We start from the raw sequence: 72,089 nt of genomic DNA on the forward strand, positions 1-72,089 counted from the left end.
TGAGAGCCCTCTGTCCTCTTTATGGCAGTTCTGGTGCTAACTGCCATGCAATATTACAGTTTTGATAAAATCTATGGAAAACTCTGAAAATACCTCTCAGGACCTCTTATTTCCTTGGCTCATTCTCTGATCTGAACAAGGAAAAGCCTGGAGCTGGAAGCTGGTAGCTAGCCTCTGCCCAGTGCAGCATTTTATTTGCTGGCCTGAGTGTACTGGCTACAAAGCTGCCAAGTGAAGCTCTTCTGCTTCACACCTTGGATGGTACATTGAAACAAATGAGGATTTAGTTTGTAAGGCAGTTTTACTGCCTGATATCTTTATGCTTGTGGGAAGTATATGTCTGAGCTGTGTCTGTCGTGATTTTTGCACTGAATTCTTCAGCTGATCACCAGCTTAAGCTTTTTCTCGTGTTTTCTTATTTAAGCCTAACTAAACAAGGCCATTTAGTCTCTCCCATGCACACATACCATGGCTTGCCTCCTGTGTCCATTCCCTTACCTCCAGGATCCAATTCGGTATCTTGTTCCAAACATACCTGTGGTGTGATGAATTGGGGAGTTTTAATTTCGACTTGAGCTTCCTTTTGTGGAAGTCTATGAGAAGCAGCAGCTGTAGTAGAAAGGACTGAAGCATCTGTGTAGAAATGGCACCATGGGCAGATCCAGCCACTCATTCTTACAGCAGCCAAGCCAAATGATTGCCCTGGCTGGAAATACCAATAGATTATGGGAAGTTTAGAATAGCTGCGAACATCATCTGCGCCCTCTTTCCAGAGGGCAGAATCTCAGGTGCAAACATAGCCATTATATGAAAAAATAGTGATGCCTGAGACGAGAACCAGTCTTGACAACTCAGCCAAGGCCCCAGAAGTGTCTGTAGCAGGATCCCAGGGGACCGCGTGCATGGGTCAGTTTGCATGGCCATGGTACAGGCACAATGCCTCTTAGTGTGGGAAAGAAGACATGGATTGTGTAGCCCATAGGGGAGACCTTGAGCCAAAGTTACTCATGTCTCACTGTTTCCTTCAGGTAAGTGGCACTACTTTTAACTGGTGGTATTTGGTGTGCAGATATTTTATGTGCAGTGCCCCTTTACCTGGAAGAAATATTATTACAGATAATATGTCTTGATGCCCCTTCCATTACTAAGGCAGGTTTCAGGTATGACTTAAAATGTGAAGCCACATCCTACATCTCATGCTGACTCCAATTTCCCACCAAAAGAGGACTATGGAAATACAGAATCACACCCAGAATCAGGCAAAGTTTAAATGTAGTTTGTCCCTGTTCTTTCTTGTAGGTGATATTCCTTCCATTACTGAACCTTGGCACAAAGTGTAGCCAAGATTTAAACCCTTAGCGGGATGTTAAGTGGTGTCTAGGCTTTGTGCTGGGTCTCTGCACTAGTGTGAATTTTTACCAGTGAGGAGAAGGGTTGCTTTGTCTGTATCAAAAAATACACAGCCAGCCTTCTCTGTAGTATGCCTCTTAATTTTGCCTTAATCCTTTGCATTGAGGGAATGCTGATTGCCCTAAATGAATAAAAGCTGCCACTCTGAGCCATGTGTCTTGTGCTACCCATGGAATCAAAAAAGTTACATTCAAAGCACTTCAAGGGCCAAATCTAGAGCCATTTTTCTCAATTGGCATGTAAAGTTTTAGTTAATTTTGTTAATATTTTAAGGCAAACTAAAAGCAGTATTTTAAATGCTGAGGATTAAGCACAGTTTCCTCAGACGTGAGTACTTCCACACCTCTTACTTCATACAATCTGCCACTAGCAGCTTTTTGGATGACGGTACATCAGATGTGGCTGTTGTCTTTGCATCATGGGTTTTGAGTGAAAGACTCAAGCATCTGAGCTGTAAAATAGCTATCACGTAAAAAGAGGAGCTGAAAAGCTCTGAAAAACTGTCTGCTGGAATACAAAAACAAAGTTTTGGTTCAGTGGCTTGGTAAATATTCCAGTAACTACTCTTCTTTCTATGGCATTAGAGGGGAAATCCTCTCTCCTTTTCCCTGGCTCTTTGTGGAGGCTGATGTATCTGGTACTCATTAGGGGGTGGTTACAGCAGCGGGATCAAATGAGCTCAGATTATAGTTGTGAGCTACTACCGTCTCCTGGTTCAGTCAGGGGCCTGTGACTCAGACATCCTGACCTGCATTCCCGGGTTTGACTCACAGTCAGGCTATGGACAAGGCCCAGGTACCCTGAGTCCTTTTTACCTGTTTAATGGGTACACATAGCACTCTCCAGATGTGTGCAGAGGCAGGGAGATGCTTTGGTGAGAAGGACTATAAATGCAAAGATGCTGGCACATGGGTGATGAGGGAGAAGCATTTTATTGAGCAGACCTAAACATACCATAGTCAGGAAGAGGAGGCTGGAAAGAGCAATCGCCAACTAGTCAAGAGGCAGAAATTGTCAGAAGAGAATGATGAGGATCCCTGACCCAGGGAACTGGTAACAGTTGAAAACACAAACAAGCCAGTCTTGCTTGGCTCTGGAAGGTCCCAAGTACAGGGCTGTGGGCACAGCGTGGACTTAATGACTGAGCTTAAATCTATAAATATACAGCCACTTTCAAAGAGCACTGAGCATCAAAATGAGGTTCTCTTGAGTTCCTTTGAAGTATTTAGCTTATATAGACTCACCTTGACAACTTATGTGTTGGGCTGTCCCTCTCCCCTGATGAGTAGGATCATCACATAGCTAGAGGATGGAAAGAGTTAACCCTGTCCCTCACATAGCTGTGTTGTCCTAGCACATCTTGGCTAACTTCAGAAACTTATCTCATACATCTAAGGGTATGCCTCCACCAATAAATTAAACAAGCCAGAGAATGTTGCAGAGCACCAGACTTGAACTGCTGCTCTACTGTCAGAAGGGCCCTTGACATTGATGTAGGGGAAGGCACTAGCCATGTTCAAAAAGTCCCTTGTCGTGACCTGGGGGCCCACTAGTTCCCAGCTGGTGGTCCCTACAGAGACACCTTGATTAGGAGAGCAGGAAGATTTACTCTGCTGGGTAGCAGTTGCATGGTACCATCTGGCCTCAGAGCTTGGACACATTTAACTTCCTAATACAGACCAGGTTTAAGATCTGGAAAGATAAATACACTGTCAGAGTCTGAGCTAGTCCAACCAGGATCCAAATCACTCCTCAAGGTGTCTGTCTACCTCTCTGCACTGGGAGACTTAGGTGTTATCCTCCTTAGCAGCTGCCCCAGCTGCAGGTGTACAGTCAGGGAAGAGGAATTTGGGCAAGTAAGGGTAGCCAAGATATATGGGATTGGACTAGAGGAGTGTATTTTCTCTTGTACTCTGCTGGATGAAAAATTAATGAAATGATTAGTGTTAGTTTTAATACTTCTATCCTGGTTCTCCAATCACTGTAATAATAACATGTAGCACTTTGAAAGCTAATCTGGATTGTTTGGGAATAAAAATTTATTATTTGCATCCAGCCAGGGTCAGAGAATGCTTTCTAAATTGTAGGTAATTTTCATAAGATTATCAAGAGGACTCAGTAGTAGTGTCCCTGCTCGATGAATGCATAGACTGAAGCAAAGATAGAGGAAAGCACTGTTTGTCCTTTTTTCCCCCCATATAGCTAGGCAGAGATGAAGCTGGAAGTGCAGCCCCTGAGACTCGGTTCCTACTCTTCCAAACCTGCCAGACAAGGAAGTGTCTTCCTTTGTTTTAATGAAATTCTGTTTGCTGTTTCGTTTTACAGACTGTTAGGCCAGAATAATGGGAAATAGTTACCCTTATGGACAACAGGAAGCCTTTATAATTTGTCAAAGTACAATTAATAGCTGGCAAGCTCAAGACCAGCTCTCTGTCAGTATATACCATTTGGGCCAGAGTCACTTAAAGGTTTCTGTCCTTGTGCCTCCAAGTTGGCAGGGTCATCTGCAGCTCAGGCTGAAATCTAAATCCCTAAGTGTGGAAGCAATCCTGATCCTGCACAGCCTTCTTAGAAAATATATCCCAGGCCTCCAAGACCATGAGTCTTTTACATCTGGTCAGAATAAAGGCAGAGAGACAGCCAGCAAAGGGCAAGGTCTGATTTGTGCTTTTTAATGGAGTTGTTTTGTCCTCAAGCTCTTCTCCGAGGTGGATTTTCTTGCCAGACATTATCAGCTTCAGTGGTTTGGCTTGGATTTTTTCTCCAGATTCTTTGTCCTGTTGACTTTTGGATCAACTCTGCACTGGCTCTATTTTGAAAGTTGCTTTACCCATATTAATGTTTAACTTAAGCAAGTATTAAATCATAAGTTTAACATGGAAATGTTTTAGTCTCTGGACAGTTCCTTTCCTTGCTGTTTTCACACTGTACATGAGAGCAGCTTCACTTGGCAGAATTTCTTCTATCTGGTGCTGATCTCATGACACTCTGTTATTACTGTGGCCTTAAAGCAGTGAAAAACAATGGAAAAAGACTATGGTATTGTAGGCAGTACTGTGGGCTTCTGTGAGTCAGAGTGGCCCAAGGTGGGGGCCTTGAGTGAAGCCTGAAACTCATTTCTTTCACATTATATCCATGAGTGTCCGTGGGAAGTGTTTTAGGGCTGGGAACTTGGTGGTGAATCTAGAGGCCCTATGAGGAAGGAAAACATATCTTACTGTTGTCATATACCTCTTTACAACTTATCAGTCATGGTTTGGCTATTAGATGCCAATAACAATAAAAAATGAGAGTGAAAAACAGATATTAAGTGTATCAGGACAGTTATCTCCATGAACAGTATCTTAACTTTCCATGTTGGCCCTACTTTGTGCAGACTTTCCAGGGAACATGGTGATGGATTTGTTGTGGTTCTCACTGCTCTGAGTTGCCTTCAGGATCTCACAGAATCATAAAATATCATGAGTTGTAAGAGACCCACAAGGCTGATTGCATCCATCTCCTGGCCCTGCACAGGACCATCCCCAAGAGTCACACCACGTGCCTGAGAGCATTGTCCAAGCACATCTTGAACTCTGTCAGGCTTGGTGCTGTGACCACTTCTCTGGAGAGCCTGTTCCAGTGCCCAACTATGCCCTGGTTGAAGAACCTTTTTCTAATATCCAATCTAAACCTCCCCTGACACAAATTCATGCTGTTTCCTTGAGTCTTGGCATTGGACACAAGAGTGAAGAGATTGGTGCCTGTCTCTCCACTTATCCTCCTGAGGAAGTTATAGGGCACAATGAGGTCTTCGCTCAGTCTCCTCTTCTCCAAGCTGAACAAGCAAGTGACCTCAGCTGCTCCTCATATACCTTCCCCTCAAGGCCCTTCACCACCTTTGTTGCCCTCCTTTGGATGCTCTCGAATAGCTAAATATTGTTCTTAAAATGTGGTGTCCAAAACTGCACACAGGACTCAAGGTGAGGCTGCACAAGCACAGAGTAGAGTGGGACAATCACCTCCCTCAGTCTCAAAGAAAGGCTTCTAAAGGCTTAATACCCCAAAGAGCATAGGCCTACACCTTTCTTTTTCTGATGCTACTTTGTCTCCTATCCTATCTTTGTCTGTATCATCCTCTGCAGAAGATTAATGTGGAGCAGAGTTAAAAGCCATCTTGTCAAGGTTTGAGAGCCATGGCAGAACAGTGGAAATAGGAGCTAAGGCCTCTCCAAATTGCTGTAGTCCTCATTTCACCCTTTTTGTTTTGAGAAAGGTTTTTGTAGAAAGATTGACTTATTTAATCTTTATGTTCATCACACCCATCAACAAACAACCCTTGGTTTGGGGTAAATGACATCTAACGGTGATAGCCATATTCTGTCTGGTACTTTCAGATTCCCTGCCTTTGCTCCTGCAGGTGAGGGTGACATCAATTCACATTGCTTCAACTCCTCCATCTGCCATGTCTCTGCTGGGACACATTTTGAAGGAAATACTGTTGTGCTCAGTCAAGGAAAGGTAAAGCAGCCTAGAAGTGAGAAGAGGAGCTCCACACATTAATCACAAGTTATTTTCTTGCTTTTCTACCTCCTTCTAAAGTCAGCCAGGCAGACAGCTCTGCCTTTGTAGAAAGACATTCTTTCAGTATCTGAGTGAACTCTCTAGACCCTTCTACTCTCTCTGTACAGCATGTCTTACCTGACCTTTCAAATCCACAGCAGAGTCTTTGATACTGCACATAAAGCACATCAAGCCCTTTAAGCCACAGGTAACAGAGGATGATGACCTTGTCCTTGGGCACAAGCACAGTACAGGTGCCTAATGTCTACTTTGTTCAGATGAACTGGTGGACAATCTAAGGACCCAGATCTGTGCTTCCCCTCTTGGCATTCTCCAGAGCACTGAGCAAGCTGCTCATGGCCCAGTGATGTTGGGGCTATCTGGATCCACCAAGACCTCTTCATCACGTTTCAGATTCTGGGTGGATATATTCATGGTTTTCAGTAAGCTTTCAATTTATTGTGTGACATACTCAAATAATTTTATAAATCTAATACTTAAAGCATGCTCTGCTCAGCACTGAAATACTCTCATCTAGGTTGGTGCTCAGCAGAGCAGATGCTCTAATGGCATTGGTATTGCCACCAAGGTCAGAAACTGAAAGATAAGTGTCTTACTGCTACTGTCATAGCATTGCAAATAAGTACATTGTGCTAGGTTGGAATTTGTCTAAGACTCAGAACTGAATAGCTTTGTCTTAAAAAAAGATTTCAGGGTCTTTAGGGAGCATGGGCTGTTTGGTCTTCAGATTTATAGCCCCTGCTCTTCTGGCAGTACGTGGGCCATAACATGCAATGGGATGTTTGCCTGCTGTTCAGTCAAATAAAAGTCATTCTATGTGATGACTGTGAGGGTCTTTTGGAGCCTGTCTACTCCCTCCTGACTTCTGCTGCTGCTTACAGGAGAGATCTCAGCCTGAGGGTAACTTTGGCATCTCTGGCCTTTTTCATAAAGCAGATACCAACAGTATGAGTAAGGCAGGATCCCGTGTGACTGTATAACCACTGCTTTCCATGGAAAGATATTTCTCACATTAGAAAGTCCAGAGAGTGGGAGGAGGGAAATCTATAGCAGAGTTTTTTCTTGTAACTGTGGATGTGATGCAAGCTAAACTACTGACCCCTGTCACCTTTACTTGGCATGGGAAAACATTTTCTTTCCAACTTCCCACTGGCAAAGACTGTGCAAATGGTTATCTGCTAGAAGGTGCTGTAGTTCTGTGTTCCTCACTGCGTTTTATATTCTACTGAATGAAAAAAGCTCAAAAACTTTGGCTTTCTCATGGCTAGAAATAAAAAGTCTGGTTAGAATCGCTCCTCCAACAGAATCCCCCAGAAAATGAGGAGGAAGTTCAGACAGTGAAGCTGAAGGGGTGGTAAGTGGAGCTGTGAACATCATTCCTGGCTCCATCCAACTTACTCAGACAGCTTGCCAACCTCGCTCATCAATGATAATGTATTCCATTTTCCTCCCCATGACATGTGAAGTTCAAATTAATCCGAGCAGCAAACAGAGACAGAATCTCTATTGACTGATTTTGGCTGGAAGTACATTTTCTGATTTGCAACCAAATTTTTCATGGAGGTTAAGACCATTTTATGAAATAACCATGTCTCCCTGCTTTTATGAGAATACAGCTGGATTCTACAAAACAGGTGTGAGTCCCTGCCCCTAATATTTTAGTCTATATTAAAATAATAAAGGGAATAGAACAAAGGGATTAGATCTATCTGAAACCTCAAGCTTCCATTCCACAGGAAATGCCAACATTTTAATGTCACTTCTATTATGGTAGGGACAAAGAATGCTATTGTGACTTTAGCTTTTGGGAGTATTGATATAATGTAAGATAGAACAAAATACGTTTGGAGACAACAAGTTGTTGTCAAATGAAAAATTAGTCAAAGAATTCAATTCAAAATATCATCAAAGTCAGCACTGTTATAGAGGAAGTTTTGAGTGTAGATGAAAAAGGAAAAAATGCTGTCAGAATATTTTCAGGCAGCAGTGCATGCTTTACTTTTAGTTGCATTGTCAGTAGGTATACAAAGATGAAATAAATGCACAGGTCTTTTCCTGGCGAAACACAGATACTAAGTCAAAATGTCCTTTGACTTGCTCTTATTCAGTGTCAGCACAGTCTAGTGAGAGATGCAGCTAACCTGTAAGTGTGTGTGTGTGTATATATATATATGTGCTAGGTAAAATTCAGCAAATAGGTGAATAAAAATTTTCCACAGTGACATGTTTCCAGGTACAGTGCAAAACAACTTCCAGTAAGGAAGTCTTATGCTTTGAGGAGACATCAGCATTAATATCTATCATGGAGGAATAAGGTGTCTTTTTGCAGTGAGGATTTACCTAGGGGTGACTGTGGAGGCAGCTGCTCTCCTCATTAGCACTGTCCACAGCTTGTCCTCAGCTCCGGATGAGTCAAGCTGTGTATCTTTTTCCCCACTTGCTGTTAGCCAAGTATGTAAGTCCAGCCTTGTGTTGCAGCAGGTTCACAGAGGCATATTCATAGGGCATAGGACCAGTTGAGATGCCAGGTTTTGAATCACCTGTTTTCACCTCAGGGATATTTTCAGGCTGCCTGACCCAGAAAAGATAATGTATCCCTGAGCCACGGAGCAAGAGAAATGACATTTTAGAACAGTTGGCATGAACCCCTGCCTGGCCACTGGTTCCTTGTCCTTGAGACATTCAAGTTCACATGTGATTTTGATCTGATTGCTGTATTCCAGTAACTTTTCTTTGCCTTCCAGCTGCTCCCTGCACTGCAGTGGACCCTGATGGACTATGTAAATTGCATCTCTCCGCTGTAACTTGGTCCAAATTCCCTTATGGCAGTGTTATGTGTCATTCCTAATTTGTGTGGTTTCTCTTCCCCATACGAAGATCTGGATCCCACAGTGGGAAGATCAGAGATGGAAGAAATAAAGTATCAGCACAGTTACATGTATATAGCTTGCTTTTACATTTGCTTATTACCATTCCCTTTCTTTTGCTGGCAGACAGGAGCAGTGTCCAATTCTGTAAGTCCACAGAGCATTTGAACTTGAATGCATTCAACTTCTCAGAAAAATCTCTTCTGGAGAAATTATCTTCTTACCACAGAGTAATCACTGAGTGAAAAAGGCTTTTCAGTCATTCCCAATTAAGACCTAAAGCACCTTGGAAATCCCTGGAAAATATAAGTGCAGAATTAAAGTGGCAAATACCTCCTTCTCCAGTATTCTAACTCCCAGAGGGCTATTTGAGACAGGGTTTAGCAAGCCCATCACCCAAATAATAAAAGGCTCCAGGAGCTACTCAAAGAAGTCAGGCATGGAACTATGTACTTCCTATCCATTGCATTGAAACCAAAGTCTAATAAAACAATTAACTGCTTCTATCCCTGGACCTAAGTTTTCATTTGCTGTAAATTAATATAATTGAATATGCAAAGTGATTGGTCAGGGTAGTTTCTGAAACACTTTAAGAAAAAGCTTAAATATAAGCTTTCAAAATTTCACTAGGCATTTCTTTATGCTATGGCTCTGATTGTAGTATCCCTTCAAATAATTGCTTGCAAAGCAGCTTTCAAAGTGAATTTTTATTCCAGGTTACTGTTTGCTGTAAGAGTGGAGAATGATACCACCTGCAGCTGGGCATGGAAATGATTATGGACTTCTTGGCAGCACAGGCAAAAGCTCTCTCTTCTGAATGCTCCAGGGCTGAGGAAGAAAGGCCAGAGGGAGACATGAAGGACTGGGGAAGAAAAAAATGTCAACATGCATTTGAAAGAAAGTCCAATTAAGAGTAAAGCAACTTGGAGGTGTCAGTACAACTCCTTATTTTTATCCCACCCCTCTCTCTTCATACCTTCTATCCCAGCCCACCCCTTCATGAAACCTACAGCTTTAAATTCTTGTTGGAACTGTACTTTAACAGACTTTTGGGCTTCTAATACTTCAAAGTACTGAAATGCCTACTTCTAGTGCAGAAAACCTGTCCTGCTTCCACTCTTAGCATTTAATCAATCACAGTTTCCTAAGTTGCCCTGTTTTCCTCCAGAAAGCAGGAACTGAATATGAGGCTACCAAACTGAGAACTAAATACTGGCTGATATTCGCAGACACAAGTGATTTTTCCGAAAAGTGTGTCATGAACTTGTCTTCCTGGCAGTGTCTTCATAATTCCAGTTTTATCATTAATTTTGGCAAGTGACCAAGAGGGAAAATTTTTTTCTAGCAGAATGCAAGGGGAATAAACTGTGACAAAGGAAAATGGACAATGTAGGCTGGGTTCCTGATGAGGGATTTGTGAGGCTGAAGGATAACCCTCCGAGGGAAATGCATCATGGAGAATTGTAGAGAAATTTACTTTGTAAAGGACTTCTGGTGGTATCTAGTCATCCTGCCCATTAGAGCTCTCCTTGACACTGAGCCCAGCCTTCTCCCCATCTTCTCTGTATTTCCTGAAGAGGCGGTATGCACAGACCTGCAGTTCCTCCGATTTGTTTCCCAGGCAGTGTATTAGTGTTCATCAACTTCCCAGGATGTCCTCTGCCTCTGAGGAGCATAAGAGCCTTCCCAGGGCCCTGTCTCGTCTGTGATTTCATCTACATCCACAGACAAACCCACTTTAAAGTCTTGCTCAGTGGGTTAGAAAAGAGTCAGAGGAGCATTATGACTGAGCCAGACAATGGCACATGGAGCATTCCCCTTTTGTCAGGCATTCAAATCAGGACCGAGGCAGCAGCAATCAGAGTTACCGCCAGCTGGCAATTTGGAGACACAGGCTTTTAATCTAAATTCATCTTCCAACAGCAGCACTTTTGGACATTTTTATCAGTTATCTCAGCAGAAAGGCCAGAGACTGAGCAAGCGAGGAACACCCAAGGGTCTGCTTGCCTCCACATGGACACTGACACAGGCTAAAAGAGCAGGGTACTGGTGCACAAGAGGTCTGATGCTGCAGCACACCAGTGACCTCCAAGGGAAATCACAGAAGTTTTTTCCTAAACTGAGAGTCTCTCTTTAATTCCCACACTCCATTATCTCTGTCAAACTATGACATTAATTAACCACCATGAAGAAACAAACAGCTCCTCAGATAACTTCTAAAAGTAAAACATTTTAACCTCAAAAGCTGCTGTTTTCCAGCTCCACATTTCTTTTGCTTTCTGTTCCTCAAACATTTCCCAGAGGAAAGAAATCAGTTCCACAAATTTATTGTTCTCTTCTCAAGCATATTAGAGACAAATTAAAAGTCTTGTCCTTCACTGAATGACACATGGGGTTGTATTGTGGAATCTCTGTCAGTCTCCTGAAACTACTCTGAGGAATACGGAACATGAAAGAGCCTGAAATTTAAAAATTAGTTAAGTCATAAGGTTGGGGATGTAGCTGAGAAACCCAATCAAATTAGACTAATATTAACTACTGGAAGGGGGTTCTGGGATGCTTGCTTCATTCCAGGTTGTGACAGAAACACAGTGTGCAAACTTAGACAAATAGACCATTTTTTCACCTCTGGAATGCAAAATAGGGTAAGAAAGTGGCTTTTATTTTTCATTTTTATAATGTATAGCACAGTGCTGTTCCAAATGGAGTTAGGACTTATGGATTCCAGAGAAGTACTAATAATGCATGTAGCGATACAATACAATACTGCTCTTAATCAGGCAGAGTTCCCATTTATTTCAATGAGAATATTGCTGCAGGATCAGGTCATCGACTCCTAATCAGGGCTCAGTCAGCTGTCAGCTTTCCCCAACAAATTCAGTACAGGGGTTTCAACTTCATCTCACTCTCTTTCTGCTACTCGCCTGCCCTCACAACAGAAACTCCGCATTCACATTCAGAATAGGAGCATTCACGACACACTGCCAGGCCTGGCATTTCCCTCTCTTTGTTAATGTCTGCGCTTGCTTCGGTGCCATTCTTTATTGTAAGCCTAATAAGTACATAAAGGCTGAGGAATGGCGATCCGAGCAGACTCACAGCAATGAGCTTCGAGGAGCTTGTTTGCCCGGGCAGACAGACTGGGTAAACAATTAGCTTCAGCTCCAATGTTCAGGTCCTGTAGAAGAATTGGATGCCTGGCATTGGCCACTCTCCATGACATTCAAAATTTGGCTTTTCTCCAATCAAATATTTAACATTTGCAATAGTTTGTCCAGCCCCACAGCCTCAGTTAGGAATTTCTGCTCCCTTCCATTTATGTAAATGGACATTTGGCGATTATTTACTAAGAACTTTGGGAAAAAAAAATTGTACTTAGCTTTATAGCAAGGGTAAAAGAGAGTTTGTTTGAAAATCATATAATGGAACAGGTCATCAGCTACCAGCACCAATACTATAAGCAGTGCACACTTAGACAAAGTATAACTTGGAGTGTTGCTGTCACAGACCCTTCTGTGTTCATTGCTGGAAGCAAACAGCTGGCTTTTAATAAAACATAATAAGAATCTGTTATTTTAAAGCTGCCTTTCCATTTACAATCATGGCTGTTGCAGTACAATGGAGAATTGTATCCTTATTCCTTCATGCTGGCAATGCAGGAGATATTTAACAAGTGCTTGTGAAGTATTTATTTCCAAATACATTAATGGTATGTCTCCAAATCGGTAAATTAGTGTACTTTGAGGCACACATAGAGATTGTACCTTTTGTATCAGGATATCATGTTTATTATAATCCACACACTTTATACTTTTAGACTGATACAGCAAAAGATGCACAGTATTATCTAAGTCACTTTCCTGTACATCACAAACTCTTACATTTCACCCCGTTTCACTTTATCCAACCCACCTCTTCAGTGTGAGTAAAGAACTTAAGCTCTCAGGAAATTACCCTGCTGTATGCCACAGATATTCCAAGTCAGCTTTGAAAGGTAAATAAAGGAAGAAAAATATGGTAAACAACATATGAAAAACTGCAGGAAAATATTTTTTGAGACGTTGAAGAAAGTGAGAAAAAACAGTTGCTTGTTTTCATGTCAGGCTGGACATGAGCCAGCAATGCGCTCTCGCTGCCTGGAAAGTCAATTGTATCCTGGGCTGCATCAGAAGCAGCGTGACGAGCAGGTTAAGGCAGGCGATTCTGCCCCTCCACTCTGCTCTTGTGGGACACCACCTGGAGTTCTGCAGCCAGCTCTGGGGGCCCCAGCACAAGAAAGACATAGATTTGTTCGAGAGCCACAAAGATGATTAGAGGGAAGGAACACCTCTCCTATGAGGGGAAAGCAAAGAGAAGTTGTGGTTGTTTAGCCTGGAGAAGTGAAGGGTGACCTTATTGCAGCCTTGTAGTACCTTAAGGAGCCTGCAAGAAAGCTGGAGAGGGACTGTCTACAAGGGCATAGTAGTAATGATAGGACAAGGGGGAATGGCTTCAAAGTGAAAGTGATTAGGTTTAGATTAGATATTAGGAAGAAACTATTTACTGTGAAGGTGGTGAGTCACTTGAACAGGTTTCCCAGACAAGTTGTGGATGCCTCATCCCTCAAAGTGTTCAAGCCCAGGTTGGAAGGGGCCCTGAGCAACCTGGCCTAGTGGAAGGTGTCCCTGCTCATGGCAGGGAAGTTGGAACTAAATGATCTTTAGGGTCCCTTCCAACCCAAACCATCCTGTGATTCTCTTTGTTTTTCTGTTTGTTTTTCACTTGTCTTTGAGAGCAGAATCAAGCTTGCACTATTATGTGCAAGAACCGTTTTTGCACACAACCTCTAAACGTGTTATTAATTGTTACCTTCAGCCATATATCCACAAGATGTTTAGAAAAGAACAGAAGGTATGGCAAGACCACTGTGGAAGTCTCAACCTATGAGGCTGTACATGTTTCTGTAAAGAAGTCACAACCTGTTCAAAGGCAGTGGATGGTTAGATTGTGGATGGTGGGTACTTGTTGGATATTCTGCAAGAGAGGGGCTTAAAAGGGGACTCTAAGGCTCAGTTTTGGACTTGGTCCTGCTTTGAGGAGGCTGGACTAGCAGGCTTCCAGAGGCAACCTCAAGTACTCTATGGTTCTCTAAACAGATTTAACGACTACTGATGCTCTAAATGAATACTAAGGACAAGTCATCCCATGTACTGCTGAGAACAGAGATCTCAGCAGGGAGCCACTAACAAGAATATTCGGGTGATCTGAAAGAACTGGTAGAGTGCTAGGCAGAATCTACGTCAGAGCAAGGTAAATTGAAGTTTAACCTTTGAGAAATATTGGCCTACTTTCCCCAGGGAAATTTACAGTTATAGAGGCTCCAAATCAAGAGAAAGACATATAGACTTCTCTGGGATCAGGCTGAGGCATTAAGCTGATGGAAAAAGAGAGTGAAAATGTAAAGCAAAAGCACACTCATTAGCTCAATTTTAAAACATCATGAAAGGAATGAGCAAGGCAACCAAGAGACTTGCAAGGAAGAAAATAACTTATTTCCCTTAAGCTAATACTCAGCCTGGAAAATAAGCAAAAAGAATTTTCCTGGTCATTATTAAACATCATTTTGACCTAACTGATATTACCAAATTTAGTAGAAGGATTTCTTTGACCAGACAGTTTAAATCACTTGCTATAACTAAACCAGCAAGTAGTGACCTCAAAATAGCAGAAACTGTATGTCAAAAATGGCACTGGCTCTTTCTGTCACTGGTAAGGGAAACCATTGATCTCAAATGTTTTTGAACCACAGGATAAGTATCTACTTGAAACATCTCTCTGCACTGTATAGAGAAAGTGCCTTAGGCTGAATGATCTATTCCGGATTTCCCATAGTAACAGTAGGACTGTCTAAAAATTTCCTACAACAGTTTCCTAGACTGAAAATCAACACAAAAAAATATGTATTTGCCTTGCCAATTAACAAAGGTATAGTTTCAAGAGTTAAATATAATTGCTTACAGCTCCTTCTAAAATTAGACATTTTAAAATCAGGAGTTTACAGAAACTTTTCAAGAAGATCTCTTGACCATTACTGTCAATTTTCAATTAATCCTAAAACAGAAGGAAAACTGTACAGGTCTGGAAGAAAGTGAAAGTGATATGAGTATTTGAGTAGGATATATGGAACCACCCAGATAGATGTGGGCTTTTCTATTTGACTCCAGTCTCAGTTCACATAATCACACTGGCAATATACTTCACAAAGGATCAGAGTAGTATAATGAAGATTTATGGAAACAGATTTTGTCAAAGAATAATATTGCTTTTGATGAAAGCCCAAGTTTTAAAATAACAGTATTGATATATTATATATATAGTATATATACTGATACCGTACACTTGGACTTTTAAGGCCTTTGACCATAAGATATCTTGCTAAACAGCTGAAGTATAAATAGAAATAACTAGACAGTGATGAACCAAAGGCTGTAACATATACCTACGCTCTGGTAATTTTTAGTTCAAGGCTGACTGTTCTTTAAAATGGCTTTATAGGTCAAACAAGACTAGTGACCAGGGGCAGAGAACTCCATGGGTAGTGCAGGATGTCAGGCTGGATCACAGTGCTTCCTTCCAGCTATAAAACCCTCTTTGTGTGGGTAACTTGCCTATCAAGTGAAACACCAAAGTATTTTGCAGAACCTAAGGTAATTCTGGACAGGGCCTTTCCTCGTGGCTTAGGTCCACAACTCCAATCAGTAGTTATATGGGGTCTTCCTACTAATAAACTAGGATGAGGGCAGTGTAAGTACATCTGCTTCTGAGAGCAGCTGAACTACCATTCAAGGATTAGCTGTGTGGATGCCTGGGTTGGGTGCACTGCTCACTCCTTTCCTGTCCCAGGAAGTCTTCTTCTACCAAGGTGGCCAGGGAATGTTGCCATGGAATTATACAGGATACCTCTGAGACCTACTATCTTAGTCTTTTGATAAATGCAGGCAGATACCTACACCTTGCTTGTCTTAGGTCAATGAGGATTAGAAAGTTATATTAAATTCTAAATACACTCAAAGGCACACGGTGTCACAAGTAAGTTATAAGAAATCCAGACTTGCTATAAATGTTCCTTATGGGGCATGTCTCTGCAAGACATGTCATCAAATACAAGCTTTCCTTATCTTCTAGGCTTTGAACTGTAGATTGTAGCAATTAGTGCAGGGAAAGATCTATTGGATTACCTAAACTGCTACGTGATATTCAGGATAGTTTCCCCTTCCTAATGTTTTGCCTCACACAGTTTATATATCTTAGGGGGAAGGGCGGGTGGAAACATCCTGAGATACTATTTCACAACCAGTTGGCACAGTCAAAAGTTTTTCTGGTGACATTTAGCCCAAATATGTCTTTTTCTAATCTCACCGCATTAAACTCGTCATTATATTTTTTAGTGCCATTTGAAATAATTCCTCATTAGGATCCTACATGTTCTAAACCTCAAGTGCAGACTGTTAGATTCATCCTGTGATGAACTATGCAAGTTTTCTTTATTCACCTTTAATATATTTTTTTTCTAATTTACCTCCAATTTGTCTTTGTCAAATATGCAGCTAGGTAGCCAGAACTAAGTGCAGTCCTGCAGCTGCAGTCACAGCTAAGAGGCATAACATTGCAATTAGTAGCTTGCAGATGAAAGATGTCATCTGTCATATGGGAATCATAGGTTAGTGAAACACGTTGCCTATTTGGGAGAAGAAACATCGCTGTTTTCATAGTTGGATACACCAGATTTGGAAAGCAACCGAAGCTCATATGGACAAGATGAGAACAAGAGTCACCCAAGAGCAATTCTCTGGTGAGGAATACTTAACTCTGACTGGTACATTGCCGTCTAAGAGCCAAATGTCCTCTCCACATGAGCTGTCTAGGCTGCCTCTATTGATGCCCAAGAGAAAATAATTCCAGACTGCAGTTCCTTCCATAATAACATCAGCATCTAACATGGGTGGGCTGGATTGCCCTCTGGAGATGCCTTCTCTCCTCTACTTAAGGATGGCCTTCCTTAGGCTACTGGCACCATTTTTAGATGGCTAAAATTAGCCAAGGTTAATCTTGCTTACGTGTTCCCAAGCTAATCATAACTGACCTCTCCTGGTTCTCTTATGACTCCTCTTTGCATTTCAGACCAGAGGCTCCTATCAGATGGTTCCATGTGCTGGCTGTGACGGTTAAACAGCCCTCCTGTGCACCACGGCCCTCCACCTTCATTCCCCTTAGAAATACTGATTCACAGGGGGTTATGTGGACTCAAAGAAATTCTACCAGCAAAGGCTTACTTGACCAAGAAATTCAGACAGAACCACTCAATAAAATAGTCCCAGTTCCTGACTGGTTTCCCTTTTTCTTTGCCTCCTTAAGATGGGGAGATAGACCCGCTTTTGAAGTTCCCACAGGGCCTACATCCACTGCAGGATGATCTTGCCAAGAACAGCACCTTCAACTATTCTCTCCCTCAGGGAGGTTTTAACTGCACAGGTTCTGTCTGCGCAGATGGACCATAGCTAGAACATAGCCTGAAGTTTTATGTGGTCCCTCACTCACAAGTCACACTATTAAACTTCAGGGTGCCTTCATGCTGGTGCAAGATGACCAGGCATCAACCTTAGTCTGAGCCCAAACATCATCTCATTAGAAATGCCACAAATTCTGGATGTACAAGGGGACTAGGAAAGGCCCTGCCCAGCATTAGCCAAGCAAGATCATTGCAGAGGCTGACAGGCAGGTCATGAGAGGTTTTACCAAGTGCTGTGCCAAATTCATCTGCTCTTCAGGGTGGGCTCTCACTGGGGGGGACAACCTTCTCTTTTACTGTGTGCCTTGAATACAGGATTCTCTTTAAACAAGATGGGCATGAGGTATGATGTCCAATGGGTGCTGAAAAGACATATGCTAATATCCTCAGTGACCTCATAAGTATGTAGGAACTTCAGGGTCACATACAGCAGTTATGAAGCTCACTATTCCTAGATAAGTATAGGATGGATTCAAAACCGCCAGACAGAGCAGTGAAACTTACAGCAGAATCTACACCCAGCAGACACAGGCTGGCATGGAAACAAAAACAGTAGCGATGAATTCAAGCCAGTTTTGCATAACACTGAAAATTCCCTTTTTCAGGAAACTCCCGAAGTTCTCAGGGAATGCAGTTGCAGTGGATGTTTTATTTTTAAGGTGTTATTTTGGAATTACTTCACTGTTTTGATATGCTGTTTATCCAAATGGTGAAGATGCAGTGTCTTACAAGAATCTCAGTCTTGCTGGAGCAAATCCAGATGCCTGTTTTATCTCAACAAGTTTTTCACTATTATGAAATTAAAGGAGCACTGTTAGTTTAAATATCACTCATCAGAAATGTTTTCAGTAATATGAATAGTAGGAACTCCCAAGATCTATATAGTTTAGAGCATATATAATATATATAGCTTGAAATTTTGAACCAAGCTGAATTCAAAATATTAATCTTTTTCTCCTTCTATGCACCTCATAGTTTGATCAAAACTTTCTACATACTATACTCAATTTATTTAGAGAGTCCTATGCCATGTCTAACAGATAATCCCATTAAGCCTTTAAATAGAAAATGCAGAGTGGGGGGAGGTGATAGTGGTAGGGAGGGGGGGAGAGAGCTGGGAACCAACTACCACAAAACTATTACTAAACGTATTGTATTTTCAGTCCAATGTTAAATCTTGTGTTTCCCATACAGTAGTAGTTTAGTTTTCCAGTAGTTTTAGAAACTTTCTGTAAAGCTTGAGTTGCCTGAAGCAAAGCTCTTTATTTGCAGTTAAGTCTACAGGTGGAAGCGTGCAGTAGAAAACCTTCTCCTGTTTGAGAGAATTGCAACTAGATGCTCAAGTATCCCTATTCACCTAGGAAGATGATGGACACATTGAGTGGGGTTCATTTCATGTAACTGTAGACATCAGAAAGTTAGACTTAACCTTTTCTAATAGACAGCAGAAGGAAATGAGTGCTTTTGCGGAACAATTCTCCTGCCTAACTTATATCCCATCTTAGGATGTAATAAGTCACCCTCTGAGAAAGCCCCTAAAGATCTGTAAAAGGAACCTAGAGTGGTCATGACTGGCTTTTACTTGTCTTTATTCGGGCAGAGGAATCATCTCCTAGGATAGAGTCCTCCACACTGCTCCATTGTGTCACACTTCCTGATGACAAAATTTTTGCCAACACAGGAAGGACATTGTATACATTCAGCCGTCAGTTTTACCACTTGGCAATCTTTTTCATAAATCAAACAACTCAGATTCTCAGTACTCGCGTGCTTCCTTTAAGAGGTTGACAGTAAAAGCCTCTTGCTGCTGGGAACTAGGAATAAGTGCCACATCCACCACCCTTGCATCCACAATCTGGGAGAACCTGAGAAAGAGAGTTCCTTCTCTCTGAGTGGTATCATCTTATGGTGCTGCACATCTGGGGCAAATGTCTGCCCTCCCCCTTCCTGTCAGCAGAGCATTTAGTCATGGGAGAGTCACAACTGTAACTATCATCATAACACTGCGTTGAGGTTTGGACATGCTCTCACACTTGGTGCGCAGATTTGGGAACCGCAGTGGCAGAGCCTCTCTGAAGTCCTGAACTGAAGTAGGGGCAGGGATGAAGACAGGACTTGCTTCTCCAAAGTCCCAGTCTGCATCATCCTTGCCTTCAAAAAAACCCTTTTTTCAAAGAGATAGAGAGTGTTTCCACCTTTAACTTCTTTCTCCTGCAGTTCAAAAGCACTTTGGGAAACAGCTTCGTTGAGCAGGGGTCTGTGTCGCAGGGCAAGTAGAGGGAGCCAGCTGGAGAGCTGTCATTGCAGTGGGGAACTCCAAGGACTTTTCTGCTGCATTGCATCAGCAGTGAGCAATGGGGGGGACTCATTTGAGCCAACTGTGGGTTGTCATTCTTCCTTCCAGACTCAGTGGCCTCTGAAATCGCTCCATTGTCTGCAGCGGAATCTGGCACAGGCCCATAATGCCAGGTTACTTCACTTCCCTGCAGAATAAAAGATTTCTTCAACCATGAGAAATTATCTCCTGACAGTGCCATTCATTAAGGCTCCCACCTGTAGACTGTTTCATTTTCAGCTTACTCACAAGGTGCTGAAAAGTCAGCCTGTGTGTTATCACTTGACAATATAGTACAGCTAATACCTCTTCACCCTTATGTACATTGCCACTTACTGCTCTTTGCCTCAACAATGGCTCACAGTAACATTCAGATCTCGGACCTCACTTTCTTTTAAAAAAATCTTGTGCAGCCCAATTTTACCAGAGCTCTTGTTTCTTAATAATTATTCACACAAGGGGGGAAACACCCCCTCTATATATTACTATTTTTTCCCCTGTTTTCAATTAGAAAATTAAAACATCAGATTTTGTCTATAGCTGCTGTATAGAACTGGACAGTGGTTTGTTTTTTCTTAAGGCAGACATGAAGACAGGCCAGATGAACTGTCAAACTGCCTTTTCTGAGCTTATGGTTTAATGGATGCCCAAAACATAACAAAACCCAGAAGTTTTTATGGCAACCAAATGTCTCATAACTAAATTTCACACTGAACATTCTTCTCCACTCCTTTTGTTGTGAAAAAAATTTTGCCCAACACTTCCTTTAATTTTTCATTCTCAGGAGGGGTCCTGTAGACACCAAGCCTTGTGGTTCCTATTCATCAATCTGTGTTGTACATAGAGACACACTTCATAGAATCACATAATCATAGAATGGCTTGGGTTGAGGGGGACCTCAAAGACCTTTCAGTTCCAACCCTTCTGCCATGGGCAAGGACACCTTCCACTGGACTAGGCTGCACAAAGCCCAGTCCAACCCAGCCTTGAAGAGTTATAATCTGTGTAAGGGGAATACAGGTGCTGTACAACAACCAGGTAGCAGGTGCTGTATAAACATAACACAAAAAGATTGTCCTTTCCCCTAATGAGAAATACAGAGACAGCAGTCAGTCACAGGATGAAAGACACTCCAGAAAACTATGAGAAGACCGGTGGAAGGTCTCTAACTGTGGACATTTACACAGACACTTTTTTTGGATGAGGTGCCTTCATGTTTTCCAGCACTGCCTTCCAGCTGCTGCTCCAAGTGGGGAAGGTTTGTAGTCCTGTACTGTATCATGGATAGGCCAGGGCATCCCAAACCCCCACAGTCAAGTGAGGTGAATCTCACTATATATATCTTAGCAGTATCTTGTATCTCTGCTCCCCTGACTGCTGCAAACACTTCTATCAGCATCATATCTTCTAGGATTGTGTCTACTTGAATTTGCCTCTGGAGATCAAACAGTCGTTCCTTAGTCAGTCAGAATTTATTCATAGTTGCTGTAAATAAAAAATTGGGGGAAATATATACAGTAGGAAACAATCATGCTAAAATTCATTCCTTCTTCCCTTTGAGATTCTTGGAAGCAACAGTGTGAGCCAGGAAGGCGGATACATTTGAGATAAAGAAGAAAAGGGACATATAGAGAATTGTTCAGCAGAGGGTTTGCAGTTATCTAGAAGTGACTGCTAGGCAATCTGTACCTTGTCAGAAAAGTGATCAAAAGGCCTCATTTGGTGTGATGACCTACTACAATCAGGAAGACCTGTGAAAGCTGGGAAGGCCTTGGAGCACATATGGTAGCTGTGACACGAGAGGCTGCATGTCCACAGAAAGTTAAGAACCCCCCTGGACCACTGCCACACCCTTGAGTTCCACTCTATCCAAATCCCACACTTTCACCCCTAAGGGGCGTGGGCCAACTCCTCCATACATACAAAACAACAGATGTGTGTGTACAGGGCAAAGTTTCTGAGCAGTGCCTGCGCATCTAGCTGGGAGGTGACTAGACAGAGAGTCCAGAGCAGGAAGGGATCTGTGTTTAGTATGGTACTGTAGCCAGAGCCTGACTTCTCAGCTGCTTGCTGGTACTCCAGACATCTTTCTCACTGATGCATGGTCATTCCCTCATGGGCCAAGAGTACCTGCACCGGTTTTACCAGCCCTTCCTCAATCCCAGTTGTATTCTCTATAACTGTGTTTCTGCTGGAGAAGCTTGACCTCTACATCCGGGGCCTCTGCCTCACACTGCAGTTCTTCTCTGGTCATTCACAGTTGAGAAAGACTTGTCTGAGTAGTTATGATTTTGGTAGCACATGCTTTTTCTAGTCATTTGGTTAAATCTGCAGACCCAGACAGGAGCTGGTACTAGGCCCAAGAAAATGCAAATTAGAAAAATAATGTCTGAGAATGTAAGCTCTTGTCATGTTTCAGCTTCTCACAGAGGGTTCATGGGTGAGGCAGAGGTTTTGCAGTACTTCAGGCCCTTCTCATCCTTTATAAGGGCAGCAGCAGGGTGAAGAGGTCAATAGAAGGCTGCCAATGAATTGAGTTCTGTGAAATTTATATTTCCTTTCTGGGGTAATGGTGATCAGCTGGGAATTTTGGCAAAACTTTTTGTGGATTTGTCTTGTGGAGTTAAAACATTGCAGGATTTTTGCCTTCTTGGCTCTGGTTTCCTCTTTTCTTGCCAGATGTCATTATAAGAATTCAAGAAGGATGAGTAATTAAAACCCATGCAAAGAATGTGTTTGACAATTAAACTCAAATATCTGCCTGATAAGGCGACGTGGGTGACTGACCGCAGAGCTCCCGGAGCTGATACCCTGTGACGGCAGGAGGGACCCAGGGGGCTCACACCACTCCTGGGGACCCTCCGAGAAGGGGCTTGGGGACCCGGACACTGGGGACAAAGAGCCTGGCGCCGTCGGGGCCGCAGAGGTGCCACCGCCGCACCCCCGAAGCGGGGTGAGGGTACGGCAGCCCCTGAGCAGCCCGCAGTGCCAGGGCACGGCGAATGAAAACATGGAATAAGGGGGGAAAAAAATATGGTTTATTTCCAGAAATACACGAAAACAGCAGTAAAATAACAGAAAGGCCGGTGACGCCCCACAGGGTGCCCCGGGGCGGCGGCCCGCGGGGGAAGCTGCGCGGAGGGCCGGGGCCGGCCCAGCCGGGGAGGGGCGGTGCGGCACAGTGCGGTGCGGTGCGGTGCGGCGGGGGCCCCGAGGCCGCGGGCGAGCAGGGGCGGCGGCGGCGGCACCGCCGGGAGCGCTGCGGAGCGGAGCGCAGGGAACACGGATCGGCGGGACCCAGCGGCAGGATCCACCTGCGGGAGGCGCCGCTCCGCCCCGCCCCGCCCCGCTCGGAGCGCGCCGCCGAGGGCCGGCGCCCGGCGGGAGGGAGGGGAGGCGCCCCCGAGCCCCGCGGAGGCGGCGGGAGGGATGGGACCGGCACCGGCCCCGCCACCTGCCTGAGCCGCTCCCGGAGACGCCGCCGCCGCCTCGGGGAGCTGGTAGGTAGCGGGTCCCCACGGCCGGGAGGGCGCCGCGGGGTGCGGGTCGCCCCGGGGGACAAAGGGGCGGTGGGGAGGATGGCGAGCGCTGCTCTCGCCCCACCGTGCCCCGGCCGGCCCCTCACCTGCCGGCGGGCGCAGGTCCGGGGGCACACGGCGGTGCGGGGACCGGGCGGCGGGAGCCGCTGTCCCGGCCGCGGCGAGCCCTCCCTCCCCGCGGGGCTTAATGTTTAACCCCGCTCGCATCCACCGGAGCGCACCCGGCGCCGCCTCCCCGGCGGCTGCGGCCACAAAAGGGAGAACGCGGCTCTCCACGCCGGTCCCCGCGGCGGGTCCGCCGGCGCCGCTGCCGGGTACCAACTCTGAAAGGACGGCGAGTGACTGAACAGCTGGTAAAAAATTCTCCTTTGCTGCGTTTCACGCTTGGGAGGCGTCAGGAGTAGTGCCCTGCTGCGGTACTCTACTTCGATTCATCGCGCCGTGACTGAGAACATTAGTATTTTGGGGCGGCTTTTTTTAAAGGAATACACGACACGAGCTCTTCAGTGAAGTGGTTGCTGGAGCTTGGGGCAGTTGTTCGCCTCCTGACCCAAGCGGGAGCCGAGGGTTCGGTGAGATCCCGCCAGGATTCCGCTTGCGCGGCTGCCCCGTCACTCGGGTGGTTTGGTAGTCCTGGGGATGCAGGTCCTTCCCGCAGCTTATCCCGTTGTTCTAACTGACCGTCACTGTCCGCCTGTAACGCAGTTCGCTCTGGTACCGTGAAACCAAAGCTGCTTGACATGCAAGAAAAGAGGGAGAAGAAAGAAAGGAGGGTGAAAGGAGGCAGTCAGATTATTCTATAGGAATTGGACTGAGAAACATGTACAATTCTCCCTTTCCACTGTGTGTCCATGTCACTGACACACTTGTCAAAATACCTGCTGTGCCCGATGTATTTGTTAATAGACACACCCTTGGCCTTCCACTAGCAAAGTCCGTTTCACGTTTTCCTAGAGATCTGATCCTACAGCCCTCAGTCAAGCAGGTAAGGCAGTATAACCCTCACACACCTCTCAGCATTGCAGGCAGGTTAATAGAGATGTTAGAAGGCAGTAAGGCTTCCTTCGGTACAACTCAATTATTTTTGCTATGTTTTAACAAGTTCTGTGACCAAGAAAAGCAGAAGAGGTATTTTGGCACAGCACTGACAGTGATTTAGTTCTCTTTTATAATTTGGTTTGAGGCAGGTTTTTCTCTCTTGCTGTCTTGGTTTCCTTTCTTCATTTTTTTGCTATGTTAATCATTCTGGCTTCTAGCACAGTGGAAAAACTTTCTTCATTTCAAAATGTAATGGAGACTGTTTGGTTCACAGGCTTTCATACTGGATTACTCAAGATTTATTGTTATTTAACCATCTATTACAAGAGCCACCCCTGAAGTAGTGAACTCTTGCAGAAAAATTACTTGCTTATTAGAAAATGATGCATGTCCATCCTGAACAAGGCAGTTTTCTTTCACCAACATCCATCTCGGGGCATGAGTGCCCACAGTAAGCAGGAAAATGTGTCTGTAAAGTATTTTAGTGGCGTGGGGAGCCCTGGGGTAGCTGTCACTGTTTCCATTCTCTAAACAATTTTAATGCCATTAGCGAGTGTGATTATGTACAAACCGCTTCTAGGGGGTTCCTAGGCTGGATGTCAGAGCAGGGCTTTGTACTGAGTCAAAGGGTGGATTGAGTTTATGACACAGTTTAAATAGAAACAGAAGAGCAGTACTACAGTAGGGCAGCACATCGTAACTCATTCAGTATTGCTCTGTGATAGCTGTGCAGCGAAGTCTCTTCTTACCAGTTTGTTTGATTTGAGAACACCTTTTAGGGTCACCCACAAGTAAGTAGATGAACATAGAGAGTTTTAACCTTAGCTTTCTTTGCAGCTTTTTGGTTTTGTTTTAAACAAAAAGGAAAAGAGAAAGTAAAAAGGAAAGAAGAACCTTACTGGAAGGTCACTCTTTAATTATAGACTGCTTTTTCAATTCCTTCATTTTTCTGCTTTATTGTTTTTTAAAGAGAAAGAATCTACACAGAAAGAGGTGCTTTGAACTAAGTTGCATTTTGTTGTAAGTAAGACATATTTATTTATTGCTGTCCAGAGCTGATTTAGTACTAGTTATTACGTCTCCAGATGAGATATAATTATTAAAGTTTTGGTAAATGCCTTGGTTCGTGAGCACTGTTTAGCTTCTGTATTCAGGTGTAAACCCACAAGTCTATTTTATTGTTAGGTTTTAATAACATTTTAAAAGTCCTGTAACTGATGTAAAGGCTTTTTTATCCCATATAGCTGCAATGTGATTATAGCACAGAAGCAGCAGGGGAGAGGTGTGGGAAGGTTTGCCCAGAGACATAAAGTGGAGTAAGTACCGCTTTGCACACCACAGCACAGACACAAATACCATCTTCTGAAGCCTTTTGGGGGAACCAACTCGAGTGCCAGCTCCTGTCTTGTTCTCTTCATAGGGCGGCTGCCCTCTGCTGTCTAAATCTGCCTTTCCAGTGCTGGCATTGCTGTGGTGGTGATAGTGGGGAGATAAGGGAGGGCAGGTTGCAGGGAGAGGTAGTCTCTCTTCTCGGCCCAGAGGATAATCCTGAAGGAAGCAGAGAAGCTTTTGGGCACACAGTCTCTTTATCAGGTCACTGTGGTGACGGGCACGAGGGAATCTTGCTGCTTGTGCAGTTAATGACTGACAAGATGTTTCTAATTTTCCCTTGCCAGCTAAATAAACCAGCCGAAAGCCAGCATTGGCTCAGTTAGCATGAATGGGGTTTAGACCCAAGAAATGGCATAAGTGGTGCAGTTTAGAGAGATTCCATCTATATTGGGAAAGCTTCAAATGTGATTTGTGGGAATAACTTTAATATGAAGCAGGTGAGAGCAAACTGCTTAGAAATATGTGCTCTTAATGACGGGAATGGGTACCTGATGCACAGCATAACTGTGGTTCAGCCCGGTCTCAGCTTCTAACTATGAATCCAGTAAACATTGCTGCATGCAGCCCTTACTGACACAAGTAGGACAGTTAACAGTTGACTTATGCCAGTGTATATTGTTGTGGGGATGAAGTGCTATCGTTTGTCCCTGTTACCTTCTTTTTCTATGTCTTCCCAATCACTGCTATACAAGCATATTTGGTAATAGAGCAGGTGTTCCCTGTGCGATCCTTATACCAATGTCAAACTCTCTCATTTCATAACTTGCAAAATGCAGCCACATCAAGTATACATCTTTGCTGTCAGAGGAGCTGGTGGTTTTCCTTGAATACCAAGTATTTTCTAATTTTGGGACATCCAAAATTACTCAGTTCTGGTTCATGTTTAAAATGGCTTGTATTTTCCATCATGACTCGCCTCTTAGGTGTAATGCAACACATTCTATAAAGCTTAACCTAGAAGAAAATATGTTCCTTTAAAATTGTCCTGTTTGTTAATGAAAAAGTTGCCAACAAAAGGTGTGATCACTTCTGGAAGAGTCAGTACCTGCCTCTGTGGGTATCGGTAACATCAGCTCTGTTCACCTGGATATGTTTTTGGGAATGAAAATATTTTAATATCCTACATGAATCAATTTGTATTTTGAACGTTGTGTGCTTTAATGATAGCCTCTATTCCCAAAGAGGATGCTACCAAAATTCTAAGGTTCTAGGCCCAGTATTTGAGTTGGACACCTTTGGACTTTCAGCAGTCTGTAGCTTCCAAAGTTTTTTTTCCTACAAAAAGCATTGGAGAGAAGGATTTTTCTTTTTTATTCTTAGATAGCTGTGGTTATTTCCTGCATGATTTGCTTTGGTTTACTCATTTGAGGCATTTCAGGAATGATCCTGCAGTTGTGATCAGTGTAACCTCAGCAGGGTTTAAAATATGTGTAAGCTCAACATAATTGTGAAGTTTTGTTTGAATAATCTTTGTGTGAGGGAGATCCTGCCTGCCTTCTTGCCCAGGGCACAATGCCTCCTGCAGCGATTCAGCTGTATGGCTAATTTTCAAATAAACTAACGTTACACATTTTCTTGACACGGTACTGGTGCACGCTGTTCTCTGCAGTCTGAGGCGCTCTGCCTGCGGTTCATAAACACATTTACAGTCCTGTTTGCCTCCCTGTGCTCAGAGGGGGTTGGTTTGCATTTCTAATTAATTGAGTTTATAAAGCAATAAGCCAGTATGTTAACTGAAAATTCCCTCAGGAATTGTAATCTTCCTTCATTAGCTGCCCCTGTGTAATTGAATCACCCTTTCTCATGTCAGCCTAGGGGAGAGTGAATGCTACATGGAGCAGAAACCTTCCTCTGGTGTGAGTTGCAACGGGAAGCGAGTCTCCCATGTGGTCGTGTTCTGCAACCCAGCCCTTGTCAGGTCACCTTCTTTGTCCACCCACCTGTCCCTGCCATTAGCTTGATGCCTCTGACTGAGACAGCAAATGGTGCGAAGAGATTTTAGGACCTCTTTCAGCAGAGTCAGAGAGTAGGGGGGAGCTTTCAGAGAATGCTCTAATCTAGCGTAGGGCAGACTCAGTTACTCTTTGCAGGAGCTCTGGTTTCTGAGTGCAGGGATTTGCATGGAGTCTGAATTTTCTTTACACCAGTGAAGACAAATACTGTAACTTCCCCTCATGTCAGCTGAGAGTTGGTGGCTCACAGGGTTAAATGCCCTGTATTTCAGTGTTAACCTGGGACACTTGTTTCAAGGTACAGGTTAAGGCATTAGTTTAACACTGAGAAATCTGAGCTACTTAATGTAAGTTAACTCCATTCAAATCACTTGACCCTTATTATATTTGTTCTCGGTTAGCAAGCCATTACTTAGCAAGGTAGGTTAATCTTCCAATATGTTTGGGTGAATAACTGTACTTCCTTTTACTTTCCACAGACGGGCATTCAGAATGGCAGGCTTGTCCACTTTAATCCTCCTTTTGTGTGCTGCTAAAGATGTGATGCCCTCCAGTTCTCACTGGAAGCCAACTTGGCCGTCTTACAGAGTTCCTGTTATCCTGCCGCAGTCTACCTTGAACTTGGACAAACCACAGTTTGATGCTGAAGCCAGACTGGAAGTGGTGTCTCCCTGTGGCCCAGCGTGCCACAAAAGTTCTCCGCTGCCAACTTATGAAGAAGTGAAGCACTACCTGTCCTATGAAACGTTGTATGCTAATGGTAGCCTCACTGAGACTGAAGTGGGCATATATATTCTGAGCAACAGCGCTGATGGGTCTCAAGGCAAATCTCGAACTAAGAGGCAGATCTATGGCTATGACAGCAGGTTTAGCATTTTTGGGAAAGACTTCTTGTTGAATTACCCGTTCTCCACATCGGTGAAGCTGTCTACAGGTTGCACGGGGACTCTGGTGGCCGAAAAGCATGTTCTTACTGCAGCTCATTGCATCCATGATGGCAAGAGTTACGTCAAAGGCGCTCAGAAACTGCGGGTGGGGTTCCTAAAGCCCAAACATAAAGATGGCAGCAAAGGGGCCAATATCACCAACTCAGCAATGCCTGAGAAAATGAAATTCCAGTGGATTCGTGTGAAACGGACGCATGTCCCCAAAGGATGGATCAAAGGCAATGCCAATGACATTGGCATGGATTATGACTATGCCCTGCTGGAGCTGAAGAAGCCACATAAAAGAAAGTTTATGAAGATAGGTGTGAGCCCACCGGCCAGACACTTGCCTGGAGGGAGGATTCACTTCTCTGGCTATGACAATGATCGTCCGGGAAACCTGGTTTACCGTTTCTGTGATGTCAAAGATGAAACATACGACCTGTTGTACCAGCAGTGCGATGCCCAACCGGGTGCAAGTGGCTCTGGGGTGTATGTGAGGATGTGGAAGAGGCAGAATCACAAGTGGGAGCGTAAAATTATTGGTATATTTTCAGGCCATCAGTGGGTGGACATGAATGGCACCCCACAGGATTTCAATGTAGCTGTTCGCATCACACCCCTCAAATACGCACAGATCTGTTACTGGATCAAAGGCAACTACCTTGACTGCAGGGAAGGATAAAGACAATGAGACTCCTTGAAAGCACTTAATGACTGGTTTTAATTGCTCATCTGAGGAAAGACTTTGTGCTGCAAATGTGTGTGATGTGATCATGTAACATTGGGAGGTGATATGTAGCTTTTCAAGCCAGCCACCTTGTTCTTAGGACAGGGACTGTGTGGTGCTATCATTACAGCTTGAAACTGGGGAGAAAAGACGTCTGCTGGGTGGGGAAGGAGCAGGTGGACTTGTTGAATTTGCAGCTGAGCAACTGAAGATTAATTAGGGGCGGATCAGTAAACAGTATGAAAACAGAACCGTCTCCAAAGAATCTTGTAAAAGGGACACTGTTGACTATCTCATGCCTACAATGTTTGTTTTAATAAATCCTAGGATTAGTAGAAATGCTTTGATCTGAACTTTTAAAAGAAAATATTTCTATGCTGTTGGGGGCTGAAGAGGGGCATTTAATGGTGTTTGCAACCCAAACATTAAAGCTTTGTGTTCCTGCTTGAGAAAAGGGAGTGTGAAAAGGGCGAGATGAATGCCACACAAATAGCGTGAAGGGTAAATAACCACATAACACTTCTAACTTCCTTTTGGTCTGAGTAATTTGAGACTATATTAGTAACACAGTTAAGAAAAATGGTTTTTGAGCAAACAGACCTTGATGTTGCAAAGATTTGACTGTGAAGATGATGTTGGTCATATGAACAGTGCCATTGCGTCCTGCTTTGGGAAACACAAATTGCACATGGGATTAAATCTATAGGAGCTGGGGCATAGCCTTACACCTAGGAGGATCCCTATGAATATGCTATTATAGAAAGCGTGTGGGGACAGAAGCTTTTCTGTTTATGACCTACTTAGATCTTTAAAGGAAAATCTCATGTCAGCAGCTCAGATTTTCAGAGGGGAAGCCTATCTTCGGTCTTGCTGGCCATCTGAACTGCTGTCTGCAGAGCATGTAAAGGAGAGAGCAGGACAAGGGTCCTACTGAGTTTTCCCCATTTGTTGAAGATCCTTGCTGTTTTACCTAATAATACACCAGGTGGGGGACCCTAGATTTAGAAGTGTCTCTCAGCCATATCCCTTTGACACGTAATTTGTACGGCATCTTGATTTACGTTTCTTGTGTTGTTTGGGGTAGGAATCCTCCTCCCCATCAAACTGTTAAGTTACAAATAATTCTTGGCAAATGCACAGTTCAGTCAATCTGCAGCTGGAACAGAGCCACGTTGTAGGATGCAGCCTTAGTTTGCTGTGAAGTGATCCTCTGCTGTCTCTTATAGATAGCAGTGACTTACATTTTTGCTGTAGCAGAATTAAAGTTTAAAACAAGAACTGTCTGTAATAGGTAAAATCTGTGCAGCCAAATACCGCAGCTCAGCAAACAGCATTGGGAAGTCAACGTGGTCTATAATAAACAGTGTTTCTCTGGTGGATTGTGCCACTGTGTTGCAGTAACCTGGTTAAGTACATGCCTTCATGCCAATATTATTTTTTTAAATAGGAGGATAGACACTGGCTCCCGTTCCAGTTTCCCTTTTACCCATCTCTCATGTGCCTCCTGAAGCTTATCAAGTTGCCTGTGGTGCTTAGTGTTGTGGGGCAAATGCAAGTCCTTGCTGTGAAATGGCAAAGCTGGGAAGGAAAGAATCTAAGCAGAGCTTCCCTATGCTATACAAATATAAGGAAGACGTTAATTCAGCAAAGCCTTTTTTACACTCTACTAATTAATGTGGCATTTGTAAACATATGCCTGATGGTGCTTTATCTTTGTGGTGGCTTTGGCTCTAGTTCTGAAAAACATTTTTGCTAGAGCTGCCTATGATTATTATTTTTATAGAAGCAGCATAAAAAACATGGACCCTCGTGGGCTTTTGGTGCACTCAGATACAAGCAGTTAACTAATGCTTTGAAATATGAATAATCACCATATGTATCTGATGGTCTTTTTCTGCCTTTTTATTTTAATTTCCTTTATTCTATGGCTGTTATCTGGAGCACTTTTGTTTGAATGTATCACAGTGAATAAAGAAAAGTTATGGAACTTCAATGAAGACATTCTTGTATTTGTACTATACTGGGTTGCACTTTCAATATCATTTCAGTGACTTACCTGTAAAGACAGATACAGATTCATTAAAATCCTCCGTGCTGTTTATTTTTCCTTCGATTTTCTTTTGCTCCCATCTGTTAGGGATTTTTGTTTTGGTGGCGTTTTTTTGTTTTGTTTTTTGGTAGGCTTAATTACTTTGTGCCTTTGGATGGTAATAATCAATCTTAGCGGTTGCAGATTCAGAGCCAGTCATGAGCTCTGATTAGTTAGAGCTGAAAATAACCTATTAGACTAAAAAGCCACATTGTTTTTATGAACTTTAGGGTAAATAAACTCTGGAGGAATTTGACCCAGTCAGTATAAGGTCATAAGTGAGATCGGTCCATCTTCTTTTAGTTGATGCAGTATGAAAAAAGTTCCTCTGAGGCTAACAGTGAGCCCCACAGTTTTTAGAGAAAAGCTGTATGAAGAAATTTTTTTCATTTTGAAATTGATACCCATACAACTTTCCTGACATCTGGGTGTGCACACTACATCATTTGGGCTTGAGAACATCAGTCCTGATTTATTGGACATATTTCCCACCCACTGATTCTGTGTTCTCAACTACTCTCTTGGAGTGTAGGCTGAGAACTTTTCATAGAATCACAGAACCAATTACCTTGGAAAAGATCTTAAAGATCATCAAGGCCAACTTTAAACATTGTCTGATTGACCACTAAGCCTTGTTCCTAAGTGTCACATCTACATGTCTTTTAAAAACCTCCAGGAATGGCAACTCCCCTGCTTCCCTGGGCACTCTGTTCCAGTGCTTGACGACCCATTCTGTGGAGAAATTTTTCTTCATATCTGATCTAAACCTCCCATGGCACAAATTGAGGCCATTTCCTCTAGAGTAATGGGAGTAAGGTGGTTTTTGGGGTTTTTGAGTTTTTTTTGTTTGTTTGTTTTTGTTTTTTTTTGTTTTTTTTTTTTTTTAAATATGCAGGAAGTTTAGTGTAATCAGGAGTGGGAGAGTCCCTTTCCATCGTACACCCTGCGCAAACATTCCATATTGTTTTGGAAAGAAAAGGAAATCTCAGATAATGTAGGCAGAATTGTGCTGAAGTTCAGCATAGTTTCACCTCTGCCTGCTGGAGTTGGTGGTAATTTTGCCAGTGTATTCATTCCAAGTGGGCCTTGCTAGGCAGGTTTGGGAATCGCATCCTGAGAATAGTTGCTTTCATGCTGCAAAGAGGGCACCTTTAAAACCAGAATTTCAATCTGTGAGAAAGAGAGCCACGCAGTCAAAATGATGCTCATCAAGGAAACACAAGTAGCTAAATTATGTACAGACATCTCACTTGAAATTTCAGTGTCCAACTGGTGACTGCCAATGACCTGCAGAACTGAGTGAAATGCCTCATTATTCTTGTATCTGAAGGCTAGGCAGTAGATGGATATTGAGGGGCTGTTTTGGCCGTGAATGGAAAGGATTAAAATCTGCTCCTGCGTCTGTAAGAGGCTGACATAGGAAGAATTTTACTTCATTGGAGAACAGTGCTGGAAATGGAAACTGAGGTCTCGAGAAAACACAGACCCCGCCGAGCTCTTCCCCAGCGCACAGTGAACTTAACCTACTGAAGGCTGCAGAATATCATCAAGTTTCTTTCTCAGAGGAAAGATGTTTGCCTTGCATCTGTAATTGTTTTGCAACTGAATTCCCAGGCCTGCCTGTTTAGACAGGAGCCCTCATCTTAAAGTTGCACGCTGAACCCCAAGCAAGTAGAACACATGCTTGAAATTCTTTTCTGTGTTTCCACTTAATCTGCCATTTGTTAGCGGGCTTTGGTAGCGTGCCAAGGCAATATGTACAGGCCTTGAGAAGAGAAGCTTTCAATGAGTGGGTAAAGTGTGTTGGGTAAAATGTTCTCTGCTTTCCAGGAGTAAAAAGGAAGCGTGGACAGAGAAAAGCAGCAGAGAAGGGCAATGTGATTTGTGTCAGAGGAGCAGGATTCCTACTGGATTGGTTGCTGTGTATATATGGACACGTGTGGATGTGCATGTGTTTAGGGCTTTTATAAATAATAGCGTTTGTTTCCATTCCTTGTTCTACTAGGTACAGAAGAAAAACTTCAAGAGGTGAAGTAAATTAAGTCTCTCCAAATGAGTATCTCTCCCAATGCCAACTCTGAAGCCAGTGTGCAACACAGAGGAGAAGTTTAGACCGTCGCTTGTCTAATAAGTACACAAGAGAAGAGTGACAGTGAAATAAGATCAGGTGATCTTTTCCTCCCAGAAGATGTTTTTCCCTGTCTCACATGGTGACTGTGAGGCTGCACGTGCTTTGTGCCTGCTGGCAAAGGTGGTGTGCGCTTTTATAGGTAAATGATTATACAGGGGAGGAGAAACATCTTAACATGCTCCAGACACTATTATCAACACTTGATTATTCCCACGATAAAATTATCGGTGGTGCTTTTGGTGTGGATTGATTTTTAACTAAATGGGCATAGGTTGAGCCATGAAGCAGGCTTATGCTGCTTTTTTTATCTGAAGATCTCTAATAGTAATTAAATACTTGTGGCTCAAGGGCAGATGGTGTATGTTCATCTTTAAACTTAATGGACAATGTTTGGTTTGGTTTTGTTTTGTTTTTTACGATAAATTCCATTTTAAAAGATACGTATGCATCAGCAGAGATCTACAAGAAGTTAAACACTTCTATTAGCTCACCAAGCAAATAATCATGAAATAAAATACTCCATTTAAATAGCATATGTAATGAAAATATCTGATACATGTTAACTGACGTTTGCTTGATTGCAGTCATTTCAGTTTTGGAAATTCATGCTGATTTGGTGAGGACCAAATCCAACAGTAGAGTGTTCAAGACTTTTGATTGGGATTATGGAGGTTGTTAGTTCATACAGGAGTGACAGCAGTAATAAATAGGAGTAATAAGTAGAAAAGTATAATATTTTGTTTCTGCTTATCCTGAACAGCTTCCTCTAACCGTTCTATGCTACATTATCCTAGATTTGATGATTTTCCAGAGGTTGCATACATTAAAAAGTTAATTTAATGATGATTTAGATTAGTTTTTTGCATCCCTTTGCCTTTGAAGCCAGATGTGTTTACTGCTTTGACACATCAGAAGACCAGAAAAATGTTCACATTTGCAAAAGTTTGGTCAAGGTTCATCTAAAGTAAAGTCTGGTTTCTGAGCTGAAGTTGAGGAAGGGCAAGAAAAATTGGGATTGTTCATCCTGGAAAAGAGAAGGGTTTTGGGTGGCATTACTGTGGCCTTCTAGTACCTGAAGGGAGTCTACAAGAAAGGTGGAGAGAGACTACAAGAACATGTAGGGATAGGACAAGTGGGAACGGCTTCAAATGAAAAGAGATTTGGTTTAGATTGGATATTAAGAAAGTATTCTTTACTGTGAAGGTGGTGAGGCACTGGAACAGGTTGCCCAGAGAAATTATGGATGCCCCATCCCTGGAAGTGTTGAAGGCCAGGTTGGATGGGGCTCTGAGCAAGCTGATCTAGTGGAAGGTGTTCCTGCTCATGGCTGGGGGTTTGGAACTAGATGATTTTTAGGTTCTTTCCAACCCAAACTATTGTATGATTTTATGATGATATATTTGTCATCATACAGAAAGGGGTACATTTAAGTGGGGTGTTTTAGATGAGTTTGAACCTGAGCTAGTTAGAAAACAGTTCCCTTTAGCTGTTTTCCCAGTTTATCCTTTTTCTGTTCCTGCCCATCCTTGGAAAATAAAGTTTCCTGTGATGAAGAAGAATGGAGATCCTTAAAAATGAAGGGATAAGGTGCACTCAAGAAAACCTGTTCAACTGGTAAGTTTGTGCTTTCCTGCTGTTTGGCTGTTCTGGTCATTCTGGGACAGGGAGGTCACACTTGCTTTGACCAAAAATTTCCGCCTAGGTCAAAGAATCCTTTCTGATAAAAATGCTTTTGAAATCAGGATGTTTCAACAAAGGTTTGGTTTCTATTAATTGCCATTCATAGAAAACACTCTTTCTCTAATGAATTTCCAATCATTCCCTGCTTCAGTTAATTTTTCCTCCTGTGTTCTGGTCCCCATGGAAATGAGGATTATGTCCCATGCTTGGAAGATGACCTTATATCTTATCAACAACATTTAACAAAATTCTCTTGTCTAAAAGTCTTGTTTTTCCTGAATTAATTACAAGTTTGTCTGCTCTGAATGGAGGACACGGGGACTTGTTTCATTGTTGGTGGGCCAAGGAGGATGTGAGGAGGTTCTCACCACTGCAGCAAAAGGTCAGCCGACCGTGGGACCAGAGCTTACAGAAACAGGTGGAGCCACAGGGGTTTTCTGGCCTCCACTGTCTCACAAAAGCTTCACTCAGCAAAGAAGCGTGGGGTGGAAGAAAATGTCACACTGGGCTTCATCCTGCACCCACCAAGGCTGCTATTGTGTTGGGTGGGAGCAGGACTGGTGCGCCAAGGGATTTGCCACATGGCTTAAATGTCACCATTCGTGTGGGAGCACTTCTCTCCAGCCAGCCCTTCTGAGGGATCATTGTGGGCAATGAAAGGGCAGGAAAGACTTTTCCAGAGTGTGTGGGTGGCAGAAAAGCAACCCTTCATGCTGGGAACACACCAGATGTGCAAAAAACTCTGGAAAGTCATTTCCCTGAGGTAAAGAGCTAGATTGATTGAGCTCTACGGGTGGAAGGAGGGCAGCTTTGCTTAACAGGTCCCCTCCCCACGCCCAGAGATATCTCTGGAAACAGATGAGGAGGAGAGGGATTGCCACCCTCTCACCTTTAAGGATGAACCACTCAATACCTGCCACCTGCCTCCTGTGGGAAGTACTTATCTAATGGGAAGATTGATAAAAACTGAGAGAAAAACTTGAAAGAAGCTGAGAGGTGTTCAGTCTGTGGTACCACTTAAATAACTTATTACAAACAGGTACCTAGAAATAATCTTTTTTTTTTTTTTTTTTTTTTTAAGTACCTGTGGCCACTGCTGTTCTTGCCAGCACTAAAAACCTTGACTGCCTGGGCTGGACTCAAGCTTGTGGGTAGTGTGGAAATATCCACTTTAGAAATTCCCATTTCCCAGGTCTCACAATAAAAAAAGACTTTATGTCTCCTTGTTTCCACCAGACCTCATTCAGAAAACACAGTCCCCTTTTAAGTACATGATCTTAAGCTCTGTATAATGAAATATCTCTAGGGTATTTTTCAGTAATCGGCTCCCTGAGTTCTTCCTGTGAGACATTACGCTACTCTTCCCAGCTTTATGTCATCAGCAAATTTCATTAATGTGCTCCTTCTTCTTGGGCAAGTGTTGCTGGTGAAGGTATTTAGTTCAAACTGGCTAAGAGTGATGCTTGAGAAGCTGTGCTTGTAACCTTTGTCTACCCTGACACTTCCCCTTTCAGCACCTTTTGTCTCTGCTTCAGCCAGAAATTCCCTCTATGGCACCATTTTAATTGCTTTACTGAAATCCGGTTAGATGAGGTCCACCAAAACCAATTAGTATAAATTAAATTATTGCTTGAGCAATGCTAAGAAAAATTACATGCAAAATAGATGGCCTATTTCATCATGCTCACTCTAATCTTTATTTTAATGTTCACAAGAAAAAGCCCCACAGCAATTAAGATTACAATTTTGGGGCATAGCTTTTAGTGTAATGCTATAAAAATAATTGAGGGTCATATCAGAAAAAAAATTCAAAATTATCTAGGTTTCAGGCCTAGGAAAAGGTTGTGTACATTTATTTTTTCTTAAACTCTAATCCAGAGCATAAACACTGTGTTGGTTCTCTTTCTTCGTAGAGCTGATTATTTAGAAGCTGAAAAACTACAGATAAAGCCTAAGGACATAAGAGGGATGTTTTTTATTCTATAACTGCCTTATTTGCATTGTTACTAATCTGAGCAGATGCAAGATCTTTAGCATCATCATGGTGATAAAACAGCTTGTTCTTTTGATGTCAGATAAAACACAATTTTGATGTGATTCTGAAGCCAAGAATCATAAAATCTGCTGTCATAATATCTTCCTCTCCACTTGAAGGGGCTGTGAGACATCTGGAAATTGAAGATTCTTTTCCTTTACCCCATAAAAAGAATAGTGTTGCCCCCTTTTTTCCTCCCAGTTTTGACTCTTGCAATCTGGAAAGATCACAAAAACAACCTGTGAAGTCAAGTTTATGGAAGGCTTTCCTAGAAATCCGCCATTTAGGGTGTGGAATATTTTGTTTATCTGAGTGGAAGAGTTGAATCAGGATTCAAATTTAGGATTATCATCAGCACTAGGTCACACAATCCTGTACTCTTTCAGAACTGTTGCTGATGGGAGGGTCATGGTTCCCTCTATCACCACCTTGCCTTTGCCAGAGCCTTGGAGGGATCTGGAATGAGCCAGGGGCTGCGAGGACCCTGTTTCCTCTGCCAAGGGGCAACAGCAGCAACCTGAATAGTCTTGGCTGCTTATCACCCAGCTGGGACTTGTGTTTTCCAGCACCATCACAGTGCAACAGCCAGAGTCATGTACCCGTCTGACCTGAGAAAATCCTGTTTGATCACTCTTAGGTTTGATGGCAAATTTTTGGCTTATTTTCGTTTGGGTTTTGTTTTGTTCATCTTTGTTGTTATCTGCTCCCAAATTTCCATTATAATGTTTTTTCTAGTGATTCAGTAGGAATTGCAGCATTGGGACTTATGTGCAGGGAAACTTCTTGTTATATTGGTACCAAACACTGTCACCTTCACTTAATCATTGGCTTTCAAGTGCTTTATTTTTTTCCAGAGGTCCTGTTGCTGAGGTGCAATCGCCAGGAAACCATGTGCCCAGTAACATACACTTGCTTTTGTGAAAGATCTGTAATTTGAAGATGAAATGAAAACAGGCTGCAGGATTTAATGAACTATTTCACATGATTAGTCTGAATTAAATGCATACGGTGGCTTCGGGTCTGACAACGTTTCACAGGCAACCAAGGGCCATTGCTAATACATTCTTTAATAAACAGGGAAATCAAAGTCTGCAAATGCTGAGTTTTCTGCCTATTTTTGCTGCTTAGTGCAAATGTGCCTGCTAAAAGTTCTTACCAAGGCAGAACATGGTATATTGCAAGGCATGTCAAAGAGAAAACATGGCTTGCTTTGATCTTGGGGGTTCCTGTGCTACTTGCCACTGAAGGTTTACATTTGCTTTTCATATACTATATGCAGTTTGTTTGGCTTTCAGTAAAAATGACAGGCAGAATTAATAACAGCCCTAATATCTCATCAGGAGATGCATTCCAAAAATATCTGTCTGTCTACACAGTGAGTGTTTGAAAGCCTATGTAGGATCCTTGTCAATAAAGTTCTTCTACTTCACTCAAAGAGGGAAAATGCTTTTCCCATTTGTTTGAAAAATGCTTTCCTCATTATGATGACTTACTTTCATGCATCCAGAAGGATATTAACAGTAACTGATTATTTCTTCATCAGCCTTTCGCACTACTACAGCCCAAGTTTGCCTTTTGTTTATTAAAAAAATATTACAAGAATGTTTTGTGTAGCAAAGAATGAAGCTATGTTATAATTCTCTGGGACACACTGGGGAAAGCACATGGAAGTGTTTAATTAAGAAGTTTTATCCGTGTATGTGAACCTTGACTTAAAGCTGCATGGCCCAAGAGGATCCTCACGTTCCTGAACTCTGGAGGAGTTCAGAGATTGCAAACTTGGACTGCTTTACAGGGATCCATCTGGTTCCTACGCTGGTCAGCAGCACACGTGGAGCATGGTGTTATACCACAGACACTTCATCCCTTGAGCAGAAACTGCATCACTAGATGGTTTGGTATTTTGAGGATGGGCCAACTATGTGGCCAGGGACAGGAGTTCTCTTTGTTCTTATACTTCTCAGACACTTCCTGACAACAAAGGAATGGTAAAACTTAGGATTCTCAGATTCCAATCTCTACCCTAATGAACAGAAATTCCTCTGCATGTTTTCCTGCCAAGTTTTATCTTGTCTGCTGCGCTCCTCATTCTTCCTCATCACTACCATCTGGTGCTGGAGACGTTCCACTTTGTGTTGTCTAAACTGGTTATCAGGGAGTTAATGAGTACCTGGATAATACAGAAGGGAGATATGCTCCTTCTTCCCGCACATCCTGTTAGTCAATGGGATTTCCCCTCTCCTCAGCTTTATTTGTGATGCAGTAAAAATAGATCAACAGAGTTCCATGCAGTATTGTGAGCAGAGTTTACTTTTAATCAAGCTATGTGGTCTTTCTACAACATCAGTGACAAAGCTGCTATTAAACACCTTTGAAGTTCTTCATAGCCTCCAACCTTAAAATGCTTCAGCAAAACAGATCCATTAAAGCTTTTAGCTAAGAGATAAAAAAGGTGAGTAATAGGAGCTTGGAAACAAAGCTGGCTCTGTTTCCTTTGGAGTGTTGAACAACTCTTCAACTACCAGTGGGCATGAGCAAGCCCAGCCAAGAAAGAGAAGGAAGATAAGAATACATTTGGATGCCATCCATCCTCAAAAAGAGGCAAATGATGAGAAAGAAACCTTTTCACAAACAAAATCAAAGTTTTGAGTCACACAAAGTGTCAAGCCCAAGTGTCAAGTCCAAGGACTGTTTTCAGGTAGAAAATGGAATTATCCACCAGCTGCTGTGTGGTGTGAACACCAGCAAGTTGAACGCAAAACCCTGATCTCTGAAAATGCATGGGATTTATGTCTTGTGGTATCCAACTTCTAGAGTATCATCTCCTATCCACAAAGTGATTTGTGACATTCAGCCCTTTCTCTTGAGTGATGACTGTCCAAACACCAAGAGCTTCTCGGGTTAAGTCAAGAGGTGTCTATAAAAAGTGTTAGACAAGGAGACAGCTAAGAGTTGGCCTCTGCCTGGAGACAGCCTGTCTACCATAGGGAGGAGCTGTTCCATAAATCAGTAAGAAGTCCATCCAACCAGAAAAAAAGAAAGCATTAGAGATTAAAATCATGAGGTCATGGTTCACAGGTTTGCTGTGAATGTGCCATACCAGAACACTTCTCCAGCCCTGCACTGTTTCAGTGGGAAACACTCCTACCCTGCCCATGTGAAACATTAACTGGAGTTTATGCTGCAAATTCCATGGGCAGGACAGTGAACTCAAAAGCTCTCTGTAAGGCCCACTCACTAGTCTTCTCAGTCCAGGTCCCATCCTCTATCACAGCCAGTTATCTGTTTACTGGCTTTTTGTGCTTTTTTTAAGCTCATCTCTTCACCTGGGCTGATTTCTATCACCACTGATCTGAGCTGGCTCCTCATCTCCCTACAAAAATAGGAGAGAAGGATATCCTGGCCACTCATTCCCTTCTTCAGCTTCTATGTCACCTCTGTATTGAGTACAAGTCTGCATCTTTGACTACCTGTACTGAATTAGATTCTCCAAGTCACAGTCTCACATGGAAATTTAGATCCTTCTCAACTTATCTGTCACTTCTTCTTCCTAATCCCAAATTTCCACCTGCCCACTTTCTCTTTTCCTACTCCTATCTTAAGCATTTCCACATTGAATTCTCAGTGCTGAAAATGTAGTCTGCTGGAATATGTTTCTCTCCCTAATCCAGCAGCACCGGAACAGTCATTTTATACCCAAATTGTTGCTTTTTTTTTTTTTTTTTGAGTGCACTACAATCTCTTTCATCTCCTTGTTTCAGCTCAGGAACGAATGAAGTTTCCAGGAATATGTGAACAGAAGGCTGAACATCAGGAACATCACTATCTCACAGCTTGAGTTTGACAAGATCTTAGGGCCTTTAATAGGATGTTCTAAAGGAAATTAGCAGGGAACCTCAATAATAGGCAGTCTGAGACTCGTAGTTGAGAGCTGACAGGAATTAGGGAGCAGAGGATCTAAGACAAGAGTTCAAGAGTTCTTGAGCTGCTTAAAATGTTTTGAAGGCAATGCCAGGAAGAGCTATGTATGTAGTCGGAGGACTGGATAAGAAGGAGTGTTAAGAAGAAGGAGAAAAAGGATGTGAAAGATGGACTGGACATCTGTTTGTTCATTATGGGAATTGTGGTTCAATTCCATGTAGAAGTGGGCAGAAAACCCTTTTCTACTTCCCCAGTGAAGAAGTGTTGCTCTGCTATGAGAGGGGAGAAAATTGACACAGAGGAAAAGAGACGTACATGAAGGGAAGAGAAAGGCAAGATGACATTTTTCCCTGGGAAGTATGATGTTTTAGTTAAGTTAGAAGAGAAATTTACTGAAGAAAATTAGTAACTGAATGATATCATTACAAATAAATCCTATAAGCCATTTTCACCCCATTGTACAACTTCATCTAACTTACAGTAGATGATGACAACTCAAGCAGCTATAGAGATTTCTGACAAGATTCAAATGTAAATAACTGAAGCAAAATAATCAGGACAGATGTGATTTTAGACAGATTTGATGTGGTGAAAATTTGAGACAAAGTTAGGATTAAGTTTAAAATGATAGACAATTTAGTTCTGAATAAGAATTCTAACACAGAGGAAACAGTGAGATTTGATCTTCTGGGGGATATTTATGTTCTGTTGAACAGAAGAACTCAAACCATATTGGTCTGTTTGGAGAATTTAGTTGTAATTGAAAGAGAAGCTGTAACCAAATCATTCCCATTTTATACCAGACCCAGAAGGAAGATAATGCCTGGAATTCAGATCTGGATTTACTTCCCCTGTCTGTTTAACCACACACAGATTTGGAAGACATTTAACCATCATACTCCAATGAAATAAAGAGAATTAGTTTGGGCTTTAGTTTCTCTGGATGCAATTTGGGCTGAGTAAACGCAGATGTCTATGATGTGATAAACACTTCTTCACAGTCAGTGGAGAGAAGAAGCCATTTTGTAGGTCACAATTCAAGTTTCCTTGAAGTTGATGTTTAAAATAGGTCAGATGAATCACTGAATAATATTGTTTCTCTCTTTTGTCTCTAAAAGTAGCTGAGGGCTCTTAGCTCAGTTACAGGAGAATGGAATTTTCCTGTTTTGGAAAGGTAGCTGACAGCTAAAACTGTTAAATTTGGAAGATGCTCAGATACTGGTCTAGCAACATCAAAGTACTATAGATAGATTTGAAAGGTCAGCCTGGAACACACTTTGTTTCCTCTTAAAATTCAAAGGAATTTGAGTCAGATGTGATCTCCAAAGCATGTCTTTAGGGCTTCTGCCCGTCTCTGAGAATTGCTCTGATTTTCTGGGATCCAGTGAAGCACTAGTCACCAGGCAGACCTGTGATGGGCCCCAGCATCGTCACCCCTAGCCTTTTGCCACTTGACTTAGTGTGCCACAGGCCAAATAAATTAAGAAAACTCTAACTGGATGCAGTACTGAAAAAAAATTAAAATTGAAATCGTGCCCAGTTGGCCATGCCTAACCCTGAACATTTACAGGGTTTTGTATCTATTAGTTGTATTATATAAGGTTACTTTTCATTCCCACTTTCAATACTTTCTCCCCATCTTCTTTTTAAGGAGTAACTGTTTTATGGTGTAAACATCCTGCTGGACACATGGTCCAGCTTCACATCACTTGCTCTGGAAACCACCTTGGTAGTTTCAGAAAAATTTTTTCAGGAAAACTGTGCTTCAAATCTTATTCCATATTTAGTACTGATCGGATCCTCTGACCACATCAAATGCAAGCAAAAGTCACTACATTCACAAGATGCCTCTTCTGTATTGTTTCAGGAACAGGAAAATTGATTCGACGTTCACAATTTGTAGGTTCCCTGCCTCTGTCCCCAATCCCTGTGACCTTTATAAAGGTCTCTGTCCCTTCCTGTCTACTCATTTCCTCTCAGATGCTTTCTGCAGCATGTAGCTACTAAACACCTTTTCCCTTTACAAAACCATTCGAGACTTTATAGCACAAATCTCAAAGCCACAGTATATTCTACTCTGTCAGCTCATAGCACCAATTTCTCCCTCTGTGGCTTCTTCTCCTTCACCTTGCACAGTTCACGTGCCTGTTGCCATACAGGTTCATCTGGTGCTGATGCCGTGTGCTGTTTGAATATGCTGTGAAGTCCCAGATTCCACAGGGAAATGGTCATAGCACTAAGCCAGTCTGAGTTCAATAAGTTTCAGATAATGCTTTCAGGCATTATATATATGGTGTGATTCTTAGGGTGTCCTGCGCAGGGCCAGGATTTGGACATAATCATCCTGATGGGTCCCTTCCAACTCAGCATATTCTATGATTCCATGATTAAAGGTGTGGATTCAGGATAGCACTGTAGCACCAAGCAAGATTTGATTCTGAGTTTGTGGGTGGAGAAATTTCACCACCACCACCTTCAAAAAACTGAATCACATGAAAGGTTGTTCATGGTACTCTTTACAGTTGCAAGGCCATTGAGGGAATGCAGGACCTTTTTTTTTTTTGCAACTCTTCAACGTTCTTGAGGATCAACTATGATATCTGGGTGACTCTTATTCCAGGAATTTGGGCAGTAAGATCCTATTTGCTTCCACAGACACCACCTTCTCATCCAAGACTCTCAAAAGTCACTTATCTGTTTTCACTGCTTTCTACAAGTTAGCACCTCTTGAGGTCTGAGGACAGCTCCACTCCCTCTCTTCCACTGTTTTCTCCATGTTTACACATCTCCCTTTGCCAAAAATTTCTTCTTGAAAGTTTCCTTCACACTTGTTGTACACTGTTGCCTGTAATTCACCTCTTCTTACATGTGGAAGATCAAGACTTATCTTTTTGATTACCTCACTTATCATAAGGAAGGACGATGACATCAAGATGCTCTGGTACATGCTGAATGGAAATTCCAAGGGGCCAGAGAAAGAGCATAGAGCTTCAGAGAAACCACGAAATGTTTTTCTGTAATAAAATGATCACCAAAATGATCCAAAAGTCTTTTGAATGCAAGTTTCATTAGAGCATGAACACTAGGCAATCAGAAAAAGCTCCTAGATCTCTGCTGGCACCTGTGACATGTCTGGAAGAAAGGTGTCAGCTCACTCAGGGACTTTCTGAGCTGCAGCAAACCATACAGAGTCCTTGGTCATGCTTTCCTTTTCCTTCCTACTTCTGCCCCTCCCATCTGCCTCACAGTTTCTCTGTGGATTTGCAGGACTTCTATTCTGAGGTGGGACACTCTCCTTGTCCCACATCTCCTCCCCTTGCCATCTGGAGACACTTGGTTCCCTTCAGGCAATGGATCTACCTGCTCCGGTCACTGAAAATATGACATGAACAGAAGCAAGCAGACCAGAGCTATCTTCTCAAGCACATTAAATGATTTTGTCCTCTGAGTAGGAGATTTACCTTTCCAACACCTCAGTTGCTCCTGGTTCCTATTTCTGAATGGCACCTCCCAAACCTTTTCTCTCCTTGCAGGCTGTCACTTGGTTATTCTGTCCTTTTTGCGGTGGTTTGGGGAATTCTAAAAATTCATAGCATTGCTCTACTGTGTGAACTGCACAGTGTGTCAGCAGGCCTGGCAGTGCCTTTGGCTTTTACAGTTGCTGCAATTTTTTTGTTGTGTTTTTTTCTTTTTTTTCCAATACAAGTGTCTTATAAGTCTCTCCTTCTATCACGTCCTTAGTAGCACTTGGATATCAGAGTCAGTAATGGCAAAAAATATTTATTTCACCATCTAGTTCATCCCTCTGCTGTTGCACAATTATTCCCCAGAGAGCACTTGAGGCTCCCATCCAAGAAGTTTTTATGTTTAACTTCAATCTCAAAAGCAGCTCTGCGAGCATGATAGTGCAAGGCTCATTGTCTGCCTTTCAGCCATTTCAAAAATTAATTTGCCCAATGTACAAATAAAAGGTTATTTTTTTCCCCTTCCAGCAGTCAGACCCATAAACTGTTTGAAACATCAAAGCCAAATTGCATTTCTTCTGTCTCTAACTTCATTAGCCAGAAAGCATCTGCAACTGGAAATGAATCTGCAGCTGTGTTGATGGTTTGAAATCCAGAGTTGAAAATCACTTCACCTTCTTATGGCTCTGTTAGCACTTTATTGCAGGCAGAAGGGTAAAGGAAAGAAATATTTTAATTAATATGGGTAATAATTTTAGAAGAATGCTCTTTATTGAGTGATGTTTGTATGCATCAGTATTTCAAGGAACTCCGTTTTTAGAAGGCTGCTTGACTCTGACAGTCACTTTAGATAAGATATGAATCGTAATTCACTCAGATCTAGGTTGATTAGATGCACTGACTTCATTAGCAGTAAGAGGGAGGAGGGACAGGTGATTAACACAGCTTGGTGAGGAAGCAGACAGATTTCTTCTCTTGAGCTACCATGGGAGAAGAACCTACTTTTTCTTGTCTGTGCCTCTGTGACCCTTCTCTGGGGAAATACCATTTACTGATTTCTGTCTTTTGCCTTATAAATGACACAGGTGTTACGAGGCACCCATGGTGGCATAGGTAGCCCCCAAATCCTCATTTTGTTGAATACACAGAAAATACACAACACAGGGACCCGCCCTGTTCCTGAAATATAAGACGTTTTATGGGATAGTCACCCACACTCAGTCACCGGGCTACTATGAGGATTAGTTCATCTTTATTGAATGTGTTTTCAAGAGCTCCAGACGTGTAGTGACAAAGCTCACATGGCCAGAAATAGTAAAAACTACTGCAGATGCAATGTGTTTTTCAGACCCTTAAGACAGATTAACCTACAGATAAACAAATGCCATATGGAGTCTTTCCCATTGCTTTGATCAAAGAACAGGATTTTTTATTGCTTAATTAAACCCACAGGTCTGTTATTCCCCTCATCCACCCATCATCACACACAGTTCGACTGAAAAGGCACTGAGCCTGGAAAGTCAGATTTCCCACTTTCCCTCTTTCCATCGCTTGCACTGAGCTTGTTGCTGTGGAGCCAACTCTGCTCAGAGGGTTTTAAGCTGGGAAAGTCCCTTTTTAAGGCTCAGCTTTTGGATCATAGCTGGCATGGCAGGGTTGGACATTTGTACCAAGGTTGGAAGATTTGGCTTGCGTGGTGGGATTGCACAGAGAGGTTCACAGTCCCACGGTCCTGTTTGCTGTTAGGCACATGATGTGGGCAGTATGGGAGGCCTGGCTGCATCCTTGGGATGCCTGTGTAGAATTTACTGGTGATGGCTCAGGCTTTGCAGAGGGAGAGGAGGAGAACCCAAATGGGGTCGGGCTGCTCTGTCAAGGCTGATGCCCAAGCTGTGGGCTGCAGGCAGCTCCTGTTCACCTGCAAGCAGCTCTCAGTTCTGCTCAGGTCCTGATGATGCAGAAGATGGGAACCTGAGACTTAAAAACCAATTTTGTTCTAAAACAGTCTGCGTCTCTTGGTATGTACTCTCTCCTTCTGGGCTGAGCATTTGCAAAATGTTACTTAATAGAGACATAATGTAAAATCCCAGCTCCAGACGCACGTGGCTTTTGGTCCAAAAATAATCAAAATCTGAGGCTGGAACCACATGCCAGTTTTGCAACTGGCTCTGTGACAGCAGTTGAACTATAACCACAGAATCAATCAGCCTAGCTTTTGGGAGGTTGAAACCCAGGCCAGATTTTGAAATCTGGGACATCTCTTTAGTAATTTACAGCATACAAAAAGAAATTCAATAATAAGCCTGGTTTAGCTTCCCTAAAACCTTTGGATTGACAAAGAAGCACTTCCACATGTTCAGATCTATTGGTTCCGTCTGCTCTCTTTACTATGAAACCTTCGCACAGCACGAAGTGAGACAACTTGGTATATTCCAAAATTTTTGCATGGATTTTAAGCTAGTTCCCTTTCTTCTCTCTAAGTAGAGGGTTTTGATGGGCAAGGAGGCAGCTCTATGCTCTAACTGCGGTGACACAGTGGAGTGAGTGACATTTCTTTCTTTGCTGATCTCATTGACGAGCTGCTTCATTCTGGGTTTGTTTTTGCAGCAGTGGATCTCTCCCCTCGCCTGGGATTTCTGGGACCTTTGTTCTGCAAATATTTCAGAACTGTAAAAAGTTTGAAAAACAAGAGTGACTGCAGGATATTAAATGCTTGTTGCTTTTAAATAAGCAGATGATACTTTTACCAAATGCTATCACTTTGGCCATATTTTTCTTGTGTTGTCATTTTTTGATGGCTTGTTTTTACTGTAGAAAAGGTCTGTGAAGCAGCTGCCAGCAAAGTGATGGTAATTGGATAGCATCTGTACATTTGAAAATCTTGTTAAATGATATGCAAGGGAAGTCTATTAAAGAATGTTTGTCTGGAGTTCAAAGTTATTTCACGCAGGGCATTGTTCTGTTGCAGCCTACATCTGCCTTTTTTTATTAAAACACAAAATTAAGTTATTGTCAAGAGGAGTACTTGAAATGTTGTTGGAACAAATACCATGAGATTTCCTGAGTGATGTGGTAGCTGTGCAGTATGGCACAGACCTGCCTGCTTTACACATCTCAGCTTGTGGAGAACAGGCTGCTTTGAAGCTGCATCTCAGTGTATATGCTCATGAAATGGAGATGAACATTTATATCTGCATGGGATAAAAGTAATAACAAGGACTAGATTTTTGAGGTCAAAAAGGCTCCATGTGGAAACACAAAGGATGCCATGTGGAATACTTAATTTCAGATGTTCTTAGCAGCTACCACTTTTCAGCATCATATGTTTCGTTGCCTGGATGTAAGAGCTTGGAAGTCTCTCTGCAACTCCTTTGAGAGGTCATAAATCTTCCTGTTGGGAAGAACAGCTACTAAGAGTTTCCCACACATCCTTTGATTGCCACTAGCAGTTTCTGAATTTTTTTTTCAGCCTTATCAAAACACAAGTAATGTTTAATAATGCTTTGCTATTCAGATATACTTTCAGGTGATAATCTACCTGCACATTATACCAAGTGAGTATCAGAGTTGTACATATATTTTGTAAACAACAATGTGCTAAAACTGACATTAGGTCTGAGAAACAGGCCATTACAACCTTACCTAATTGCTGTATACCTTAGGCCTTAAATGATATATCCAGATTTCCCAAATCTGAATTTTAGATTGAATGATAAGAATGCCCATGTCCTTTAGTCTGAGCTGAGCTATTAAAAAACAAGGAAGTGTATGAATGTGTGTATATGGAGCTGGTTTATAGGCTTTTGTTTTGTTTTGCGTTTTTGTTTGTTTGTAAGGGGTTTTTTTGTTTGTTTTTGTTCGAGGTTTTGTTTGTTTGGTTGGTTTGCATTTTTTGTTTGTTTTTTAACTTGTATACAACATAAAATTTACCATGGCATAACACTCTATTTTTAACCTAATTATATCTATATGCAAACCCAACCTTTCACTTAATCCCTTTCTTCAGAACTTAAAATCAGATGCAGTACTGAGTTGGCTGGCCTGGAAACTTTGTCTGTAGAACAGCCGATGTCTTCAAGGTGCCCTTGAAGGTCAGCTGTCTTGATTTGAACTGCAAGTGAGGAGACCTGTGCCTGCTGCCTTGCTCACAGGAAAGCTGCTCGCTTGCCAAAGTTGGAAAGGTCAGTGAAGCAGAGTATGGAAAGCACTTTTGGATGACTGCAAGAGCCATCATTAGCTACTCTTGGGGTCCTCATACATGGGCTAAGTACATGGTATTTAAGTGCCTGCTCATCTGCAGTAAGAGTGGGGCTGCTCCATGAGAGAGGACAAGTTGGAAGCCTGGGGTGATCCCAGCACAGGCAGTGCCACCCCTAACAGTGCACAGCCACAGGTGGGCCAGGAGCAGTGACCAGCTCTGCTGACCATCAAGTAGACATTGGACAAGGCAAAATCTGGGATCTATTCAGGCAGCCTGCTCAGGAGCATCTGGACGTGGAACCAGAGACAGGACTGGAGGCGAGGCTACTTTACAGCATGAGTGTAGAGAGTGTAGGTTGATCAGGGCTGTGACTGGTCTCAGGGTCCTGGCACTGCTTAACAAAAGCTCACTTGTTATCAAGATGGTGTGATGGAGGCAGACCCTGCTCTGCAGGAGGGCTGTGCAATGAGTAGGTACTGCCTCTCCCTGACCTTCACACCTGCTCTGCTCCCATGACTTCTAGTCCTGTCGTCTCGGCCTGAAATCTCAAAAGCCCTGAGCCAGCGTCCTAGAAAGTCATTTGGATTCTTTCCACTGGCTTCAGTATAGTTTGAGCCAGCCAGTTACTGGGACATGCTCTTCCTGGTCTCCCAGCACACACGCTCTCCCGTGCTGCTGAGCATGCTGCTTTTCCCATCCACAAGAAAGGCAGTCATCAGTGGAGAGGTTCAGGTTGGGTGACAGCCAGGAAAGTTTGCTTGCAAATGGTTGGAGGGACCTCAATTATTAGAAATTAAAACCACACCACAGAGAGACGAAAACAATTCTATCTGCAAGTGCAATAGGGTCTGTTAGCCGGAAAGTACTGCTCTGCTTTTGATTAATTCTGACTCTTTAATTAATCCTTTCAGTTTATTATCCTTCTTGGAACTTTTCTGGAATAACAAAATGACAAATCTAGGCAATCAAATATATTTTCACAGGGATTAACTTGCATCTGATTGCACTTGGCTTTGTGTGACTCCAGGGAAAGCTGTAGTAGCTGTGCCCTGAGCCATTGGAACACTGCCTGCATGCCAGGGACTGCCTGGGGTGGCCTGTGCCCCAATGGAAATGCCATGCCCTATAGAAATAATTCAAATTCTCTCTTTCAGGTTTCCCATGGGGAAAAGGTTTACCTGTGGCTGGACCGGAGCTTCACCCCATGTTTGTAAGGGAGAGGGTTTGGATCTCTGTGGTACCTGCTGACTTTGCTGCTGGGGCTCCTTTGCTCAGGAAAGTCCCCTCTCTGTCCTTGAGCCTGATAAGTAGAAGGGACGGGTTTACTTTAACAGGAAAAAGCCACTTGGCTCTATTTGTCATTCTTCATTAACCTTATCTCAGTCCCTCTTTATCCTCCTTTCTCCCATGTTGCCTGGCCACTGTAGCTCTTAAAACTTCCTCTCTTGATAAAGATGTCTTGTTCAAAGTGTATTTATATCATTAGTTACAACTGCCTTACTTGGCAGTGCGACCCTTTGTCCCTTTGTCATTGGCTTGGTTGTTGTTTTCTCAGTCTCAGTCTGAGGGGCAGGGTTATAAAAGTGTCCTGTACATATTGTGAAGCCCATCTCTTCCCAGGAAACACCTCCAGCCTTCAGTCTGTGCCTCTGCAGGTTGTCCTTTCAGGATCACAAGAAGTCAGTGAGGCTGGGCTGCATGAGGGGCACACAACAACCTGGTGCTCAGCTTTCCAGCCCTGGCTCCTAAGAAAGCTGGACCCCAGCAACAGCAGCACAAAAAGCCAAGCCGAGGAGCCCTGAGCACCAGTTGTCCCCCCCGGGACCTTTATTTCCTTTCATTTTTCAGCGCATTTGCCTGGGTGTGCTCTGTTGAACACATTTGTCATAGTCTTTAATGTCCCTTGCAGTGATGGTGACACGGAGTGCTCTGGATGTTTCCAATTACCAGAACAGCCTTGCTTTAAGCATCACGCTTGCAGCACCACTGCAGTCTTGCTGGGCTACAGCACGTGCCTCCCCTCTGTCAGCATTCCTCACCCTTTTGGACCTTTAACTCTGAGGACTTTGAGGCTGATTTTCTTTCTCTTCCTGTCCTTTGTTATATAGATTAGATATGGCATGGAGCTTTATGAATATAAGAAGCCCTTGATTTCCAGTGTTGCCCTGAAGAGATTTAAAGGCCCATGGAAGTCCACCTGTGCTAAGGTTTCTGTTACAATTTTCTATAGAAAAAAAGGTTGTGAAAATTTATATATTTATAAATTAAAAATCAAGGGGGGAAAAAAGAAAGAAAAATAAACAAAACCTGAAGAATGCTTAAAAATATTTGGAAATATGGGTCAGTTCTAAGATGTGCCAGGGCAGTCTTCAAAGACGGATATAACAATGTTTGTGTATGTTTGGTTTCCAAGACTGGCTTTCATGGAAACAGCACGACACAAAGTGGTTTTGGTGAGCAATCTCAACACCTTTCACACCAGCACAGTGCAAAGTAGATAGCTCAGGCTGTCAGTGTCGGTGTCAACTCCATGTTCCTGTGGTTGAAGTTCAAACTTCACACTCAGGGTTCTAGCCTGTTACCTACAAACTGAAGGCATGGCAAGGTAAGTTTTGCAGCTTGAGAATGGGTTGTGTTGTCCATGGCGACAGAGCCAGAATCTCTTCTGGCTTTGGGCCAGCAAAAATCTGTTGCTTTGGGCCAGGGTGCTCATCTTGGGGGGTTTGGTTCGGGGGTTCTTTGAGAACCTCAGTGTCCTTGCTGTGAATAAACAGATATGCAAGGGTAAGAGTGCGGTGTGCACTAAGGGGTAACCTCTGTATGGAGTGGGTCTACCTGAGCCAAACTGGTTTAGACATAGTGGAGACTGCAGTTACACAGATGTGCCATGTTTTAGCATGTTCTGGTATGGAATTAAGTTGCATGCTCAAACACGTGTGTACCAGTGTGTACATGAGGTCTGAGTGTCTGTAGCCCCTTTATAGTCAATAGAGCTACTATTAACCACCATGGAGCCTTCAGTATAATTTAGTGCACCCTGAGTCACCTGGTAGGTAGTCAGCTGAGTAATTTCCAGACTCCATTCACTATATCTTTTTTTGAGGCACCATCCATATTTACTGTGAGAGCATAGTCCCTAGTTCAGGTGCAGACACCTACAAGTTGGTGCTTGAACCCCACTCCAGTTTCCTTTTCAACGCACACACCTCCAGTGCCTGTTAGATTTTAGGAAATTTTGTAGATGTCAAAATTGATTAATGACATTGCCTTTTACCAGAGGCCCCCAGAACAGAATTATCTCTTAGGCACCTGAGTTTAAAAATCTTGACCACTGTTGTTATTCTCAGATTTCACCCTCTAGTCAGTTACGTTTGTCTGGTTCTGGATATGGAACAGAAACCTAACACCAAAATATTTCTTCAAGCTTTGCTGGCTTCTCCCTAAATACTATAATGTGTGACTCATGCTCTTTGGCAAGGATAAGAAGTTGGATTTAAAATATGGTTTTGTACTTATTTTGATTTCCAAATAGAGGTGAATGGAAAAATATTATTTATCCCCGCACTTGATGCACTAAACAATGCAGTGACTTGACTGCAATAAAAAAACTATTTAATTTGCCATATCAAAAAAAAAAAAAAAAAAACAAACAAAAAAAAAAAACCCACCAAAAAACAAAACACCACAATGTTTTTACCAAGAATTTTTGAGTCTGAAAAACCTGAATGTTTGTCATCACAGCAACCTTTTCTGATTAATCCCTGACAGGAAAATACTTCTCTGCTGTCCTAGTGTCCTAAAACAAGGCTTGTGCTACCTGAGAGGGTGTTTGGGATGCAACTCGCTGGAGATTAGCAGGAGCTATAAAGCTTCTGACCTTTTAAACAGAAAAGCAAAATCCAAAATCTCCACTTCCAAGTATTCACAGCTTTAAATCTCAGGCTGTGCCTTTAACCTTGTCTTTAATTAGACACCCGGGTAATATCACAGCAGAAATAACCCGGTGTGTCAGCAGCAGCGTAGCCTCCAGCAGCAGACGCAGATGCTGTTTGGCAGCCTGGCTTCCTCCGACACTCGCATTCCTTCTCTGTGCACTCACCTTCCCCGCTGGTATCCAGCACGTCACCCGGGGCTCCGTGGTGGAATAGAGAAAATCCTAAAAAAAGTCATAAAGCAAAATGCAGCTTAGTACAGCTGCAGCCAGCGCAGTCAGAAAGAAAAGGAGATGAATGCTTTGTCTGTACAACATATTTTCCAAACACAGGTCATATTGTGTTGGGTTGCTCGTGCTCCAGAAACCAAGATTCGTCTTGTTCTTCGTTCCTGTGCCCAGTTGCCATCCTAGTCAGTGCCTTTAAGTGACCTCAGGGATGTCACTTAAACACCCTCTTCCTCAGTTCTTTCAAACTACAGAATTATCCTTCCGCTCACTCTTTTCTCTTCCCACTGTGTTACACCAGCCAGGCAGAGGGGCATCACCTCAGCACCATGGTCACACAGCCTTTGGCTCCTAGTTGGCTTACATCTATCCCATCTGCCCTGAGCCCTGGCAAGTGAGTTCACACCTGCCCAAGGTCTCCCAGGCAGATTTATCTAGAGTGACCTTGCCTGAAGACTGAAAGTCATAAGTGCAGTGCACCGTGCAGGCTAATTTATCCTCTTTCACTGGAGGCAAGTGTGAAAAGAAAGCTTATTGTCCAACTTTACTGAACAGTACATTCACCTATGAAATACTTCAGTCTCTATAAGGACTTTGCACAGAGCTTATCTTAGGAAAATTCTAATCTGAAATTCTCTGTACAGGTGCTACTGTGAAAGTGACAATTATAATACAAAACTTTGGAAATAATAATAATGTAAAAGCCCTTGTTTTCCAATTCTAATGGCATTTCCCTCATTTTCTAGTGTCTAGGGAAGTTCAGGTTTTTTCCTAGTGGCTGGTTTTAGCTTTACTTAGGAAGTTCAGATTGTGACACTGTCCCAGAGGAAGGACTATTTAGATCTGTGCAAACTGTGAGTGTTCTAAAGGAAAACAAAAAGCCTTTCTCATTTGTCTTCAGAAGGTGAATATTCATCAAAAGTAAACTGGAAATATTTTAATCCAGACATGACCTTGGAGCTGAAACATGAACAATTGCTTGCAGTGACATGGGGCTGAGTCACATTTTGACAGAGCTGATGCAGACAGGAAGGGTTTACCTAATTTCCTAAAGGTGTTCAAGGAATCATTTTGTCCAAGATCCTCTAACAGCTGGAATCCAGTGAGGAGAAAAAAATACTTCTTTTATTGTCATGAACTTTATCCTAGGTGTTTTTTTTTTTATTCCTGAGATAGCACCACTGTCTCAGGAAACAAAAATGGGCTTGATCACTGCTACCAGCAGCTGCCTGGGAGCTGGTGGAGACTTCATTGTTCATGGAGACCTGAAGCATAGAAAAAGCAAGTTGATCTGGACTTGTATTGTCTTTACACTCAGATTCAAAGAGGGGATCACAGCAAGTCAGTGGGAGGTCACGAAGGTATGGGACACTGAGACCTCATCCAGGGGGAAATAAAGGAATCTCTCAGCTTGCCATAGATTATATAGTTATAGAATCATAAAATCATAGAAAGACTATCTAGTTCCAACTCCCCTGCAGTGGGCAGGGACACCTTCCACTACACCAGGTCAGCTCAAAGCCCTCTCCAACCTGGCCTTGAACACTTCCATGGGTTATCCAAAGAAGAATGGGTTATCCAAAACTTTTATGGGCTACATGTTCCAGGTCTTACCATCCTCTGAGTAAAGAATTTCTAACTATCATCTAAAGATGAAAGATGATACTTTTAGACAGTGTTGTCCAGTAAGTTCTGAGGTCTCCAAGTTTCTTCAGCATGGGAATAGCAGGCAGACTTGTGCTATGGATTGATGCAAGATCAGCACCATTTTAGTCTTGCTTGGGTTCATTCAAGCCATTGTGGACTGCAAGGTGATTTCCCCTCCCCTCCTCTTGTAAGGAGCATGTATGGGAATAGCTGTATCCAGAGAGGCTACTGTCTGATGCCAATACCTCATTCTGTAAGACAGGCCAAAATTATTTTCTTCAGAATGTTGGCTTTGAGTTTTTCTGAAACTTGGTGTTATGATGCCATCTGGAACTCATAAATTTCCCTTTATTTACAGCAATGTCATCTTGGATTGTATTTTGAATTTGATTATGTTAGAAATTACTCTTTGCAAGGACTCATCTCCATGTGACTCCTGGCCCTGCTTCCATCAAGTCTTCAGCAATCTCGTGGCTTTCCTGGAATGCTTCTACACAAACTGCTTTGACTTATCCCCAGTTTGTATGGCTTTAATTCAGCCCAATGCTGTTTCACACTGGTTTCACTGTAAGAATTAAATATGCCTTGTGTCATTTTTGGCTTCTTCAGATTTTTTTTTTTCCAGTGCCAGTGAAAAGGGGGTCAAGGGAGTGGTAGGGAATAAAGGGGAGGGAGTGTTTACTGACAGCTGAATGCCTTCTCAGCCTCATCTTGGCTTTTCCTCACACATTGGTTTTGTTAATATTGTCTCTCCAGAAACATGTTGCTTTTTAGAAGTTGATTTGCCTGTATAGAGCAATACAGATCTTTGTCAGAATGACTGTGGAGCTGGGAGATATGTACTTTTTGGCATGATTGTTTCACACTCTTATACCATATGTAATTTACTGAACAAGGATCAGGGTATGTAGAGTAGAAGGAACTGTTATAAAACGTATGGTTATTGTCAGAGTCCCACTCTAGACTGGATTTGGCGGCATTTTTGCAGAGGGAATGAAAACTTGCCCGAAGAGTGAGTGCATGAGGAGGGAAAGGTTATACAGCAAGAGGAGGGAAAGGCTATGAGGGCAACAGGGCTGAAGCTCTGGGTCAGTACAAGAAACAGCACTTCCTGCTTTCACCACCACGACTTGAGTATCCATTTAACTGCAATACTTTATGCTACAGGGCAGGAAAGAAGAAAAGTGGCTTGGATCCATATTCTCTCCCCACCTCTTTCCAGACTCCTGGTGAACACAGCATGGCTGGCATCAAGAGCTACAACTTTCACAACTGCTAACAGAAAAGCTGGTGTTTTATCTGATGGAGACATGGAGAGGCAGTGCTAATATTTAGATTTCTAATAATATTAGTAGTGCTTCAAAGGACTTGCCTTTCCCCTAGACTACAAGTGACAGCAGACTAGAGGTGACTGGCAGACAGCATTGAGAACCTACTTGACATTTTCTTCTTCATTCTTAATGTTTGTCTTTCTACTGAGAAAATATTTTTAAAATGAATATATTTGCAAAGGACTTTTTTGATATGAAAAAGTCAAGCCTCATAGACCTGACCTGCCCATCTCCTGTCACAGGACCAAAGTTACCTGCTGTCATCCCAGGTGTTTCTCCAACACAGCAACAAAGGGTGAACTCACCAGCAGCCCCTCATCGCACAGAGCAGTGGAGAGGGATGCCTGACAGCTGGGGCCCAGTTAGCTGGCTCCAGAAGGGGAAGCACAGTGGGCAGAGGGCATTGCACAGAAGCTCATCAGCCTTGCTTATGACAGGGCTTGTCAGTTGAGAAATTACACTGATGCCAAGGTAGTGTTCTGTTCTGCTCTGCACCCCGTGCATGTAAGGGCTCACGGGGTGTTAAATCATGGTCCTCCTGCAGTAATTCATTGCACCAAAAACCTTCACCTTTGGATAGGGCTGACAAGACCTCCATGGTGAGGTAACCACCAATGAAAATGGCCTGGCAGTAGATAACCACTGGATATGCTTGAAAGAAATGAAAAAGGGAAAGGGATGTAAGAACATTACATTAGATATCACAGAATCGTAGAATCATCGAATCATAGAGTAATAGAATGGTTTGGGTTGAAAGGGGACCTTGATGATCATCTAGTTCCAAACCCCCTGTCATGGGCAGTGACGTCCTCCACTAGACCAGGTTGCCCAGAGTCCCATCCAACCGGACCTTGAACACTTTCAGGGATATCTACAGATCGGTAGCACCCCATTAAAAAACTGGGGATATTTACATTTCTCCAATAGTCTTAAAACCGTACTAACAGCCCAGAAAGTCAAGACTGGCAAAGCAAATATACGTTGAAAGTAACTGTCCTGTTTTCATCCCTGCTAATGCACTGAACAGACATCTCCTGCAGTAGCTGAAGTGATTTTCAAGGATAACCTAGGCAGGGCATTTCATGCTAATCTAATCTGCGAGTGAGGGCTATCAGACACCCCCGTTTGCCAAATTCAGACTGACTAATGCTTCCCTGACCTTGGCTCCTGTTACCGTATGAATCTGCACAGTGCAGGAGTATTGGCACTGTGACAGCAGCACAGGCACTTCATCTTCAAGGCATTTTATTTAGCATTCCCGGGAAAAGTGGGGGTATTAAGATGCATGGTTTACAGCGAGGGGAGAGGTGACAAAGGACTGTGCCCTGGGCTGGGGGCCTCTTGCTTTTGAGGCTGGAATTCCAGCTCAGGAATGTCCTAAGGCAAAACCCTCTCTGCATCTCCTTCTTGCAATCACAGAAACAACAGTCTCATCCTTTTCTAATATTGCAATGCCTTTTTTTTTTTTTTTTTGGAAAATAATCTCATCAAGGCTGGAATCACCTTCATTTAATGTCTTCTCACAGCCTCTTCGAGCCTTTAGCCAGGAATTGTGTCAAAGCACATAGCTGGGATTAACTCCTTGTGCTCCTTTATCCTAATATAAAGCAGAATTTGGATTGAGGTCTCCAGCAGGGTGGAGTGCTTTTTCTTAAATTTCTATTAGGAACTGTTCAAGACTCTAGGACGCCCAGGAGATGCAACTAAAGGAAAAAATTCAAAAGGTCTAAAATGGTATTCTTAATCTGGGATATTTCCACAATGGCTTGGTATCACTGTGATCCTTTGCCTGCTTTCTGGGGCAGAGGGAGGCAAGAATTTGACTTTTTTTTTTTTTTTTCCTTTGTAAGGGGTTACTACACACCATTTTCCTCTGCTTAAAATAGTTTTAGCATGAATTGGACAAAAAATCTCAGAAGTAGAACTTCATATTGAACCAGAGATTTATTCTGGATAGAGAGGTGTCATCATGTTGTTGTTTTCTCTTTGGGAAGGGGAGCCAGAGCAGCTGCTATCGCTGTGTGTCAGGGGCAGCCTCATCAAAAACTCTTCCTGAGTGGAAGCAATCGGGTTTGCTTCCAAGGCTTCCTCCCTGGGCCTCCCAGAAATGGGGCTGGCCCTGGCTTAGCTTTTTTTCTGACGAGTGAACCAGTGAGGGAAAAATAAAAGCCGAGGTGTAAACACAGTCTTTTCTTTTCCTCATATGATCCTGCAAAGCACTGAGTATTTTGACCTTGCTCTAATAAAACATTCACTTAATGCCATGCACAGAGCAATTCCTTAGAGTTCACTGAGTATTCACTTACGATTATGCAGATTTGGGTCAGTACTTTGCTGAATTCAGCCCAGGCTCTTGACCAACAGCTGCGGGGAGCAGCCTGTCTGTCCTGGGGAGCGCACAGGCAGCTCCTCTCAGCCGCTGCACAACCATTTATAGCTCAGGCTAGGCTTGATGCATTCATGGAACTCCCTCTGGTGGATACCTTCCTGGGATTTTTTTGTTGATGGAACAACTTTGCTGGGGCCTTTTTTCTAAGGGCAGATTGTTAGTGGGGAAGGAAGAGTCACATTTTGCAAGATGATCTTAAAAAAATTAGGATTAAGGGGTTAGATTTCCCTGCAAACCACTGAGGCTTCTCAGCTCTGAACCTCAAGTCTTTTTTGCTAACTTCCCCCAATTTTCTTCCAACCTTTTTGATTCTCAGCACTGCTGTCACATTCTGTATATTAATATTAACGATTAATCAGGCCCATATTTTTCTGGCTGAGCAGGCTGTCCTGGTCTGCTCCCAGTTATGGCTTCTTTTTCTGAAGATTGGCAAACATAGATGTAAATCCCGGGGAAAGGGAGCAGTGCCCATGTCTCCTGATGCTCAGGGTAGTACCCTCACCACTAAGCTGTTTCTTTTTCTCCTTTGGTTAACTCATGTTAAATTACTAGTTCAGCACAGGAAAGGATGAAAACTGAAGCCAGAGCTGCAGTAGTGGTGGATTCAGTGGGAATTGCTGGTGTGGCTTTTCCCAAGATGCACTGATGCTGGACAGATACACGGAGGTATTAAGGCAGGTGAATAAGGAGAATGAATGGGCTACATTCATAGTCTTGGCTGTGATGGGGACTTAGGACCATAGAAAAGATTGAAGATACCATTGGAAATGGCTGGAGGAGTCAAGCTTTGCAGAAGAAAGATGAGGGAATGGGAACACTAGTTGGGGAGAAGTTGGGGTTACCTCTGCACCCACCTCTGAATGAATGGTAATACACTGTGAGAAGGATCTCTGATTGCCTATACATTTTCTTGACTTCTTTTCCAATTCTTTTCTCTACACCTTATCCCTTTTGCTATCACTAATATGGGTGCACTTTATAACATTATTATCTGATTCTGCACCTTTATTGGTTTAAGAGACAACAACTCTCCTGTAATTGCAAAGAAGAGATATCCAGGAAAAAGTTTGGGGTGCCAACTCTCTCAGAGCTAGCATGGAAGCCACTGGCTTGGAATATGCTAGACCTGTTCAGTGAAATGCTAGGTACTACAGTTTAGATGAATGTATAATACTAAAAGAAGCGCTGTCACACATGCTGTAATGAATGTGATCTTTTCTTTCCTGATTCAGTTCTGCAGATTTTCTAGATGGCTTAATTCTGAAACAAAGAAATTACCTAAGTGGCTATTGAATACACTTCTGTTTTATTATACATGGTAGATTTGCCAAGGGCGGTCTTTCATCTGAAAGAAATCGGCTCATCAGTTAAGTTACTTGTGACACAGATACACAGAGCTACTGAAATACGTATTTAAGAGGAAAACACCATATACAGCTTTGAATTGGCAAAATAAACATATCAGTTTAAGTACAAGTACTGCCAATCCATTGCAGAGAAATTTGGCTAAGAATAAAGGATTTCATTTGCTCAGTGATATCCAGGTCTGTATATAGAGTTGAAATGCTTTTTGTTGGCCCTCTCCCAAAATAAAAGTGGTCTCGGGTCTTGTATTTCTTTTTTGTTGTTGGATTAGGAGCACTAGATGCCCAAGGGACACAGATCAGATCCAAAACCTGGCTGGCATGAACTGCTGGCAACACAGCTCTTCAAAATAATGTGGATTGGCTAGTCCTATACAGACAGATTTGTAAAAATAAGAGTTTCTCTTTCAAATTTTCCTCACAGGCATTTCAAATATTCCATCTCCAAGCTTTTTTGCTGTAAAAACATAGATCAGAACTGTTTGGGTTTTGTTTTAAAGCGCAAGAGAAGAGGCTGACATAAAAGCAATGTCAGGTACGTTTGTAAAAGTGCAAATACAGCTGGAGTTCATTGCCTCAGCCAGCGTGCCAGTGGTAAACAGAACACTTCTCAAAGTCTTGGTGCAGGTAGGTCTCAAACAGGCTGTCTCTGGATTTTTGCCTGTATTTATCTGTACCTCTTTTGCTTTGGGACCTGCAGAGCAAACCCCACAATCAGCTGTTCAAAAAAAAATCTTTTCAGCTCTTCTCAGTCCATCTTAAGCCAAAACTTAATTTTCTTGGCTGATCCCATCAAAATACCTGCTGCTGGAAATCTTCAGATTAATTTTTTTTAAGATTTCATCCAGATGTGGGGTTTTTCTTCCACACAGCTAACATGGTTTTAACATGGTACACTCACTGTCTAAGATATATAACTGGAAGAATATCACTTGCATAGCCAGAATTAAAAGAACTGAGTGGTTTTTTTAAACAGTCAATATAGTTGTGGTTCTGATAGATGCCAAATAGCAGCTTGGTTATACGGTAAAAATCAAGTGTTTCAACAGCAAAGAAAAAGTGACACATGGACTTGAAAAAACTGTCAGTAACAGAAATGTGAGCACTTGTTGTCATTGAGTTTAAGATCCGAAGATCAGTTTAAGATTAGAAGGTCAGAAGATCACTAGGTCACTTATTTTGACCTCTGATATGATGCAAGATGTAATGCATCATTTAGATTTCTGTGTATGGAGAGCAAAGGCTTACCTTTGGAGTGTGTCCAGTTTGTCTTTACAATTGCAAAAAATGACAAACTCAGAAAATTCTCAAGGTCTTGGGTTTTTTTCTGTGTCACCAAGAGAGAACATGTGGTAACAATGGCAGAACTCCGGAACTCTAAATCCATTATTAACTGTGAAAGCAGAGAAGTGTCAACAAAAATGCAGTAGATCAGATGTTAACAGACAAGATGACAAATATTGCCAAGGAGAGACAAATGCTACTGGAAACTGATGATTATAGTAGCATTTCATCAGAAAACTTCAGAAGATGATCAGTTTAAGATACAGAATGTACATTAATGCACAGTCTCTATGGTCTGGCATTCCTTCTTACAGATATTTCTTGTTACAGCTCAGTAAACCACCCGATGAGGTGAGATTAGACTTGTTCTTCATACATGCTGGGATCAAGTCTTCTGTCTGGCTCTACTTGGGTTGCTTTGCAGCATCCACAGCAGATGTACTTCAGGAAACACAAGTAAGCACTCGCCGTTATGATAGTGGTGACAACGATAATGACTGTAGCACTAAGAGCTGGTGGCACCATATCTTCCAAAATGGAGTAGTGTCCTCCTGCTGTGGAGAAGGGAGGCAACTCTGTGTTCTCACCTAGTGATAATAGTCACAAATCAGGAGTTGTATCAAGAGTTGAACTGAACCCACAACATTGGTGGGACTTAAAAAAAAAAAAAAGAAACTAAAAAAAAAAACCAACCAACCAAACAATCAAAACAACAACAAAGAAAAAAGCACACAAAATTATCTCAGTTAACTTCAGACATTTTCAGTGTACATGGGAACATCTGAACTAGCGTCTCTCAGCTTGCTTGCAAGTCAAAGCAAGAAATAAGCTTTTTGAGGGCACAGTGATTTTCCTAATTTTGACTGTCTTTAACATGAGACACAGTGCTCAGAATGTTTTTTTTCTCTGCAGACTGTCTAAAGGAAGTTAGAGGGTGACTAGCTTGAAAACAGGTGGCTGTATTTGGTCAAATAATTCTCAGGCATTATGTTTTTCATTCTTGGAAGAAAGTAAACATAAACCAGACATTGAACCTGGTTCTCTGGAAATGTCCTTATGGGTGACAGAGGAACTAAAAAAAAAAATAAAATTACAGTGAATGTGAGCATAGACAGACATAATACTTGAGCCATGAGGCCCTGAGAATTGTTTTGGAGTAATTCAATTCCTGAGAGATATGGTGTTGACACACTTTGACCTCTATTTAGCTTAATCAATTAGTTTGGACTACCCTTGACAGTGACACTTACCCTTGGGGCTAGATACTTGCTGCATGCATGCAAACTTCTCTAGAACTATGGACACCCAAGATCTGTCACTTGGCAAATCCACTCCTGACAAGAGATATTATTTAACTGGGGTTTTTTTTAGGATCAATTTACAAGTTTTTTTTCTGAAAAAAATACTTAAAAGCAACACACTTGTCCAGCACCACTGACTATGTCACCCTTTTTCACTGAGTTGCTATTCAATATCCAAATCCATGTCAGGTATTCCCTGCTTCAGAGTTCTACAGTCCTGTCCCCCACTGTGGGCCACAGTCAGGAGCGTGCTGAGCATGTTAAACACTTATGTGCTTAGCATGAAACCCTGTGCTTGTGTTACGAATATGACCAGATTGCTTTAAAATCTATGTCTGACCCTACTTTCTCTTTACCTTCCCAGATCCTGGCTTATCAACATTTCTGTGTAATTCACCCCTACTTTCTAGATATATCTCACAATATACTTTTTTTAAAAATTATTTGATTACTATCAAAGAAAATTAATGCTTGATGCAGCATGTTTACCTCTCTGCCTATTCAGTCTTATATATTTTTTGCACAGAAAGTCATATTCTCTTCACAGAGGTGGGATGATTTTGCTGGACCTGACATTGCAGAATTCTACTTTCAAAGTAACAGCAGAAACAAGACACACACTCCCTTTTTCGTCATCTTTTACTCTGAGCTTGTTTCCTATCCTTTGGCACAGTTGTCTATTTACATACATATCTCTATAAATATATGTGTATTGTGTTCTGTGTAGGTATCTCTCTCTGTTGACTCTGTTAGCAAAAAGAATACCAAGCTGCTATATTTTCTATGTGGAATTTCATCTAAGTTCAAAGGACAGCACATTGTGTTTTCTGAAGGAGATGTACATTTCCCAGGGGAATCATTCCCAGGGAAACAGAAGCTTTAAATAGGATTTTCCTTTGGAAGCTATACTAAAATCACCACTCTAATCCAGAGCTTTTTTGGTTTTTAATGGGGGTCAGATTTTTCCATTCTTTTTGTTGTGAATAGAGCAGCGATTCTGATTAAAGTTTTTAGAACTCTGAAATATGCTGTGGATTTTATTGGTGTTTCTCTTCTAAGTCTACTTTCTTCAGGGCTCAAGCTACTTTAAATAGGAGGTCTTGAAGTGTAGCCACTACTCCTACTGTGCCAATATCCCACTGATTTCAAGATCATACTAATTAGAAGTTCACCTCTGTTATGATGCCAGACAAAACACTCCCCAGCGAAGCCAGGCTGTGAGAATGCTGGCCTTGATTCTTGCTACATTTAGTATGCTTGTAACTAGCTAGATTTATGATAATTTTATGTTACTTTGTCCTTTTCACCTATTTGGTTCATCCTTGCCCTTTTGTCTTGCCTTGTGAACAGGCTGTGAGCTCTGCTATACAAGCACTCATTGAGTGGGTGCCCAGTGCCTCAGAGTGAAGAGGGTGGGTGGTGAATGGGGCTGCTTGTTGCTCCTCAATACAAACAAGCAGCAGCACAAACACTGAGATCAGCCCTCGCATTCAACTAATGGGGAAAGCAAGGTCGGTGCAAGACACAAAGCACTGCCAAGGAACCCGGAGGGTAACACAAGGGTGAGAGGCACCTCTGAGTGTTACTTAGAGGTCTTTGTTCCCCTTTGTGCCATTCTCAGCTGTTCCCAGTACAAGTTCACTTTTCTTCTAACTTATCAGTTTGCTTCTGCACCTCAGCAAGTGTAGAAATGAATGCTGGCAACACCTCTGAACGAGGGAATGCAGCCCTGTGATCATGTCCCTCTGAGCTGCTGCTGGCACACAAGCCCTCTTTTAAGGTGAATAAATTACATGTTCATAACATTAGCCCTCCTCACAGAGGGGCAAGCAGTGTCAGGGCCAAACCCTGTACAAAGGCAGAAGAGAGAGGTGTGCAAGCTTCTTTCTCTGCTAGACCGACTCTTCCCATTAAGTTATGCTGTCCCAAATTTTAATGGCAGAGGGATTGCCAACCTTGATAGCCAAAGTGCTGGTCCTGCCCTTCCTTGTCAGCAAAGGGATGGGGAGCAAGACTGCAAGAGAGGGAACAAGGCTGACATCACTTCAGGCTTCACTGGATCTTGTTGCTTGGACTTTACTGAAACAGCCATGGGGTAACAAACACAAGAGTTCATACCCCAGCCCTAGGGAAAAGATTCTGGAATGTTGTCTTGAAAATAAACTCGTGGTGAATCACTGCTTAAATTCTGACTGAGAATTATAGGAGAGTCACTGACTCTAGTAACATGCTTTTCTGAGATATAAAAAATACTGGTGTTCCTCATTAAATAACAGTCAGTAATTGTGCAGGACAGAGCACATGGTCCAAAGCTCACCAGTCCAGCTCCTTTCACTCCCTGTAGGTGCCAGAGAGTGTGAAGAGGAGGTGGAGTCCAGGAAAAGTCTGCAAATTCATCATTCATCCTGCAGCATGAAATATAGTATCGGTCCTACACCATGGAAATGCCAGTTGCTCCTTATTTACTGGATCTAATGAGATGTAGACTCTAACTGTTGCAATCTGCAACGGTTTGTCAGATAATTAAGTTGGACTAATCAGTTCAGAATTTTGTTTCTTCAACAGTTCTTATGGTTCTTCACATTGTTAAGATGGGAAAGGATAAACCAAGGAGAAATGGGGCTAAAGACTAAGAAAACAGGTCTGGAAAACTCACCAGACTAATTTTGGAGATGTATGTCTTTCAGTTGGGAGTCATTTCACATGTTGAAAAAACTAGGGAGGAATAGAAATTCATATATAACAGATCGGCTGAATATACACACAAAGATACTGCTCTATTTGTACACATTTTTATATGTGTACTTAGCTGAGGATTGCAGATTTTCTAGCTTTTTTTTCTGTGTGAGGACAAATGTACCATGTTTATTGAACATTTTTGTTTGGAAACCTTTCTGAGCACAAAGTCCTTCTTCACTGCAGAAGCAGAAACAAAGACAAACCATTAGCCATTGTTCAAATTAAAGACAATTAAACCCATTTGTTCAAAAAATCAAGTACTCAGCCCACAAGAAGTTTGACTTTCAGCTGCATGCTAAGGTCAGGTTCTTTGCTGCTCCCTTCCTCTTGACTTAATTTTTCCTTTGGGACTGCAGCTTTCCAAGGCAGATCCAAACACACCAGTTGTGTTCGTGCCAGTCCTCTTCTTGTGCTGATACTGGTATGGTGCTGGCACAGACTGGAGCTTTGGAGTGGGATGAGTTCCAAGGAATGTACAAGTGGCATACATTATCCAACTGCATGCTGTGCCAGGCTCAGGGGTCATTCTTTGAGGACAGGCAGACGTCTTTAGACCTGGACTGTCACCTTCTTGAGTCTTACCATTAAACAAAGTTCCAGTTTATCTTCCAGATCAGAGATGGGTATTGCAGCTCTCTGCTCTTCCTTAGATTGGAAGAGGCAAAAGAAACAAAACCCTGGATGTTGGTAAATGTCTGCGAGGTCTTGCAGGACTGAACTAGCAGACTTGCATGCCCAGAGGACTGGGTAATGTGTCAAGTGAAATCTGACAACCACATTTACTACAAATTATGTAATTTTTCATTACTGAGAAATGAGCTTCAGGAGATCTTTCAGAATACACAAGGTCTTTTCAAAATTCCTTTAGTGCTCAGTGAAAACACTCAGGCTACAGTGTGTTCTTTACTCAGATGTGATAATGCAAAGACCAGGAATTACCTCCTCCCTTGGATGCAGGAAAGGAATATGGCCCTGGAGAGTACGTACCGAGATCATGTGGCCCCCTGTAAACAACTCTGTGCGACTCCTAGCCCTCTTCCCACACAGAGGGCCTACAAGTCTCCCATTTCCTCACACAAGGTGGATTTTATGCTTTGGCATTTCTGGTTGGTAATCAGGCACTGTAATTCCTTCTGTCACGAAGCTGTATGCCAAGAACATCTCACTACATCAGGCAATTAGAGGTAAAGTCTCCAGCTGTTCTCAAAGATTTCTGCCTGCAATTTGCTCTCTCCAGCCCTGAAATTCACCCTGCAACTCGTCAGCGCCAAACACAGCCATCTCTTCATCAAATCCTGCACAGCAGCAGGGAACCATTTCTTGGCCTGGGGAGATGACTGTCCCCAGTCATTGATAATTTCACAATGCCTGTGGTCTGTAAGAATATACTAGAGGAACAAAATACAGTAACCTCCAGGTAGCGGTGTCCAGAATTTCTCCATCCCTCGCTAATAGCAGAATAAAGCTCTCTGTGGGTGTGAGGTGTTCAGTACATTTAAAGGCAGAAAAATAAAGGGCTTTGTCTCAGATGGGATTGAGCTGGATCTGGGAGAATGAACTCGTAAGGTTGGAAATCAAGACATGCCATTGAGTGACAGTGGAAACAAAGAAGAGAGAGAAAATTCTGGACATATTTGAAGTACCAAGTACTGTTTGTGGAACCAAGATGAAATCTTAGGGCCCATGTACCACCAGGCTGATGGTACTAGAACTAAAGAAATGCAAAGGTAGTTAGCTGCACTGAGCCACCATTAGTGACTGATACCTAAACACATTACTGCAGAAGTAGTACATGAGTTCATCACTCCAGTTAGCACTGAAATGCAAATGCAAAGCTCTTACTCAGAACTGTTCACAGATCTTTTGCATTTTGCTTACAAGGGTAAAATCTATATTTTTCATGAAAGCCCTTAAACACCTCATCCCAGCTGATAATTTCTGTTAGTGCTTGTGTTGTGCTAGAAGATCTGTGAAGCACTTTTACATTAAGGCCCAGTATCATGTTGGTTTGCAGAAGGTACTGTACAAGACTGACTTGCCGTAGCTGTTACAGAAGTAACAGGAAGGACAGAAGCTCCTCCAAGCATCTGGCTGAAGTGGAATTTAACCATAACACTGACTAAGTTGCCACAGGTATATACCCATGACAAGCAATACTGTATTTTAATGTCTGGTAGCAAACAGCAGAGATGGCAGAACAAATGCTGGATAGCAATAGATTTTCCATCCCTTTCTCTGCAGCCATCTGTGACACAAGAGCTCTCAATCCCATGGAGTTAGTCCAGGATGTTCAGAAAGCCAGAAATACAGCTTAATACTCTATTTTTCAAACCTGAACCAGGGAGAATGTGAAAATCTCAGAAAGTGACTGTGTTTTTTAATAGATTCCCTGTCAGGAATTATGGCCTTCAGCAAATGAAGAAAATAATTTGATCTATCTTCAAACCAACTCTAACTTCCATGAAATACCTCTTTAACTTCATATTATTAACTGGAGAAGTGAGTCTGCCTTTAAAACAAAAACAAACAAAAAAGTTTCCTTCCAAGAGAGAAATGGATACAAAAGAAATTGAATGTCCAAATGTATATTATTTACTTCAGATGTTAGCCTAAGAATTCAAATAAGAACATGGATTTCTGTAAATTAAATTAGAATTCATTGTATGGGATTGTTGCAGCCAAGCAGTTGTCTTTGAAGGGTGTGGTTTTGCTGCTTTTTGCCTTTTGGTTTCATCTTTAGGGCCAAGTTTATTTGTAATAAAACTACTTATGCTCAGACAAGCTGCACTTGTAGAATAATCATTTAGAGACATAAGTACCAGGTAGATTTGCCAGCTTCAAAAGACCAAGTAGCATATATATATAGAATATAAATGAACTCCAGTAGAAATATCCATCAGTGAAACAAAGGGTTTTTATCTTTGTCTTATTTTTGGATGTAATTATGATGAAAAGGGGTGAGGTTGCATGGCCACTGTCATGGACTTCACTGTGTCATAATATCAAACCAGATTAGTCATTATAAGGTCCAAGCAAAGCACTGAGTTCATATGGAGCTCAGCCTTTCTAAGAGGTGAGGCACGTGTCCTCTATCTCCAGTAGTGGACCAAATTATTTAGCTGGAGAAAACCAGTAACTTTGGACATGAGTTCTTTTAAAGCAGCAACAGCAGCAAAAGAAACAGCCATCTGTTTCTTTATCTGACCCACTTTAGACTTCATCTGCCCCCCTTCAGATTTCTGCAGGCTAAGGTACAGAACTGAGTGAATTAGTGAGTTTATCCTGGTGGCAAATAGAGGTGTACAGGTACTTTGTCAAATGGGAGTCACTTCGTCCTAAGATGGGTGTTTATTACACAGCAGATGCAAGCACAATAAGCTGAGTCTGGATGACCAGCACAGAAACAAACATCTACAGTAGGGCTGTCTGAAACAGAGATAAATCCCATCCTGACTAATACAGAGGTACAAGAGCTAAAAATTGATTTTACAACAGTAGCAAATATCATCATCAGATTGTTTGGGTTGGAAGGGACCTTTAAAGGTCATGTAGTCTAGTGACCCTGCAATGAGCAGGGACATCTTCAACTAGATCAGATTGCTCAGAGCATCATCAGTACCTGAGACACGAACATGCTCTTTATTTAGAGTTATAGCAGAATTTCAAAGCTACAGTGAAAGGAAGAACAAAGAGCTGTTTTATTTAGGGCTACTCATGAAAGGAACAAAAAGGAAGGACACTTAGGTATGCTCTGACTGGCAGCATCAATTGCATTTACCTCTCCTGTCAAGTAAGTGGCTATTAGAGTTGCACGTTGAACTGTGGACCTAAAAATAGTGCACTCGGCCACCTTTGCAGTAAATATATTTCAAATTCACATTTTATTTTTCATGTACAACCAGACACCAAAATACATACTTTTGGCACCATTGAGTAGAGCCAGTCAAGAATTCTTCAGTATTTGGATCATAAGTAACCTTTGGACCTTTTGTTCACCACCTGATTACAACAATAGAAGGGAATCAGCTTGCAGTGAGCAAAGTTATGGAAAGATGCAACAAATGTCTCTGCTACTTAAAGAGGACAGAAACCAATGCTCTTTGAGTCCCTTTTTATGAACACTAAGGTTTTATTTTTGTTTTGTTTGTAATAATTAATGCACCCCGGACAAAGCCAAAAGAGAAAAAAATCAGATGTATTTCTTGGTCACTGTTACAGTTTGCTCCTATTTCATTGAGTCCACCCTTTTTCAGACTCCCTGGGAGTCTACCTTCAAGTGTTTGGGGAGCTCTTTAATATTGAGATGTGTTTCCTAATCCCACAAAACTGTAACATCTTGTCTAATGTTGCCAGATAAGTACCACTGAAAATGACTGACTTCCCTAATAAAATTTTATGAGATATTCACCATATGGATGGATTTTATTGCCTGAGCCATGAACTTCCAAAGGGAGTTTGACTTTTTAAATTTCCTTGAATTTAAGTGATCCAAGTTATTAAAGAGCACAAATATGAAAATATATTTTAAGATCATAGCTTTTGTCTTGGAGATGTCCCTCATGATTACAGGGGTTTTTTTAAGGCTACTGTGCCATATTTTTGTTGGTTAAAACACTGGAATGGAAAGTATTTGACAAAAAAATGAATGCAATGGAACTGCTAATGGTCAAAATAGATACAATAATTGCCCTTGACTCATCATCTCCATTTTTATCCCTTCTTGTAAAACAAGTAACAATTCTCATTCCTCCAAGTCAATGGCAAATAATTCATCCTGGATCATGAGGTAATGCAATAGTTGGAGGATTTAGAGTAGTCAGACCACTTACCAGTGGCCAAATTGCTAAGACCAACCTCAATGCAAAGTGCACCAAGACACAGCTCTGCTTGTACTTTCTTGGACAGCTATAGCAGAAGTCCAAGCTGCTAACAGCTACCAGTTTTCCAGTATCTAGGAAAGAGGCTCTTTCACCTTTTATTGCACAGTCAACAAAATGAGCGGCTTGGTTCACAAACCAGCTTTTGGCTCTTAATACAGGTTCTGGTTCTGAGATTTATTTTACCAAAATCTGGAGGTCACATTTCCTGACTGTTTTTTGGGTTGGTAATGTAGGAAGGAAAGTCAGATAGGTGGAGTCTAGAAAGTCTTACCCCTTTAACCCAAATATAGACCAACAACATACTTGTTTAGAATTGTATGTATTTATACTGCAGCTTTGTTGCAGCACTGACTTATTGAACAGTCCAGGTTAATTCTCTGTTCAAGTGGATTGTATCTGAGCAACACAAAGGTATTAATGAACTGCCAGAAATATAAGCAAGTAATTAATTAAACCTCAATGACCCAAGAGTAGTTATGTTAAAAATATTTTTGAAATCTAGCCAAGTATAATGTAATCTACTGACAGTACTAGGGGACATAGAAAGTAGCTATGTATGTATTACCTACACAGTATATGTAATTTTAAATTTCAGAGGGACCACAGGCCATGAGGTAAGACTATGAGTAATAGGATGAAATTATTTAAAGGAAACTTTACAATGAATTGCAGGAAAAATTAATTAACTCTGCTGAAGTAGTTTAGACTCATGGGTTCCCAAAGGAAGCAGGAAAATCCCAATTTATTTATCACCTAAAACCAATGCATTATATATTACAGACAGTAGATGTTTGAGACCAGTCTCTTACTGGCCTCCATGGGTTACAGTAGATATCTAATAGCATGTTTTAATCAACTCAGCTTTTCATAAGCCTGTTTATCTAAAGACTCAGACTTTCTAGTGTACCTGCATGCCTAAAGAAACATGGAACTGCCTAGTGAGACTTTTAAATGCACTTCAGAAAAAAGATCATGTGTCCTTTCTACCTTATTTTTGGAGTATAGTCTCTAGTGCAATGGTGAAGAGTGTATGAGTATCATTAAACCAAACTTCCAATGAATAAAATTATCTTGGGGCAAACATTGCCAAGGAAATGATCAACAAGACACTGTGGTGGTGTATCCCCCAGCCCTTCTTAGATCTGCACTATGATCTTGGGGATTCCCGTTTGATCCTGGCCTTTGTCTAATGGTGAAGCATCCCTTGACTGTATCATGTACTCCTGATGCCTGGTTAAGGTGAAGGACAAGGGCAGGAATAATCAGTCATCCCCTTACAGCCTTGGAACATCCCCTGCCTGAATCACAGCCTCTAGTACCATTGTCACAGGAGTTCCCAAAGCTTCAGTAATTACCAACCTGAACTGTGGCTGGGATGGAAATTTACTGATGAGTAAAGCCAATCACCTTGCAACCCTGAGTGAGGACTTTTGAGTTGAACTGCAGTGGGATGTGCCAGCATCTCCCTCTGAGTGGGATGTCTCTCAGAGCCTGTGAGCTCTCAAGTTTGCAAAACTCAGAGGATTGTCACTGAAAGCTCACAACAGGGCCAGGGTTGACACGTGCCCCATGCCTTAAGGCTCAACCCTCACCCTTTGAGATATGCCAAGACATTTGAAGTGAATATTTCACTGAATTTTTGACGGGTATACTTTTCTACATTTATATCTCTCTTTGTGTCTTTGTGCATGAAACACCCTATAGCAAGTAAAGTATGGATGTTGCCATCTCGGATCTATAATTAAACAATTGTTGCACTTGTAATACATCCTATTGAATCACCTTGCAGTGATTAGTCAAGGGTTAATTGCTGCTAAACCCTTCTGCACCCTTACCCTTTGCACCTTCACCTTTTTTTCATCCCTGATCACTGTGTAAATGATTCTAAGTTGATTCTGATCTGATGTTGCTATGTAATAAGAAATAGAGTCATCCTTGCCATCAAACTCTCTTAAGTCACATTTTCACAGATTTATATTAAAACCTCCTTTTGCTAATACCTTTGATCGTGGTTCTTTAAGTGACCTAAACCATTCATAACAAATTGATATAGTCAGAAGGATCCTTAATCAGGATTTGTTACAGAGATTACACTTCAAATGTAACTTTGGAATTTGCGGTATGATATTTTATTGCTATCATATACAACAGTAAACAGAAAAAATTCTGCAGAA

General features: G+C 42.3%; 1 protein-coding gene and 1 long non-coding RNA gene across 3 annotated transcripts; one reads left to right on the plus strand and one right to left on the minus strand.

Annotated features, from left to right (window-relative positions):
* Positions 1-9,590: 9,590 nt before the first annotated feature.
* Positions 9,591-20,184, minus strand: LOC114063512. Its single transcript, XR_003572568.1, has 3 exons — positions 19,584-20,184; positions 10,318-10,411; positions 9,591-9,702 (listed from the first exon to the last, which is right to left on the minus strand). It is a non-coding gene; the product is annotated as an uncharacterized LOC114063512 (long non-coding RNA).
* A 2,945-nt stretch (positions 20,185-23,129) lies between these two features.
* PRSS23 (serine protease 23) lies at positions 23,130-31,293 on the plus strand. Of its 2 annotated transcripts, none has more exons than XM_027895826.1 (2): positions 23,130-23,223; positions 28,124-31,293. In XM_027895826.1, exon 2 carries the CDS (start codon positions 28,137-28,139, stop codon positions 29,253-29,255), a length of 1,119 nt encoding a protein of 372 aa, XP_027751627.1. In that variant the 5' UTR covers positions 23,130-23,223; positions 28,124-28,136; the 3' UTR covers positions 29,256-31,293. The 2 variants fall into 2 exon arrangements, with proteins under 2 accessions (XP_027751627.1, XP_027751628.1); XM_027895827.1 differs by lacking the exon at positions 23,130-23,223 and adding an exon at positions 25,963-26,129.
* The last annotated feature ends 40,796 nt before the right edge of the window (positions 31,294-72,089 follow it).

Source organism: Empidonax traillii, unplaced genomic scaffold (assembly GCF_003031625.1).
Source record: "Empidonax traillii isolate 1590-97213 ecotype Southwest subspecies unplaced genomic scaffold, ASM303162v1 scaffold471:size1368335, whole genome shotgun sequence".
Taxonomy (NCBI): Eukaryota; Metazoa; Chordata; class Aves; order Passeriformes; family Tyrannidae; genus Empidonax; species Empidonax traillii.

Coding starts and splice junctions, on each gene's coding strand:
- PRSS23 (XM_027895826.1), top strand. CDS start 28,137: ATGGCAGGCTTGTCCACTTTAATCCTCCTTTTGTGTGCTGCTAAAGAT.